Source organism: Zingiber officinale, chromosome 5B (genome assembly GCF_018446385.1).
Source record: "Zingiber officinale cultivar Zhangliang chromosome 5B, Zo_v1.1, whole genome shotgun sequence".
NCBI lineage: Eukaryota > Viridiplantae > Streptophyta > Magnoliopsida > Zingiberales > Zingiberaceae > Zingiber > Zingiber officinale.
This window is the reverse complement of record NC_055995.1, coordinates 97,707,758-97,768,705: the sequence shown is the minus strand read 5'-3', so window position 1 is coordinate 97,768,705 and position 60,948 is coordinate 97,707,758. Positions and strand designations below refer to the sequence as shown.

Here is a 60,948-nt window from a genome sequence, read left to right as displayed (position 1 = left end):
TAGTAATGCGCTCGGTCAATCGTTGGGCTTCCTTCAAGTTACGTGACGGAGGCATATCTTGCAGAGCCTTGACCTTGCCCGGATTCACCTCGATCCCCCGCTCGGTGACGATATATCCCAGGAATTGACCGCTTTTGGCGTCGAACAAGCACTTGTTCGTGTTCAGCTTTATTCTATAAGCCCTCAGAGTTTGACAGGTTTCCTTGATGTCTATGCAAAGATCAATAACCCTTGGAGATTTTATTAATATGTCATCAACATATACCTCTATATTGCGTCTAATCTGCTACCGGAACACCTTCTTCATGAGTGTCTAATAGGTGGCCCCAACGTTCTTTAGTCCGAACGACATGACGTTGTAGCAGAATGTTCCATCGGCCATGATAAAGTTGACCTTTTCTTGATCTTCTCGGGCGAGCGACACTTGGGGATAACCTTGATATGCGTTGAGCATACAGATCAATTTGCAGCAGGTCATCGAGTCCACCATCTGGTTTATTCGGGGCAACGGATAGAAATCCTTCGGACATGTTTTATTCAGGTCACGGAAGTCTATGCAGACCCTCCATTTGCCGCCTGACTTAGGGACCAGTACTATGTTAGCAAGCCAGCTCAGAAATTGTACCTCCCGTATATAGCCGGCCTCTAACAATTTCTTTATCTCGACTCAGATGACCAAGTTCTATTCCGCGCTGAAATCCTTCTTATTATGCTTTACTGGCCGAGCGTCCGGTCGGATGTGTAGCTCATACTGCGCCACACTCAATGAAATATCGGAAAGCTCGTGTGTCTTCCAGGCGAACACATCATGATTTTGTTTGAGGCAAGCTACCGGCTTTATCTTTTTCTCGTCCTTCAGATTGGCAGCAATGAAGGTAGTTGCTTCCGAGCGGTCAAGGTGGATATGAATTTATTATTTTTCTTCATAAATCAGAGTTGGGGTTCAACGATGCCGTTCACCTCCAGGCGTGGGGTCTTCCGAGCGACTCGTGCTTTCGTTCTGATCATCTCGACGTAACAACGTCGAGCGACCAACTGATCTCCTTTGACTTCGCCTACTTTACCATCCATCGGGAATTTGATCTTTTGGCAGTAGGTGGACACCACCGCTTGAAACTCATTGAGTGTCGGTCGGTCCAAAATAACGTTGTAGGCCGAGGGTACATCTATCACTATGAAATTTGTGGTCCTCGTCTGCTTCAGGGGCTCCTCTCCGAGTGAGATGACTAACTTAATCTGGCCGATCAGCAACACTTCATTACCCGTGAAGTTGTAGAGTGGAGTCGACATGGGCAGCAGTTGACTCCGGTCAATTTGTAATTGATCGAAGGCCTTCCTGTATATGATATTTATCGAGCTCCCTGTATCAATAAAAGTTCAATGGACTATATAGTTGGAGATTGCCATTCGGATGATTAACACATCGTCGTGGGGTACCTCTATTCCCTCCAAATCCTTAGGGCTGAAGCTAATCTCGGGTCCCTCAGCTTTTTTCCTTGCTGTAGCCAATAACATGTATCTCGAGCTGACGAGCATGCAACTTCCTTGCTCGGTTAGAATTTTCGCCGGTCGACCCTCCGACGATCATTCCTATCTCCCCTCGAGCTGTATTATTCCGGTTCTCTTCTTCCCTTGCGAACGGTCTGGTTCGTTCGGAAGGGGCTTAGGCAGGGATTCGGTCTGGTTCGTTCGGTAGTGGCATGGCTTGGTCGTCCTTTCCTTCTTCCTTCGTTCTGCAGATCGACTTTGATGATGCCAAATTGGAATTGGCAATTGGCGGTGGTATCTATGCGGAATTGACCTATTAGCTGCTAGGTTGTAGCAGTCCCTAGTGTTGTGCGTCGTTGACTGGCAGAAACTACAAAATATTGGTGCCCACCTCTTGCCCCTTGGACGAGCGGCCACCACCTGCTGTATGGCCTGTGACTTACTCTCCTGGTGTGAAGGAGCTCCCGATCGGGGCCCTTTAGGTGGTTGATGACTACTTGACTGATGCCACTCGGATGCCACTGTGAGATCGACAGTCGTCTCTTTTTGCCTTACAGCCTGGGTTTCTTCCACATTAATATACTTGTTGGCCTTCTTTTGGAGATGACCAAAGTCCTTCGAAGGCCGCCGAATGAGCGATCGGAAGAACTCTCCCTCAGTGATCCCTTGGGTGAAGGTGTTCACCAATACATCTGAGGAGATTACTGGAATGCCCATCGCCACCTGACTGAAGTGCTGAATATAGGCCCTCAAGGCCTCTCGGGGCTCTTGCATTAGCGAGAATAGGTTCACGCTAGTCTTCTAGTGGCGGCGACTACTAGCAAATTAAAGTGGTGTAGAAATGCTGCTCGGAAGTCCTTGAAGCTGTATATAGAGCTGTCCGACAACCGCTTGAACCACCGTTGTATCGATCCAGATAGAGTAGTAAGGAAGACTCAACATTTCACCCTATCCGTGTACTGGTGAAGGGTGGCCACGTTGTCAAATTTGACCAAATGGTCGTCGGGATTGGTTGTTCCATTATACTCTTGGATCGTTAACGGGGTATAATGCTTTAGTAGAGAGTCATTTAGGATCCCCTCCGAAAATTATTGATTAATCCGCTCGGGTGAGTCATCTTCCCTCGGCGCTTTTCCTTTTCGTGAATCCCGAATGGGTGCCTCATCTAAGGAAGATCCTCGGTCTCTATCCGCTCGACCTCTTTCTATTGGGGGAGCCCATGATAGTGTGCAGTTAAAGGGGATTGGCGCATTATGAGCGTCCCCATAGGAGCCGATCAATCTCCTATTTGGCTCCCAAGCGGCAAGTTGATCTGCTCGATCTTCTCTTTCTCTTTCACTCTGCTGACTTGTTGCAGAGGCAACTGACTCATCTATTGGCCGATCGGCCAACACCTGTTAGTATTGCTCCAGTAATTTCATTGCTCGAGCTTGTATGAGTGCATTGAGTTCTTCTTGCGTCAGCGCCACCGTTATGAGTCGTCCAACGTCTTCCATCTTCTTCTTCGGATATAGGCAACATTCCCACAAACGGTGTCAAATTGATCCTGCCCCGAATGAAGGAAGTTGGAAAACCAAGAATGGGATGACTGCTGACGAGATTGAGACTTCGATCCTACAAATAAAACCAAAATCAGGGAAGGAGTCTCTGGTTTTGACCCTCTGACGCTCAAGTCAAAATCAGGAAGAGAGAATGAAGTAATCAAGAAAATAGAAAATCTTACCTTTCCTCATACCTGTTGTCTCCTTTTATACCTTTCCTATTAATTATTCATCTGCCCTTATTTAATGACATTCATTGCCAGAGGAAGGCTTCTTTATCTTGACTTCCGTGTATTAATGATTGATAGAGTGTTTTTTCTTGTCTTGGCTTCTTTATATTTAATGATAGATCGAGTTCTCTTTTGTTTTCTCGTCCCTTCCTGTGACGTCATTCCTTGCGTCGGGTTATCTGAGCGGCTCTCTTTCCCACCGACCGCAATGACTAGCTACGAGTTTTGTTCATTCGCCCGACTGGACGTGTGATCCGCTCGCCTGACCGGCTAGGTGATCCGCTCGACCTAATCCTTCGCAGACTGGGATAACCAGACAGCCAATGATTCCGATGTTTGCCACCTTGACTTTGACCGACATCGTGTCAACCGACCCGTGACAGGTGGACCCTCCCTTTATCACTGCATCATTACTATTTGCTCTCCTATGTGCAAGTTGTCGACATTTCAAGCTTTTTATGATCTTCTTAACATGGTTATTAATTGCAGCATGGCATACTTGCATCGAGGATTGGAGCCTAAAGTTGTGCATCGATATATTAAGTAGTAATATTCTTCTAAACAAGCAATGGAATCCAAAAGTATAGTTTGGGCTCTGGTTCAAGCTATGTAACAACCCGAGTCATCGGAACATTCGGGTAAGTTGTATCCATTAACACTTCAAGAATGCATATTTCTCTTAATTATAAGCCTCAATTTGCTGTTTCAACAAGTAAACACGTTTCATATTTAGATTTCATATAGCTACCACACTTCAGATAATTTTTTACTTAATACATTTCCATTTTCTTGAACCCCCTGTGCAGCTACGTTGCTCCAGAATATGCATGCACTGAATGCTTAATGAGAGTAGTGGTTATAAATGGACTAGAGAAGAAGTCCGATCGACTACCGAAGGCCACTAGGAGATGTTGGTTTAAATGGACTTTTCCACTTTCTCAGTGTGCTCTTGTATTAGTGGTTATACTGTGAGCAGGTAAACATGGTTGAATGGTTTAAGCGAACTGTACAAAGCAATCATGAAGAGGAAGGGGTTGATCCGTTAATTGAGGTTAAACCGTCGACAAGAGCCTTGAAGCGAGCATTGTTGATCCGCCTTCGTTGTACCGACATGGATGCTCAGAAGCATCCCAAGATGGGGCAAATCATACACATGCTTGAAGGATATGAGTTTCCCGTGCACATAGTAAGATTATCTAACTTCTATTCATACTGCACCACTTTGTTTCTTGAAAGTACTGATAATTTAGCAATATGTCAAGTCTCAAATGGTAATACAATGACCTAAGCAATCTAATACTACTTTTATTATAACGTATCAATTTCCATCAAAAGTAATCTTGATAATTGTCAAAATAAACTTAAGACCAAGTCATTTGTTAAACAATCAGTACAAAAATATTTAGCTGACAACTATTGTTACTGCTTAAATTCTTTGAATGTTACCCTTAACCTTCATTGCGGATTGCTTAACTTAATGCATGTGAAGTTTTGAAACAATGTCACCCTTTTTAAGTTTTCCGATTTGCCATCAAAGGATTATCCATCTGAAACAAGTTGACAACTATCCAGTTAGAAAACACTTGTATTTTCAGAAATGTGTCCGATTTCAAGTCACTGAAATAGAACTCATTCCAAATATCTGATTGGACACATTACTCAGGAACACCAGTCGGCAAGAAAAGGGAACTTTGAGTTCATACAAGTCTGCCCAGGTGACACCACCGGCTAACTCTGAAATATCGATGTGGTGACCATTTGATGGGAAACTTCTGTAATTAGTTAGTTTTTTATTCTACCTTCTGTAATTAACTTGACCACATGGAGCAGAAATCAAATTCCATATCGGAATTTCAGAAAGAATATTGAATGTTTCTTGTATTCTGAGTATCTAAGATTCAATAGGTCATAAAACAAAAATAGATAATACGATGATAAAAATTGTTAAACAATTAATATACAGACATGCACCGTCATGAAATCTATGAGTTCCCAGTATATGTGGCTCACTTGGTTGCAATTATAAACAGAGAACATAACATAGCTCGCGAAATCATTGAAAAAAAGAGTGGGCAACTCGTGTGTTGCCATCACGCATCACAGACATTCCATCAGACTCAATTCCTACAATGAATGTCTCCTCGCCCATTCTCTACGTTTCTAGTACACATCGAAAAGGTATTATGCACATTAATTAGATAATAATAAGAAAGACAATTACGTTCAAGAACTAATAGGGCACGGATGGGGGAATAATAAGACGATTTAACTTTAGTTTAAATATGTAATGGATCCTTTGTGTTATCACAAAAATGTAAAGACATCTTACATTTTTATTACAATCTCTCGGTCAGGCTTTTGTAACCTAAATCTTCAGTTTTGATGCAGCTTGCAACAATAGCATCACCCTTGAATTACCATACGAACCAAAAGAATTTAGGAAGAAACGCAATGCATGATTCAATCACCTGAAGTGAATTTCCATTAAGATATATGTCTTCTTCAAATCGAGTTCCTAAAGAATGTCCATTGAGGGACAATCATCTCTTCAAAGAAAATTGATACCTGCAGCACAAGAGGCTAGAATTTGTCACAAGGGAACTATAAAAGATTTAACTTAAACAAGAAAGCACTGTAAGAACCATGCTTAGTTAGTTTTTGTTCGCCAAAAAATTAACAAGGGAGATAAATTATCAATCCGATTTTACTTTCCAACAAAAAACCTAGGATATTTCAAAATGTACTTGGCAAATGCCATTGGTAATATATTTCAATTAACAGAAATTGTTCTCCATGGAAAACTATTTGTGCTTGCTTAAATACCTACTACTGCTCTGTAGCCTTTTCAACATCTGCAGAATATGAAGGTCTCCATTTCCTATCGTAAGGACCAAAAGTATTCTGTTCGGAGGGTTTATCTGAATTTAGCTTCTTGTCTAGGAGATACAGCAACTCTTGTAAGCCAACTCCTGTCACTGCAGAAATTTTCACACGGTTGGTTGCCCAGGTTTCATGGCTTTCTTTTGTATCCTTCTTATTATTCCATTCTACCAAACAGTCATCATCCTTTTGAACATCAAAATTTTTCAGACTCTCTTCAGATGGAAGTTCAGAGGGAACATCATTGAAATCCGTGTCCCCAGAAGAGTCCATGTCATCAGCACCATCCATAGTTTCTTCTTGTGAAAGTTCAGAAGTCTGGTGATCATCACACTCATCATCCTCAGCATCTATAAGTTCACCTGATAAACCATCAGAATCCATATCCTCCTCTTGCCATTTTTCAGTGTCTTCACCAGTGCTTTCTTCTTCTTCGTGAAAGTCTTCAGCTTCACCATTATTTTCAAGAAGATCAATCTTAACAAAGATCAAAACAACATTATCAATAACTTATTTTAACCAACCCATTAAATAAATTCAAACAATAGTTTTAGCATCTGTTATCCATCATATGCATAGCAGTACTTTATTCCAAACTTCAATCATATTTTGAATCTCCTCGTCTGATACCCCAATCTGTTTCAGCACTTGTAGTACAGTTTCACGTTGTTCATCAAGATCAGGTGAACTGGAGTCTAGCACATGCTGCAGAATTCCCAATCAGGTATTAGACATGCTCTGGTTTTTGCAGAAAAAGTAGGGTTCATATGTTGACCAAAGAGTATACGAGAGGAAACTGCATTTAATATTGTAACATGAAACTAAACCCAATATTGTAAATTTGTAACAGACACAAAATCCTTCACCATTGACAAATAATAACAACCACCACAACTATACAATAAAGCAAACCATGTCTAATCAAGTTAAGATCTAGCACACAAATATTATCCCACAATTAAACTCTCACTAGGAGTATGTTGCTATTAACAGTTAATCTTTCAAGTCACTTTAGTAGTTTCAAGTGATCTTTCTTTGATCTCCTTTAATCCCTCACAACAATTCTAATTGATTCATCTGAATATGAATTTTGTTTGCCAACTTGCTTGATAAGAGAAAAAAGACTAAGATAATAAATGAATCCTAAGACTGGTATGAAGGATAGAGAAACAAATCAAAATGAAAACCGTCTAGAAGCATCACATATCAAATGTTTAATATTGCTAGCCCTTGCAAATATGTAGCAAGGGGTAATCAACAATACCTTATTCAGATAGTATATCCAGTAGGTATGCCAATAGATAGACTAGTACTATAACAACACAAGTCCAGAACAGTATTCATATGGCTACTAGATCTTCATCCAGGTACTATATCCAACCCCAAAAAATAAAGCAATGCATAAAAATACCCTGTAGGCGCTGACAAATTGAGGACAACATGGACTTGTACTTTCTTCTTAAAAACACAAACTTTAAAATAATAAAAAAAGAAGTCAAGATAAATAATAAGAGACCAGCAAACCATACTACTAACAAGTCTGCTTCAACCACTTCTTCCAAGGTTGCGTGAAATGCTTCCACTAACTGAAAATTAGCATGAACATTGTCAAAAAGCAGTGGAGAGGACCAGGTTCTCTCAGATGACACATCAAAACAAGATAGTATTTGTATTACCTGTACAGGCAAATCTGAGATGAAGCCAACAGTATCACTAAGAAGCACTTTCTTCCTGGTGGCATGATCAGCGAATAATTTGGTGCAAACAGAAATAAAATTCTAGCTCCTACTTAGATGGGTTTAATTAAGCATTGAAGATTACAATAAAAATACCCTGATGGAAGAATGACACTCCGCAATCGAGGATCCACAGTTGCAAATAACCTACGGAGAGGTAAAATTCCATGTAAGCTGAGGCATTTTTACATAGAATAACAAACAGTTATAAGAAAAACAAAATTCTTAAAGGTTGGGATAGATGCTTGCAAAGAAAATAGTAGATGTGAAGTAGAAATACCTATCATCACTGTACACATAACTTTCGGAAAGAGCACTGACTAATGTAGATTTGCCCTGGATAATGGTGTTTCAAATGAGGAAGGGTAGTTTGATCAAGCTAAAAAACAGCAACAACTAGAAACTCTAAAGAAATATAGCTGAAAATTGATCCTAGTCTACTTTCTTTTCCATAATTTAAACCAAAATATAAGTAGCTAGGAAAACGATACAAGTGCAATCACATACAGCATTTGTATATCCAACAACAGCAACAGTTGCCAAGGAATGGCCATATGAACTACCATGCCTTTTGCGTGCATATCGTTGCAAAGCCCTTGTTCGTCGAACTTCCTCAATCTGGGATAGTAAATAAGTTCTACGTTCCTGGATTCTGGAGTTTATTCAATGGTTGAATAGAATCTTTAAGCAACATTTCTAGAAATTAAACGAGAATCAAATGAGACATGGAAATAGAAACATCATTCAAGATATCTAAAAATAACCTCTGGCGTTGAAGCTGCAGTTCAGTTTCTCCAGCACCACTAATGAAGCCACGCCCTCCACTTGCTCTCCTGCAAAAAAAAAAGGTTACAAACATCAAATATTTGAAAGATCAAATATAATTAAACATAGTATTCCTGTTTGTCTCGTCTCCAAAACTTGCAGAAAAGTACTAAAATATTTAGCCTGAGGAAAAAAAAACATTTCCAATAACTTCCAAGGCATTACTTCCTCATATGATGAAATTAACGAAATTGTTTGCTTCCAGAATGAAGAATAATCATCTTAAATACTTAGAAATCACTCAGCTACTTTGTGGACATGTCATTTAAAGTGTAGTCCAATCAAACAATAAGGCATGCATTAGTAGTAAATATCAGAACCCATAATACTGCCAAGCTATGCTACTCAGACATGGCTAACTAAGTTCATACCATGTTCGATCTAGATGTAATTTTTTTTGCGGATAACACAAATATCATTGTTTGACATGGAGTGTTCTTGTCAGGGGCCTGAGCCAATGTAGGTACGGGGGAAAAGTATTTTGAGTAATGTAGATGGTATGCATTAATATTTTGACAATTGCATAGCCATCATGATGTATGATCACCGGGAACCAATAATCTCACACAACAAAATATTATCATAGAGAAGATGATTAGTATGGAAATATTTTTGTTCCCTTTCAAATATGATTAATATTGAAAGAAATATTATCATACAAACGATGATTAATATGGGAGGTATCTTAATCATTCTATTTCGCTCAGGATGGCTATTTCAAATTTATCCACCTACTAAATTGTTCATTCTTAAAGTATGTTGTGATGTAATACTTTACTAAAATTTCTCAGTGACTCCAACGAGTTTGACTTTGACACAGGTCATGTTATGCTAATCAAAATAGTCTTCCATTTCAGCTAGCCAATCTATAATAAATCCATCCAGGTTTAATCGGCCATCAAACTAAACTTCTATCTCAACACATGGTCTCATCTCCTAAATAATGCCTAGGCCAAGATCCGTTGGTTCCATGAAAGTGATTTTCTCTAAACATGCAATGATCATCATGATGCATTTTATGTTATAAGTGAGACTTGTGAGGTTATATTAAATAAGTGATCTAGTCTATCATGATTTTCATTCCTTGCCAAACTACTGAATTGTTATATAGCATATTCTTTAAATCATTGTAGGTCATCTACTGAATTGTTATATACCATATTCTTTAAATCGTTGTAGGTTGTCTACTGAATTGTTATATAGCATTGTTTTTTGAGAGTCTACATCCCTTCTCTTGTCATGACTGATATAAAAATTGGAAATAATGAAATAAGGAAGCACAGTAAACTAGGAAACAAATAAGATAATAAATAATGATGATGATCGTTTTTAGGTAGGATGGAAGCTAAGGTTTATTAGAAATACAAGAAGCAAAACAAAAAAATTAAACGAAAGCAATTTTAAGAGAGGTTCAATCACACTAAGGTGATGTGAACTTAGTCTATTGTTGAAATTGTCAACACAGAATTCAAACATTGATCGATGATTGGTGCTTTGTACTAGGTGTCCATATCTTGTAATTTTGTAACGTGCTTTGTACTGGATCAAATCAGCCTTGTAGTATATCACAATTGCTTCCCTCTTACAATGTGTATTGAATTGAGTTCAGAACCTCTTAGATTGGATCCCAAGTGATAGGGACAATAAACTTTTTCCTTTACCCTTTTTTCCAAATAGTTACTACTACTCACTATTCCTTTTTTTTTCCTTCACCAAAATTGCAGATTGTCAGTTGAAGTCAAGCAGAGAGGTGACAGTGCAGATTGGACACGAACAGTTGATGAACAAGTTCTTCATGGAGGCACGCTACTGGAATTGAGGCTCCAATTATGACAGTGGCCAACCTAGAGAGGAGTCAGTCAAACACATGGATCCGCAGAGGGGATCATGAATAGGGTCAAGCTTGAGATTGTAGGAGCTGGGAGAGGCACAAACCACTGCATGAGGTGGCGAACGATAGAGAAGCAAGAGGATTGACTATTGCAACCAGAACAGGGTAGAGAGCACGTGTACACTATGGATGGTCTACAAGATTGGTGGCTAAAAGTGATGGAAAAAGGTGGTGGTGAAATAAGAGTATTGAGGAGTGAGGGATACATCGCCGGTTCGCATAGGAAGACATGCCTGGAAGGATACAGGAAGTTAGTTTTCATTTGATGCTAAAGAGAACAAGAAAACATGAGGTGGCCTTTATTTGCTACGGTAGCAAGAACCAGTGAATGCAAGAGAATATCAGAAAGTATCAAATACAAAATCCAAGAATTCAACTCTCATATCAAATGATGCAGCACCAAAAACCAACAATCTCATACGTAGAACAAATTAACAAATCAAATATTATTGTGTTTGAGATCTTTCACAAAATCCACCCCAAATAAAATTGTAAATAAAATAAAATATCCTATTAAAAAAACAATATTATACCTAAAGAACTAGCTAGGTTGGAATGAATCATCTATTTTCTAAAAAAATAATTACCAAATCAAAACTAACTTAATTAACTTATTCCCCTAAATAAAAGGATCTGCCAAAATCAACTTTTACAAAGTCTAAACTTGCAAAATTAAAATTCCTAATTTGCATAAGGGGACCATACCAGAAAAACTAAGCTATAACAGGAAAAATCACTTGATTCATTGTTCCAATATAAATTGGTAAGAAGCATTGGCAACTAAAAGCATTTCAAGAAGCATTGGCAACATAAAGTATTTCAAGATTACTGTGACACCCCTACTATTGGCAAAGCAGGGCTAAGTCAACTGCTAAGGTAGTGGATAATGCTCACCCTCGAGCACTGACAACTTCTGCTTCTCCACTTCCCCCGAAAGTCAGCCGGCCACCTGAACCACGGACTCGCACAAGTCTGCTCCTCTTATACACAAGGGCTGCTAATTCTGACTATGGCAATGAGAGTAACAAGTTGCAAGTCAGATTAAGTGATGTAATTCAGCTGTGAACGGATAAGAAAGATCATGTTCTTAAAAGGCAAGAGACTTTCTCAGCAAATGGATATAGAAGCAAAAAAGTGAACTAACATAGTTTGTCCATATAAATAAAAAATATAAAAAAAACTAAGATACCTGCAATTTTGCTTCTTTTGTTTCAGCATGAGCATTGAATATCTCAATAATAAGTCCTACACGATCTAAGACTGGTTTCCCCCAAGCAACCTGCTAAATCACATGATGATGCAGTAATATCATACATCTATATAACCTTCTAATTGAACCGTACTAACATCAACTGAAGATTAGACTAACAGTATATAGCAGCAGATATTAAATACTATATTAATCTTTCATGTACACCAATACAATTACTGTATAGTGTATATCAATAAACTCTCTTTAATTATCACCAACCATTGTCACACTTCAAAGGACATAAAATTTATACTTGATGCCTTTATGAAAGTTTTCATGAAGCTCATTTATCATATTTATTTGCAATCATACTAAGTTCAATTCAAGTTTGTGCTACTGATTAGCTAAAGAATATTAACTCACATGACATTAAAAGTTTTAAGAATTTCCAGGGATTTCTATGCTTAAACATAAAGATGAAAAATCTTAAATAAGAATCAATAACGATTGAAGACTACAGATCATTTTTATCATAACAAAAATTATATGCAAAAGTACTCCAACTTGCCTCCAAATTCCTTTGCTGAATCCCAGAAAGGATTGCATTGATGAAAACTGCATCTATGTTATTCTGTTCAATGAAATCAAGAAAAAAAATGTCACATCACATTGAGAATTGAAAATAAAACAAATGGAGAGAAAACATCTCCTACCTATATTAGAGAATAGAAGAGTTTCATATTGTTTTAAAAAGATAATCTTACATTTTGCAATTAAGACTTTCTATAAGCAATTAACAAAGAAGATGCATAATTAATGTATAAAAAAATTCTATATTAGGTTCCTTTGATATGCATTTGACCATCTCATTACTAACATCACAAAATCGAAAACAAAACTAGAACGTAATCAATATAAATTGAATTCTGCATGAATTTTTAAAAATCTTTTATTCAGTTTAATAAGTTATACAAATAAAACAAAAAATTAGGTTTCCTTATGTTTTTTATTCATACCAAGCATCATTAAACAGACAGCATATGAGGGAAGGTTCTGACCTCTGCAGAAGATTAACTCATAATCTCCCAGAATCTGTTCACAGAGAAAAAAAACAAAGATAGGCCAAAGGGGGAGGTGAACTGTGAGTCCACTACACTAAGTATACTAGTGTTCATAACTTGATAAGCATCTCAATCAAACTCTAATTCAATTGTCCAAGTTGTGCATCATGCTAATCAAATAGAAATTGCATGTAACTTACTTGGTAAATATGAACCGCAGAAAATTACAACTTGAATTAAATGCACTAAAATTGCAAGTTGGTATAAAATAAATTCAGTTAAGGATGCTTGAGAGTTTTTTACATTGTTCTTTGCTGGCTATCAAGGTCTAGCGCAATCCTAATGTTTTAGATCACACACCTTCCAGATGTATATTATATATAGATGATATATTATTCTAATTGATATGCTTGCAAATAGGATAAACTCAAAGCATGGTTTGTGAAGAGAATTTTTAGAGCCTATGGAATTTAAGCTAAATAGAACTAAAATGTAGCTTCAATAATAAGAAAAGAAGGGAATAACTAAAATGGAGAATAATATGTCTCCGTAAATTGGAGTTTTAGATATTTAGGATATATTATTCAACAAAAATGAAATTTTGTTGGACATTAATAAAATGGCAGCTTGGAACACGAAGCTATTGCGGAGTCCCGGGGAAGGGTCTATTGTACGTAGTTTTATCCTGAATTGCAAAAGATTATTTCCGTGACTTGAAACCGTGACAAGTCACACAGCAGCAACTTTTCCATTGCGCAAAGATAATGTATAGGATAAAATGTGGATGGTTCAAATAGCGAGAAGCTTCTGAAGTTGTATTTTCGTCACCCATGCCTTTGGTTAAAAAGAGGATTTTGTATAGCGCTATAAGAGCACTCAAATAATAATAATAATAATAATAAAGATATCATTAATAAGTAAAAAGTGGATGGCTAAGTAGAAGCTTCTAGAGTTTTTGTGTGATTGGCATTTGCCCCTTCATGACACAAAAGTTTAATAATATTGTCGAAGGATCAGCCATACTTGTTATGATACATAGTGTTTGGCAATTAGAAAAACATGTTTAAAAAGTGTACAGTATATAGGAAAATACTAAAGTCATGCGTTGGGATAATGGGAAAAAAGAAAATGAATTATCCTGAGTTAATTATGAGTATCTTCAATAATCATAAAATGAGAAAATATATATTAAGATAGTATCAAAATACTAAAAGATGGCCAAAAAGCTTTATTAGTTAGACAAGTATGAATTGATTAAAGAAGCATGAGGTGTCAAAGGACACCAAAGTAACCTCATTTTAACATAATTAAAAGTGATTGAAATGATCTAATCATTATTAGTTTACTAGTGTTATAATCTTAAATAGTTACAATTATCATAAAAGCTCCAAATGATCATTTCTTAATTTTCCATATATAGAAAAAATAGAGTAATAGACTATAAATGACATCTCTTATGCCAATGACACCAAAGGGATATTACATGAATGGAATTGGGATATAGATGGAATATAATAAAATAGAGTCATGTTGAGGTTCCCTATGAAATGAGGCATGGAATGGAGCAACTACGAAGAAGTTTTGGGAGTCACGGAGGAAGATTTGGACTCATTGTTTTAGTTGGTATCACCCAATCAGAATATGACAGATATGATTCAATCATATATTCATTTAATGAGTAAAGAGAATTTTCAAGTTGAAGTACATGAAATCATAAGTCTTTTTAATTTCCCTACCATTATAGAAAAGACCATCTATATTTGGTTATGTTATATATAAAATTTGAACTGAAACTACATTTATGATTAATTATTTCAATTTCATTGGCTATTTGGCTATTGTTCTTTCTATCTTCATTAAATTCAGTAGAATTCAGAAATTATATTGGTCAAATCATTAATATTCTCTTAATTATCACTAGCATCTGCGATTTAGGCAAATGTCATCGCCTATTGTTACTAGTAAAATAAACAAAATCGAAGAAAAAAGAGAGGGAGAGAAAGAAGGCAATATATAACCTACTTTCAAAAGGAAGGAGACTAAACAGGAACAAGAGGGAAGAGGGATCCTCTAAAAAGAACCCTTCCCTTTATTGGGAAGGATCAGGACAAAATAGACCATGTCTTGTTGTCTTTCTTCTGTACTATATAAATTATGTAGAGTATCAATTTACAACTTGTAATATCTAAATCAACAATCCACAATTCACAAACTTGTAAGCATAGTCAAGCAGGTAATCTGTATAGGGTTTACAACATTTAATTTCCAAAATAAAAAATGTACACAAAGCATGCAAGTAGGTAAAAAACTTCATTCAACTAAGTGTTCAACAGAGGATTTAGATAGGTTCCTTGATTGAGTCAACTCTCTAGCTAGGGCTACTTTCTAGGATTTTGCATAGAGCAATTTTAGTAATCTACATATTACAATACGCTCTGAATTCTTTCTCAACTATCTCTGGTCCATTTGTTCCTCACCACTAGAGATCCAAACACCTGGGGTTTTAATATTTGTTTGACAATATGTTTAAAAAGTCCTAGCAAGTCAAAGATGACTAGATGTTTGGCAAAAGGAAAATCTTAAGGGAGTGAATTTTAGGTAGTAAAAAGTCTTGGAGGAGTGAACTCCAAGTAAGAGGAAAACCCTAAGGGAGTGAACAGGGAGAAGTCTTGGAGGAGTGAACTCCAAGCAAAAGGAAAACCCTAGGGGAATGAATCCTAGGTAGTGAGAAGTCTTGGAGGAGTGAACTTCAAGCAAGTGTGACTGAAACAAGGTTTCCGATCGACCGCTCACGGTCGATCCGACTAGCGTATTTGGACGACCACGGTTGACCGGACTAGCATATTTGGACGACCAAAGTATATGTTGCTAACACTGTTTACTTTACTATTTGTATTTATTTTGCTAATTTGGTATTGCAGGAAAGTCTTAGTGGATCAGGTCAATCAGACACTAAGTTGAAGAAGAAGTCCAAATAGGTGACCGGATGTTTGACAAGTAAGTAGGGTAAATCCTGAGGAAGCCTTTCGTTCTGGGTAAGGACGTGTCCGAGTTGGGACAACCTTAGGCATTGATTAAGAAACCAACGGAGGATTCTAAGTCAAGATAAGAAGTCTTAACCAAGGAATGAAATCTCGAGCCATGCCGCCTGACACGAACGGTTTTTACCGTTTTGACACCGACCGGCACCGCATGCGCAACAATTTCGTTTACGTCATCGCGTGCGTCAAGCACGTGCAACAGAAGGAAGAAGGAATCAGGATGAAGACTTATCCGAAAGGAAGTATTGTCGAAAGATTAGGGTTTAGGGCTAGGCGATGGCGAAGGCGAGACGACGGCAGTGGCGGCAGGCGAGGGGGAGAAGCAATGGAGGAGAAGCGGAATCACGATGAGAGTGGCGAGGAAGAAGCGGAATCATGATGAGAGAAAAAGTTGAATTTTATTAAATCGTTAAATTTTATATAGAATTTATAATTTCTAATTAATTATTATATAAATTATAATTATATATTATATAAATTTAAAAATAATTAAATAAACTGTTAATTAATTAATATAATTATAATATATTATTTTATTATTTTTATTTAAAATATAAAAAATAAAGTAAAAAATAATATATAGCTATATAATTTAAAATAATTTTAAAATCAAAATTTAAATTATTTTTATAAATTAAAATAGATTAAAATTTTATAAAAATATTTATATATATACCGAAACTATATCATTCCGGTCTAAAACCGAAACCTCAGCACGGGTCGAGATTTTAAACCTTGGTCTTAACTGTTAATTTGATTCATGCACAATTATCTACTTCTAACTCTGTTTTGCAGGATTCTTATCATGTCTATTGTGCTAACTTTGTTTTGCAAAAAAAAAAAATAAATAAATAAAGATTTTGGTTAACCGAAGGGTTCGGTTGACCGAACATGGTGGTTTGGTCGACAGATATGAGCAGATAAGCAGAGACTAAATCCGTATTCGGGCAAAAAAAAGGAAACAAATGTTCAGTCGACCGATCATAGGATGATCACACATATGGAAAAAGCAAATCAAATGTGATCGGTTCAAACTAAATTCTAAGGTCCAGACTAGTGTACATGGGATTGATTTGATTGGATTGGAGTAAGCAAGGAAAGATCAGGAATCCGGTATAGGATGATCAATCAACCGGATGTTCAATCAACCGAATGAAGGCTATAAAAGAAGCCTCGGGGTCGAGGCTCATAATCAATTCTCTCGGAAATCTCTCCTTCTCTGTTCCATTCGTGCAAGTACTACTACGCCGAGAGGCTCTCCGATAACCTACGACAAATCTCTACATCCTACGTTGTCAGCATATTTAATACTTGCATTTATTTAACAAGATAAACAAGTTAAATCACCTCTTTTAGCTATCCCCTAGTTTAAGCAGACAAGATGTCAAGTCTAGTTGAGTATCACAATCTTCAAATATAAATCTTAATGAACAATCACTCTAGTCTTCTTTCAACGATGATTCAACCAAACTTATATGTCACAAGAAATAAGCATAAATAAAGAAAATGTGTAAAATAACATGAACTTCAGAAATTGTTCTTATTTATAGCTTTAATTATCATTTTTTTATTGGGTGATGATACTAGGGAGACATTCAATTTGATTAAAAAAATAGCACAAGGGCAGAGTTAGGGATACATAAACGTTCCACCAGAGACAGGGAAATACTAGTGTTAGAGAGCTCAATATGGCCAATACAGATCTAGATGTAAACTACAGTTGATCTTGTTCGGATCATCACTCATGAAATAATATAATTTGAAATGATAATTGAAGAAGGCTCCTTGTTTTGTTTTCCCCCACCAAGATCCTCCATTCTCACTTGTTTCCTCATGACATGCACATTATACGAAAACCAGGTATATAACACAAATCTAATGAGTGCATAAGTGAGGAAGGAGGAGGAAGCATTTCTTCAAGGAGAAATCCTCCACTTAACCACTGATATTGTATGTCATAAATTTCAAAGTGGCGAATAACAATTAGTTCCTTTAGAAAAGTTTTGGAATGTACCTCTGTTTCAAAGGCTGTAAGATGGCATTTAACATTTTCAACTGTCCCTTGTCCAAAATATTTGTCTGGAATAGAAAAGTTTCACCCAATATTACAACCCTATGCAAAGAGTTGAAAAGGTTATCTGATATACTAAAAAGTCCCTAGCCAATTCATGAACTTATTTTTCTGCTAGGCTAAACAATTTTCCAAGAAGTAAAAAATAAAATTAAAATAATAACAAGCATAAACTTGTAGCATATACTTCAACAAGTTTTATTTTAGTGAACTCCACATTTTTTCTATATTTCCTAGGTATGTTCTTCACGTTCTCTTGCATGAATGACCATATAAAAGAAATAAAATTAGCATACTCCACTTTCGTCCTCTTTTGTATATCCAAAATTTTCCCAAATTTTTTATAATTTTCACAAATTTCTATTTTCACTTTCCAAGACCAATTTATTCCCCAAACAAAAAATAGAAATTATGCTCTAAATTTCTATTATTTAGCCAAAGAAGTTTCATAGAAAATTCCTGAAAGTAGAAAACAGCAGCCTAGATCTACATGTCAATCATGGTAGAATCTAAGCTAGGATCATGCTCCTATCATCTGACCTATGAAACTTTGACCACCATTCCTACTTAAGATTCTCAATCTTAGAAGTAGAATGTGCCCACATTCAAATAGATATTTGAGGCTTCACATAAATTGAAAGCATACCATATGGAAAATACTTTTGTAAGAGAACTCTTTTTTATCTTCTAAGTCAATCTTTTTCATTCGTGCCATTGTCATAAATTTTACAGGAACTATTACTTGATACATAAAGACACAACAATTTAACAGTCATATTCCATTGTGAATGACCACATGTATAATAGGAATAAATTACCTAGTATAATTCCCTATGTTTTAGATTAGTATGCTAGAGTCTATAAATACTTGGGTTGTATCCTATTTGATACAACATTAATATATCTATGTTACATTTTCACTTGGTATTAGAGCCAGCTATTTACCCAATGTATCTCCTCCCCTGTCCTTCCCCCAACGAGGTTGCTTCTTCTCCATGTTGCAAAGTGTGCCCATCTCTCCCCTATTCTTGACCACCATGTTCTACATTATGGTCTTGACCTCCTAACACTTCCCACTTGCTTTGTAATTCCACCAAAAGCCTTCCAATGCATCTCATGTTGTACCGACGCCAACTAAAAACCCTCCTCTCCCTCCTATTTTTGCCTGGACCAGAAGATCCAACCAACATAGTAATTAATTAGAAGCATCTTGGTGTTAGTCAACCATGATCCTCTCTCGCTCTATATTCCTCCATGAGCCAGTGTAGTGCCAAAGTGTCTTGATGTCGATCGACAAGGAAACAGTAAACTTCACCCATGCCAACCAACATGGCTTAGCACCTCAAACCATGGATCCAACTCCCTCTATTTCCTTTTCATTGTAGTGTCTAACTTTTTCCTTTTGTTTCTGACCCTCGATAGAAAACAAGTCCTTGGCCCCCCTTCCCTCTTGGAGGAAAACCACTTTGCCAAATTTTCACTAGTACTTCAACAATTTTAATTATGCTTCATGATATAAAAATAATGCAAAATTCAAAATGTTCCCAATAATAATATATACTGAATATTAAGATATCTATTAAGCATAAATGGAAAATATTTTTTTTAAAAAGTATTTTGTTAAATGGTAGGATCTTATATAGCTATACTAAGATAGATGAGATATGCACCTCACAATACCTATTGTCTTGATCCTTAAAACGTCTCCATAATGACTCTCTTCTTTGATTAAAAAAAAATCAAAAAATCGAATTAAATACTAGACCAATTGACAAATACATGACATTATAACCACTTTGGTTCCACAAAGAATCTAGATATTCACAATTTTATCTTTCTACAATTAAATTTACCCATGAATCTTATCTTAACGTTGAAGGTATCTATCAACTATAACATGAAGATATATGTAACGGTTTCAAGATGTTTTAATTAAATATGAGGTTGGCAAATAAACAAACAAGACTTCAATTGTCATACGTAGGTTCTTTGGTTTATAAGGAGTTAACATGCCACTAAGTATTCTCACTAGTTTAGACTCAAAAGAGGGTGGTCGGAATATTGAAAAAGCAGTGTATTTCAGTTGATATTAAAAAGCAAAAAAAAAAAAAATGCATATTGTATTGCTATTATATCAAGTTCTTCTTGCATCCCCTACTGTGATGTAACTAAATCCTTAATCTGGTTCATTATTATATATCATTCTATCATACAGCTGAAGATATATGCACAAGCCTAGCACACTAACTCTATATTCTAAAAATAACATCAAGGAAACAAAATAAGCAGCTATGACAGCTAGTGTTTCATAAAATATTCTGTATCCACACACTATAAAGATATTGAATAGAGATTTAAATGATAGGCAAAACATTATGTTTTGAGCAGTTTGATGGCAACTGCTTGTATGAAGCATTACATACTGCTTCCCAAGGTATATATTTTATGATTGGGATAATGCTCAGTATAAATCATTGAGGCCTATTTTTTGTATACATTTTATATTTTATTGTCAGTAAGATATGGTAAATATTTCATTGACAATATGCCAAAATTGGCAGCCGTTGATGCCAGGATGGAGTATGAATTGAGATAACCATTTCTTCCAAATAAATAAAGTTTACCTGCTCGCCCCTTCTTATTCTTTATTAACTACATTCATATTAGAAAAATAAAAATGAATCCATAAGATTGTAGAGGAAACAAATTACAAGATAATTAGTATGGAAGTTACTGATGAATTCTCTTGTTGGCTGAAAATAGTCATAAACAACAATCTTGCTCTTTCAGAGAACTGGTTTCAACTGATTTAGATACTAGGATTTACATAATATATCAGCAACGGGATAGGATCTTAGGATAAATTGAGAAACAAGTACTGTACAAAATGTCTCTGATTCCAAGATCTAAACCATAGAGAAGTCCAGACTTCAGAAGAATATGTGCACCAACTCCAAAACTTACCAACAGCTTTCTGCCCTTGATATAAATAATGCCAAATTGTCCAAAAACATGATAATCTAAAATGAGAAAGAAGGCAAAGTGCAAGCACAAATGTTTTTGGTCTATGCTCCGAGTGAAGTAGCTACAAAAACAACAACATCCTATTATTGTTTTGAGCAGCATTCGCTTGTCTGTGGAGCCATGCCTTCAGTTCCTTCTAAATACACCAACTCATATTTACCACCAAGAACCAACTAACTTGTTTTTCATATGTTAGAGACATCAATCTACAGCACACTTCGGAAATATATTACAATGTGCTCTCATATTAGTAAATATTCCATTATCCATGCTCTTGGTGAAAAATTATCCTTCAACCGACTTAAAACATAATCCAACTAAACCTCCAGAGAATGTGTATGTTATACTGATATAGATCGAAGGGGGAAAAAAATCGTTAAGTTCAATTATACGACAAAAGCATTCCACAATGTAACCATATAGAAGAAACAAATAAAGTATGCAGACAAGAATGTCACTTGAAAAGGAAACCATGCGAATAGCAAACCCGAATGCATTCTCTGCGATCTGGCAGCGGGGTTCTGCACAACGACATGGGGAGGCCGCTCCTTGGCGCTAAACTCCTCCTCGAAGAATCCATCCCTAGGCTCCTCAAGAGAATTCGCGAGGTTAAGAGCTTCAGCGAGCTTGGATTTGAGGAGGGAATCGGGGCGGAGGCGGGGCTGGACCACGAACAGCCTCGGCGGTCGCGTGGGGTCACGACCGAAGATAGAGACGCTGCCCGCTGGAATCTCATTTTGATCGGTCTCCTCTCTACTCCGGCGGCTGGAGGAGAAGGAGGCGGCGGTGAGTAGAGCGGAGGAGGAAGGTGTCGAGGGGAGGGCCGGTGAGAAGAGAGGCAAAGGAGGAGAAAAAGGAAAGATGGGAGTGGGTTTGGGCAGCGACCGGAGTGGGGTTCGGAGGCGAGCGATGGCTCTCAGCATGATAGAGGGTTGCTCGGCGGAGGGAGGGGCAGACACGGGCGGCGGAGCGAGCCGGCGAGGGTGGGACTTAAATTTAGACCAGCGAAATTTCGTACTCCCCCTGCCTGAAAAGAAAATTTTATTTTGCTCCCTAGTTTACGTACTTTGTAAAAATGCACTCACACTTTTAATCTATCTCTTCCTTCGCTCATCGTGTTCCGGTCTTTCCTTAAACCCTAAATCCCTCGCCACCCACAATCGCTCCCTCGCGCCTCTCCGTCTCTTCCTTCGCGTCAGATTCCGATTTTTCCCACAACCCTAAAGCCTACGCCGCCCACAGTCGCTCCCTCGCGCGTCTCCGCCTCTCTTCCCTCTCCAGCTCTCCCTCGCTGCTGCCACCCGTTCCCTCTCTGCTGCCGCTCCCTCGCTGCTGCCTCCGCCGCCTGTTCCCTCCCTGCCGCTGCTTCCTCGCTGTCGCCCCCGCCGCTCGTTTCCTTCCTCGCTGTCGCCGCCCGTTCCTTTGCTGCTGCCGCTCCCTTAAGCATCTGTATCTGCATTGGTTTGAAGTATATATTTTTTGGGTCAGTTCTTTCTTCCTCAAAGTATTAAATGGTTTGCACATGAAAAATAGAGGATCACGTGTTGATCTGTGGAATTCTTTTAACTTCTGGAGTTTTTACTGTGATTAGGTATCTGTTATCATGTCCTAGAACCAATGCATAAATTACTTAATAAAACCAACTAATGCTTTTTTCAGGATTTTGTAGATATGTGCTAATTTATGTATTTATTTTCACACATTAGGATTGTTGAAGCTATCCGGAAGCTTAGCAGCCTTATTCTTACACAAGGACCAAAACTTTGGTTGCAGGTTTTATCGAGTGGAAGGGATACAAAGATGTGTATCAAAGGTATGCTAACTTTGTTGTCACTGTGGTGATTTCCTTACTAATTTCTTCCTGAGTTTAGTAATCAAGGTAGCAATCTTGTTGATCAATCATTGAACTGGTATGCTAGCCTTTCTTAATGTTCTGCTCTCATTTAGCTTACACTACTTTTGCCTCTTAATCGTCAGCAAGTCCCACTGCTCCCAATCTCTCACTACCTTCTTCAAAACTTTATTGATCATATTTTTTATATCAGAAAACAAATATTTATCACCAACTTTATACACGTAGTAACCTTATCACCAAAAACATAAAGAGTAAGATTGTCTGTTACATGTAAGAATTTAGGTATAATTATGGTGTTATTTCGAGTCAACCAGTTCAACCAATCCTATCAATAGTCCAATTTTCAAACATTGCCTATATATTTTGTTGATGTAGTCAGTGCCACAGTTCAAGGAATGTGAAACATGAACAAATAAACTTGGGCAATTAATCTTTTTTATCTTGTATATTACTATAAGAATTATGTTGACCTAATAAATGTGTCATTTGTATAGCTAAGGTAACAAAAAAGGCTGATAAAATATTTTAGAAAGGTGAGCAAACATGAAGCATTTATAGAAAAATGCCCAAAAATCGCCTGATTTAACTAGAACTGAAAATCGAGGTTTTAAGTGAGAATCAGACTAATGAACTGGTTGTTCCTTAATTCAAATGTTGTCCAATCTGATTCTAAAAAAAATGGCAAAAAGATTGATTAGTTTAGAGTTTCTGTTTCATATGCCTCAAATTGTGGCATCCATCATGCAAACTAAATGTATTGGTGTAAAAAGTACTGAAGCTCCTAATTTATGTGTATCAAATTAATTGGAAAATCACTAATAGGTTTGCCCTAGTAGTAAATGAGTTAGATTCAAAGGGCTTCCCGCCAAAGATCAGGGGATTCAAATCTTGCATAATGGCACTATTAGGAGAGCTTAATCTTGGTCTTGTTGCAATGGAGATTGTTTTACATTCAAGTGATATGAAGAAGTCAAAAATAAAATATATATATAATCGCATAATTAAGGATTTTATGATCATGTAATTCCCAAAATTGTGCATTGATCATAAATTCATGAACATGAAAAAGGATAGCACTGCAGCTCACAGGTAATGTAGAATCAACACAAGTAGAAGAATATAAACGAAAAAAAAGAAATGGGCTTCTCATCCACCATGCCTACACCTGATTAAACCTTGACCTATACCTCTATAACTGGGCATCAACCAGACTTGATCATTAACAGGTCACTGACCATAGATCATCTATGCTTCGTCCATAAGCTACAACCTTATAAGGCTTCACCCTAAATCTCACTAAACCTTTTTGGCCCTCTAACCTACAAGGGTATAGACAATATGCATATAATATCCACTACTCAATCACAATATAATATATTTGTTTATCATGCCACTTAAATAAAACCAACAGGCACAACGTGCCCTGTTTAATACAAACTTCTATCAAACACTGAAAATAAACAGACAACACCCATTGCAACAAGAAACACCAACATTCACCAAGGCAAAAAAAAAAAAAAAACTAAAAAAGCCATGTTCAATCCTACAAAACCAAGAATCCACGCACAAAAAAATACCCACAGAATGAAAGAATTATTCTAGAAGAAAATACCTTTACATCAGAAAGGAAACGTATCCGCGAGTAGGAAGCAAGATCTACGAGTTAGGTAACGTTCTATAAGTACATGTGAGATTCAAGGATTGCAGAAAATGATGGTACAAGAAGTGAGTGTGTAATAGAGAACGTGTCACAGCAGGAGAGGCTGAGGTTGTTTATACTCCTTCGAATTCTCATGGTCGTAAATCTCATTCTGGTTCAATTGCTAGTGAGAAATGGAATTTCCTGGTATGATATGATTCTATCTTCATAATTCTGGAAGGACATGGATTCTATTTTTGTGAGTCTTTCTATATGGTCACATGAATTGTGTTCTCTGATTTTTTTTATTAATTAATCCAAGTATGATCAGTTGATTACTTCTTTAAACCTACTAAATTTCCTTGGTTTTAATATTTCATCCATTTATTGATAGAACCTATCCTTTGAATCATACCCATATATGATCCTGCAGCATCTTTTGTATTTATGATTGTTTGTGTCATCTCAGTTGGTTTCTCTTTGCCTAGATCAACTCTTCTTTTTTTTTTTTTTGTCTTTTTCAGTCAGGAAACCTTACCAATATGTATAGTAGGCCAGTTACAAATGAATCTGCTGACCAGGACAGTGAGAGTGAAGAGATTGACATCAGGAAGATATTTAAAGACATTGAAGACTTGGGTATGGTGCTTTGAATTATAAAGTTATTAATAAGTAGTGGCCATCTGAATCTTTTTAAACCTATTACCTATAAAAAATATCAACAAGGTTATCAAATTGAGATTCATATTGTGAATGTTTTTCGAGAAATTTTGAATTGCTAATTGTTTTTTAGAATAATTTTGATATCATAGTAAAAGAATATAATATTACTTTTATAGCAAGAGGGAGTAAGATGATGCTATTCATGATAAAGTATATAAGTTCATATCTTACATTGATGGCCATATATTATTATTATTCGTATCGTTCCAGTAAATTCCCAAAGAATTGAAATGACATTAGCAATAAGAAATTTCTTCATTAAAGGTTCTTTATATAAAAAAGTCATTGTCAATTAATGGAAGATTGACTTTGATTTGATGTGATTTTTTATGTTACTATCTATTTTGCCCTCACTATCATTGTGTTTGTCTCACAAGATTTGTTCCTCTCAGTGTTTGTTTGTTGCTTGGTCTACTACTTTCACTATTATTGGCTCAGCTTCTTCACATTGACTATTTATTCTTCTATTTATACACTTTCGGATTCCACTCTCTTTAACCTTTATACTTTTATAATATGAAATTTATTCTTTTTTTCTTCTTTATACTTTTACATTGTGTTGGTTTTACTTTCTTCAAGGTTTGCTTTCTTAATTGGATAAAATAAGATTAATATTGATTCATATGAAAATGACCTAAATCATCAAGATGCCTAGGTTCTTTCCATTTCTGATTCATACATAAGAACTGTATTTTTCGATATGATATGAATCATAAATTGTACCATTCTAATAACTATACTTATGGAATCATGTTTTTGCTACTAATCATTTCCTTATTCATTTAGGTGCATCCAATATGCCATGGAAGGAGCGGAAGCAACTGGAGAATAGAAAAGTTGTCCACTTAGGTGGAATGATTGCATTGAGACTTTCTACCTCTCATCATCTCATCGACTTGTTGAATATGTATCTGATTTGATGATTGTCTATGTGAAGCACCGCACGCGTTGAGTGTGGCAAAACCTGCTATGAAAAATCAGAAGAAAAGAGAGCTAAAGCAACAGGAACGGGTAATCCACTAATCCATCACTTGCGCAATCTCTTTTTGTTCTATGGATTTTATTTTATATATATTCGATGATTTTAGGACTTGATTCTCAGCCGGTTCACAAGGAATCGATCAAGGACGGACAGTAAAGATAGGATGCTGAAGCCGGAGGAGCGGATTCCGGATACTGAAAACGAGTGAGGGAAATTTCAGGAAAGATGTACTGGATGTGAGTATCTGTTGAAACCCAGTGGTAGTAGTGCATCCAAAAACAGGGATGATTTGGATTACAAGAAGAGCCATAAAAAAGGAAAAAGAAAAGGGATGTTCGCACCACCACTAGATCCAATAATTTATTCAGGGAGGCAAGAACAAGATGCTTGAAGGGGGAATTATCCCATGCAACTTGTGACGTAATATATATATATATGCCTCCTTATGCAATTTTAATCGTATTAATTATAGCAACACTCATTCTTTAATTAATATTAGAACATATATATGAAACGATGCTGAATTTTGTTGGATTCTTAATGCTAACCTCCTCTTTTAACATGACCCCTTAAGACTTACTAATAGAGGTGATGGGCACCATGTGGGGAAGTGAAACCGTCCTCAATGTTTCATGAGAAAGTAGAGGGAAGAAAGGCTTCACTTATGTACTTATGTGGCATGTTCATATTAAAATTTCGAGTTATAACTAAAACGTAGCAATTAATATCACCTAATTAAAGTGAACGATCATGATTCATGACTCGCGCTATCCGACGCCAAACACTGGCCGCCTACTAAACGCTGCTATTAATGCCACACCCGCTTCAATCGATCGGTTCTCTTAAATCACTTTTGAAATCCCATTAATTAGATCATTAGAGTATCCACACTAATTTTTCTATTCAAAATATATAATTATTAAATTTAGATATCCATTTTTCAATACATCATATATCAGCTTCCTTATTTCTTCTCTCTCCTCTATAATATTTAGGGAATGAAATCCATTCCTTAAATTTAGAAAAGTACTATATTTAGGGAATGAAATCCATTCCTTAAATTTAGAAAAGTACTATTTATAAATGTATAATTTAGGGAATAGATAGGGTAACTGATATAAAAATTTTTTAATTACCTTATCTAAAATTTAAGATAAAATTTTTAAATAGGGTATCTGATATGGATATTCTAATAATTTGGATTTTAGATTAATAGCCTTCGCTAATCAAAGTATGCGAACGCAGGACACCATGCGACTGGTTTTATTTGATCGGCACTACCACGACTCGTTCCCCCCAAATTATATTTGAGGGAGGCATATGCGAGATGGCTGCATCCTTTGAGTCATTTTAATTTTCCCTCACGCATGGTTTATTCCTAGCATCACGGTACGGGTTCCATCCATCAGCGCATAATTGGTTATCCATGATCCATACGTAATTAATTAAGCAGCGCATAATTGGTTATCCATGATCCATACTCAATTAATTAGCATTTGCAAATGGCATCAGCTCTTTCCTCTCCACCTTGCTCCTCTTCACAAGAATGAAATTGCCTGGTTCTCTCGATATGACTTAGTAATTAGCGTATGAGGTGTTATCATCGTAAGATATGGGATTCAAATCTTAACATAATCGATGTAAATGTCTCTCTTATGTGCTAGTCACTATTCCAAAGGCTAGTAGCTACCCGTGATTTACCTGTTCCGTGATGACCTTGGGACGGATTGGTGGGTGCGCTGTGAGCGAGCGTAGTCGCCTTTCTACTATCACAAGTATGAAATTGTTACCACAATTTCATACTTATGTATTCCCAGGACTATGGTGTCACGGTAGGACATTCAAGTTGTCACCCAAGCACCCATGGTTTGATCCCCAGCTATGGCGTATTTGTAGAAATTTTTTCTCCAAATGGGGGGGCGCAACCAAAGGATGTTGGGCTTCTAGGCTAGCCGTCGCGCGAGCTTTCCGATTTACCCTAGTGACCGGTGGGAAACTTCCGTAGGGCCGGACTAGTCACCCCAGGCAAGGCTAGTAGTCACTCGTAATTTACCTCATCCGTATTGACCCTATAACATATTGACAGGGGCGTTGGGACGAGCATGTCACCTTTTTGCCAACAATTTCAGTCTTATGTATTAATTACCATTTAGTCATTGTTTATGATTTATGTGTATCATGGTAAAGCTCATATTCAACATTCTAAAAAAAGGGCATCCGTGTATCTCGGACGTCTCACACGACTGATCGCATAGTCATTTATAATTTATAGAGAGGTAAAGGAAATCGAGTAGGTCACTACATGGAATAAGAGGGTATTTCTTCCAGCTTCGTCGGGAATCGACCATTTCTTTCTACAACTCTACTATGTGATGACCAACTCGGTCAAGCCCGGGGGCATAAAGTTCATATTCCAATGATATATATTGGATAAATAGATACATGTTTCCAAAGTTGAATAAAATGATGGTGTTATCCTGCATACCCTTCGGCTATGTTTGGTTAGGGATAATGTAATTAAACTTGTAATTTAATAAACTTTGTAATATAATATAATGTAATTAATATTACATTACTACGTTTTGTAAAAAAAATTTGTATGTAATCTTTGATTACATTCTTTTATTTGGTATCCATTATTTTTTATAAAGAATATAATTTGTATTATTATAAAATGATAAAAATATTATGCAACCTCTACCGGAGGCGGCGACGGTCGACAGTGGTGGCAGGTGGCGGGCGGAGGGCGGCGGGCTGAGGGCGGTGAGCGGTGGTGGCAGCAAGCGGCAGCTGCGACGACGACAACTAGTGACAACAGCGACTGACAGCAGCGAGCGATGATTGGCAACGGTGACAGTGGCCTCAATGACCAGTTGGTACAAGAAATGGACTAGGGTTATATTTGACATTTAAATTTTAGTTAAATATTGAGCTTAGAATATAATCTGGATTAAGTGTTGTTGGCCTTGTAATTTAGATTACAAAACTTTATTGTCTTTTGTAATCTATATTACATTACAACTTTAAGATTATATCAAAAAAAGTAATCAGTATTGTAATATATTTTGATTACATTACAATGTTGATTACACCTCACCAAACATAGCCTTAATGGGCGACTGTGGCCCCCACGGACATAACTGAGGTGATAAGTGGAGGAGGTTTGTAACTTGAGGTCAAGGGTCAAACCTCGGGATTGGCGGGGTGTAAATCCTTGCACCACGTATAACCCCCCCCCCCCCCCCCCCCTCCAATCCACTTGTCTCCTCAATCATCGTAATTTACCTCCTTCGTGTTGATCCTGGGGAGAGATGGTGGGAACGCTAGGGGCAAGCACTTCGCCTTTTGTCACTTAAATGAGCGACTATGGGCGACGATCCGACAAGGCAAATCTGACACTATTTTTGTTTTTTGTTTTAATCCCTCGCCTCTCTTCCTTCGCTCGAAATTTTTTTAATCTATCTCTTCCTTTGCTCGCCCCATTTCGGTCTTTCCCTAAACCCTAAACTCCTCGCCACCCACGATCACTCCCTCGTGCCTCTCCACCTCTTCCTTTGCTCCTCTCTTCCTTCGCATCAGTTTCCAATTTTTCCCTCAACCCTAAAGCTCGCTGCTCACAGTCACACCCTTGTACCTCTCCGCCTTATTGGAGCAATCTTGCTCCAAGTATCATTTACTTTTGATGTTTAGCTAAATAAGTTTAAGTTAGGTAATGTTAGTGGTCTAACATGAATGTTGAGTAGTATTTACAAAGGAAAGTCCAGGTATGAAGAATTGGCAAGGAAAGTCCAAGAAGATAGTCTTTGCGAATGAAGTCCTAGAGCGTGGCTCTTAGTGGTGAAGTCCTGGAGGTGCGGCCTCTAAGAAAACTTAGCATGACATAGCTAAAGGAAGCACTTGAAGGTAAGCGCAAGGATGAGGAGTCGTGGGCTCGAAAACATCCTAAGGGCACGAGGTTGATGGAAGGTGCTTTAAGGTGTAAGTCTAGGCTAAGGGTAAGCTTAAAATATGAAAGGATCATACTTGAGTTATTTAAAACTCAGCTTGAGGTGTATCAGTCGACTGATGTTTGATCTAGAAATTCACAGAGTTTGCAGCAACCTATCAGTTGACTGATCCATCAGGGCAATCAACTTGTATAATACCATTGAGCTGATGACGTACAGATCATTCCCGAAGATCTTTAAAGGAACAGTAGTCGTTACTTGTTACCAGTCAACTGATGCATCCATCAATCGATTGGCAATTGAGGTTTTAAAAATCAGCCTCAAATATAAAAGGCTTGAGAGCTTGGAGAAAAACACAAGAACTCTTTCATGCTAAAGCATCCTTAGGCTTTTCAAGTGATCTCAAGCTTCCATACTCTCAATCTCTTCCTTCTACGCTCATCTTTCATCATGTAAGAGGAAGAGATCATCTCGTAAAGGTTTCTCTACCTTCGTGCTTGATTCGAGAAGGAGAAGTTTATAGTGGAAGTGTGCTCATCAGTGTGATCCTTGAATTAGTCACCTCTAGGAGGTGAGGACCAAGTAAATTAAGTAGTTAGCATTGCATTTCTTAGATTTTTATTCTAGCTTTTCCATTGTTTGTGTTTCCGCTAACAAAGTTCTAGGGAGAAATCGAAGAAAGGCTATTTACCCCTTCTAGTTAGACATAAAAGTCCTAACAAGTGGTATCAGAGCCCGAGTCGCCTCGGAAGAACTCACCATCAACCGAGCATCAAGATAACATTTCAAGAGAAATATAGCATCGCTCGATCACCTTTGTTTGATGGCAATAACTTCACACATTGGAAAAGTAGGATGAAGTATTACTTAATGAATGATATTGAAAATTGATTTATTATTGTAGATGGATTCGAAAAACCAAAGGATGAGTTTGGAGCACCTCTTCCAACCAAGGATTAAACAAAAGAGATGTCAAAGAAGGCTCAAGCAAACGCAAAGGCCACAACAACCCTACAATATGGACTCTCCAAGGAGCAATTAAGTAAAGTAGGATCATTCAACTCCGCCAAAGAACTTTGGAAAAATCTCATTGAGTTGAATGAAGAAACAAGGAGAGCCAAGAGAGATCTCTTGGTGGGCCGACTTCAAACCTTCACCATGAATACCAATAAAATCATTAATCAAATGCATGGTAGATTCAAAGAGATAGTAAATAGGCTTCATATAATAGGTGAGAAAATTGACAACTAGGATCTAGTAAGGTATGTTCTTCAATCTTTTCCTATAACACCTTATGGGCATCAATAGTTGATGTATATAAGGTTTCTAGAGATCTCTCCTTAGTTAAGCTTGATGAATTGTTTTGCGAATTTGAACTTCATGAACAAGCTAACTGTTGGTGCAGTTAGTACCAATGATCAAGCCTAAGTTTTGATGAATAACAAATAGATTAAAGTTAAATGTATTGTTGATTTAACCTTTGTTGGGATATGTCCAATGCGGTATGTACTAAAAACACGTTTTGTAAATATGTACAACAGAAGACATAACAATCAATGAACTAATTTATTACATCACACACACCATACACATGCAAAATACAATCGCGTAAACAAGATCATAAAATAAAAAATGAAATCGAATAACAATTATTTTACGTATACCTTACGGATGACCTATACCGAGAAGGACATCAACCTTTTGCGACGTTATCGACCTCGCCTCTATTTGTATCCACGCCAAGCTCTTCAAGACAACACCAAGAGAATAAGCTTCGCCTTCAAAAGGTACTAGCCATGAGCAAATGAGAAGGATCAAGAAGAGGAGAAGAAACAAAAGGAAGATCTTCTTCCTTTGGGTGGCTCATGGCAACAAAAGGAGAACCTCTTGTTGTGGTCGGCGATAAGAGAGAGGGAGAAGGAGAGAGAGATATTGAGTTTAGGTTTCCAAAACCTAATCAAGTCAATAATGAATTGTGTATTAATTCTCACTTAACCATATCAATATATAGTCCTCTTTAATGAGCTGAATTAGAAAGCTCAAATTCCCATTATACTTTAATAAAAAATTAGCTCATTAACCTCTTGGTTTGGTTCACAACTAAATTAAGTTGGTTCATGGCTAAATCAAATTGGTTCATGACTAAACCAAATAGGGTCCAACTCTTTCATAAGAGATGTGGTTCATCCGTGCTTCTGTTCCAACAAATATTTCCATATTTATTTTATGTATGGTCTATCCATCTCTTGATCTGAGAATCCTCTTCTCTAACTTATTTTACATCTTTCAGAGACTATAGTGCGTATGATCCAATAAATTTTTTATTTATCTTGGTCATCCATAATTAACTACTTAATTATAAAACGATCATGAGTGGTACCTAGTAGTACATCATGATCCTTAATTAACTAAAAAATCACAGTTGATCTCAGAACTAATTCTGAACCCTTCAGCAGCTACATTGAGTCATGTCTCATTCTCTTCACTCGTCTTATACTCACTTGGTTCAGGACATGATTTATGTGTATGCCCCTACTAGGTTGATTACATCACACCTAGCCCAAGTAATACTTTCTCATTCTGTAGATTCAAATTACTTGTACATGTGTACAAGAGTCACATACTCTTAACATGTAATGATTTGACCAAAGACTTTGAGTAATAATCCTAACGAGTGGCCATAGGGTATATGTCTCCTTGCAAGGAGTGGTGAATTCTCTGTGGACTATACAAATATCTTCGGGTACTTTGACTTATACCCAATCATCTCGAGTCCACACCTCCAAGAGATGTTTGGTTAAGATGTTAAAGTATAAATCTTTATGACCAAGATGACTTGTATACCTCAAATCGAAGGAAACTTGCACTCGAGTTACAGTAAGAACTTTACAAACATATCCATATATGTAGAGAACCATAAGAAATCTTACAGTAAGTTACTCCAATGAACTAGTTCTCATAACTAACATCCACGTTTAACTCTCAATATCTCAATGTCTCCAACTAGTGAGAAACGGTTGCTTAGATGAACTAAGAAGTATAACTCATGCTAGTTTTACAGAATTAATGATGTTCGAATGTGCTAATTCAACGACTAGGAAAATTTCAATACGTTCATAATTACACATATAGAAATAATCACAAGTTATGATCAAATCATAAATTCTCTCATGCTATAAAGTGTATTACAGACATTCAGTAAATACGCTTTAGACTATTCAAACATATAATATGCACTTAAATAGCAAATTTATATTTATTAAATAAGTATTAAACCATAAGACGATTATCTTATGACATCCCTCAAAATCTAGCAACCTTTTCTACCAAATATGCAAGACTTGACTGGTCTGACATCAAGTTAAAATCTAGCTAAGTCTGGAGGATCTGATAGCTGGTGTAAAAGTCCAAATAGGTTAAGGAGTGACCTAATATTTGGTGGGAAGTCCGGCTGGATTCATGGGACCTGACAGCTGGCCGAAGTCTAGTTGAGTCTGCGAACTTGACAATTGGCAGGAAGGCTTGGTGGATCGAGGTAGAGTCAAGTGATTCTGCAAGATAAGTAAGGTAAGTCACTGAAGGAGAGTGTTCTAGTGAGGATGAGTTCTAATTTAGGACTTTAGGTGTAGGTCTAATTTAGATCTATTTTGGAAACCTAAATTAAGACCATGACTAGTTCCTGGTTTTGGAAGGACATAAACTAATTATTACTGCTATCTTATTATTGTGCTAACTTTATTTTACAACTTAGATATTTTGTGTAGGACTAACACTTTTTATATGACAAAAGGAACGCAAAATGCCTCAGGTGAACAGCACCCGAGGTGTTTCAACCGAAGGAAGGTGCCTTGAGCTGGGCGAGGGAAGATGCCTTCGAGAGCTTGGAAGGCACCTTCGGTCGGATAACGCAAAAGACCTTGGCGATGATAAGGCACTACTTTTTCAGGACAAAAGTTGGGGTTGAAGGCGGCTTCAGTGTTATGAAAGGCATCTTCAACACTCAATAAAAAAAAAAGTCTCGCCCAAGACTTCAACACAACTCATACACACTTCTTCTATGAGCTTCTACATGTTCGTGCGACGTTCCAATTGCTCCGACCTCATCTTGCTGCTTTGCTAAGATGTTGTTATCCGACTACTGTTGAGGAGTCACCCAACACCAAGCCTGATCCGATCCTCTTCAAAAGTATTGGGTAACGAAAGTTCAATTTTGTACTTAATTTCTACAAAAAGGAAAGTGTAGTGTGTTACACTTATACTGATTTTTCTATTGTACTCATTTCACTCTTTTGGCAATTCCAGAAAAGGATCATAGTGGATTGGCCATCGATACGATCCGCAGGATCGTGGGTCTTGGAGTAGGATTCGCCAAAGACTCTGAACCAAGTAAAAATCGCTTGTGCTCTGGTTTTCCTTTTTATCTCTTTTTGTCTTTTCTTTTACGTACTTATTTTTTAAAAGCGAAAAAAAAGTCAAGTTTTCAAAATCACGTGATTCACCCGCCCCCCCCCCCCTACCGCCACCGCCGCCTCTCACAAGCATAATGATCCAATACTAACATGTTTTCTAAAGAGAAAAGTATAGCTCTTATTGTAGAGAAAAAGGAGAAGAAGAAGAAGAAAGAAAAGGAGGAATCCTCATCATCCAAATCTGACCTAGAGTCATCGGATAGCGATGAAGAAATGTCAGCTAGTGAAATGACTCACTATGTTAAGAAGATGATGGGACGAATAAGGATATTCAAAAGAAAGGATGTGAAAAAAATGTTCCAATCCTTGAAAGATAAGAGTAGTCAAAGTTTAAGTTTTAACACTAATGTCATTTGTTATGAATGCAACAAGAAAGAGCACATCAAGCCAAATTGCTTGGAATTGAAGAAGAAAAAAGAAAAGGAGAAGAATAAGGAGAAAAAGGAGGTCATGGTGGCCCAAGCTACATGGAATACACCAAGCATTGACTAATCGGATGAAAATGAGTTATGTCATGTCACCTGACACATGGCATTTATGGCTTTTGAAGATGACAAGGAAACTTCAAGTGAGGAGGAAGCTTCAAGTGAAGAAGAATCAAGATATGAATCATCATCTAATGACGATGAGGTAAAAGAATGTCCTAAATAGAACTTCTTTATAAAACTATTGCTTATCTCAAGAATGCTTTAGTTAAGTCACAATCTAGGGTTAAGGCCTTGAAGGTAAAAATTAGGTCAACTAGGAATGATGCATGTATATCTAGTGAGTAAATCATGTTTAAAGAAGAAAATGATAACTTGAAGAATCAAGTGATTGAATTAAGAACATGCTTAGAAAAATTAACAAATAGATCAAAATACCTTGATATGATTCTTAGTAACCAAAGAGTCATTTATAACAAGGCCGGATTAGGATATCGACCTAAGACTAAAGAGGTTGCATATGTTTCTCTTATAGGGAAAGATAAAACAAGCTTTGGTACCTAAGAAATTTTTGCATGATATTACCAAATCAAGTACATGGGTACCAAAGAGTTATATTTTTCATGTTGTTTAGGTAGAAGAGAAGAAGGATTTAGGTATATAGATTGTGGATAGTGGTTGCTCAAGATATATGACTAGTGATGTAAGCAAGTTCTCCACAATCAACTATATAGAGAAAGGAACGGTATCTTTTAGAAATAGTAGGAAGCTCAAGATTACAGATAGAGGTACAATTGAGGTATCATCCACAATTGTTATTTATAAAGTCCTATCGATTAAGAATATGGGATTTAATTTACTTAGTGTAAGTCAATTATGTGATTCCGAGTACAATGTGGAGTTTCACTCTACTAAGTATTTGGTTAAACATAAAAGAAAATTTCATGCTAGTTACTTAGTGATCCTAGAGTTTCATCCTTTCTTATGCTTCTAACATTTCTACTAAGTGTCTCATGTCAAAAGAAGAAGAAGGGTGGCTATGACATAGAAAACTTGGACACATAAACATGAAAAAATAGCCAAGGTAGACAAAATGGAATTAGTAAAGGGACTACCAAAGGTCAAGTACGTCAAGGATAAGATGTGTGATGCATGCCAAGAGGGCAAGCAATTGAGGTCATCACCTAAAGGTAAAACTCTAACTAGTACCTTATTACTGTTAGAATATTGCAATTAGATCTTTTTGATTATCATAGTACTCCATTGGTAGATAACAAATATTACTTAGTGATTGTTGATGATTTATCTAAATATGCTTGGGTCTACTTCATGAAATATAAGGATGAAACTCTAGGAAAAATTAGAAGATTTAGTAAAAGAGTAGAAAATGAAAAGAACTTCAAAATCAACCGGATCCAGAGTGATCACGCTGAAGAATTTGAAAACTCAAAGTTCTCTAGGTTTTGCTTATAAAATGAGTATAAGCATGAGTTTTCTTGTCCAAGAACACCCCAACAAAATGGGGTGGTGGAAAGGAAAACTTGACAAGAAGCAACTAGGACTATGCTTAATGCTTACTCTTTACCTAGCTATTTGTGGTCGGAAGCGGTTAATACAGCTTGTTATATCCAAAATCATATTTTAATCAATAGGTTTTTAGGAAAAATATCTTTTGAATTATAGAATGACACAATTCCTATAATCCACTATTTTAAAGTTTGTGGTTGCAAGGTCTATATCCTAAATACCAAAGATGACTTAGGAAAATTTGAGTCTAAGTCGGATGAGGGAATTCTAATTGGATACTCATCTACTAGTAGATGATATAGAGTATACAACAAAAGGACTCAAACGGTTGAGGAATCATCTAATGTTAAATTTGATGAGTCTACTAAGATTTACTCTAGGAAATCCTCCATTTGAAAGGCATATAAATGAAAGAAATCAAATCATTACTCAAAGGATTCAAAATTTGAATTTAGATGGTAATGATCAAGGGACAGGAAGAGAAAATTCCGATGAGAAAAACAATGACCATGGTGAATGTGATGAACCCACACCTCCTAGGACCTTAAGAATTCATCAAAATCATCCTATAGACCAAATAGTAGTAGACGTCATACAAGGAGTGAGAACTAGATCCTATCTTCGAAATCATACTAGTCAAATTATCCTAATCTCTCAAATTGAACAAAAATCAATTAATGATGCCTTGCTTGATCCAGATTGTGTTAGGGTCGAAATATGCTAGAGGGGGGTGAATAGCTCATCGTGCGCTCGTCGTCTTGCTTCTTGGTGATGATAGGCGGCGGAAAATACAAGAAACAAAAATACAACACTAACACGAAGGATTTACTTGGTATTCACCTCAAGAAGAGGTGACTAATCCAAGGATCCACACACGACACGCACTCTCCACTATGAAAACACTCCTTTACGGTAACTACCGAAGGTGGAGAAGCCCTACAACACTCTCAGTACAAGAAGAAAGAAAGAGAAGTAAATACAATTGAAATCTTACAAGATTTACACTTGAAACTCTAACCCTAGCTTCTTCTTCTTGTCGTAGATCGCCTCTTGACTTGGACGTGCACAAGCACTTGCCTCCAAGAACCTTCAAGAACTGGCGGTGAGAGCTCGGAGAAGATGCTGTGAGGATCGAAGAAGAATCGCAGCTGTAGCCGTGTAAGCCCTGCGAAGAAGAATGCTCGCCAACGGATATAATCTGCGCCAACGGTCGGATCCCAATTGATTGGATTACTCCCAATCGATTGGGGAGGTTTTGGATTGATCGGTCGATCGATCCAGAGTACCTCTGAGCTCTCTGGAAATCGCCTGAATCGATTGCCCAATCGATTCAGGGTTCTCGCATGATTTCCTGCGCTCCAATCGATCAACCGATCGATTGGAGGCTCCCAATTAATCGGGTGATCGATTGGGAGAAGCCTTTGTTGCGAGACTCACCCAATCGATCAACCGATCGATTAGGCATGAGTCAATCGATCGATTGATCGATTGGACTCACTTGCGACTTGCCAAATCACGTCCAAAGTCCATAAAACCAGCATCCGGTCAACTATGACTCGTTGAGACATCATGTCTAGCATCCGGTCACCCTCGACCTGCTAGGACTTCCTCACCAAGTGTCTGGTCAATCCCTTTGATCCACTTGCACTTTTTTCCTCGTGCCAAGTATCCGGTCAAACTTTTGACCTACTTGGACTTCTCAATACCAGGTGTCCGGTCAACCTTGACCCACCTGGATTTTCACGTGATTGGCTTCACTCACAAGGACTTCCCTTCTGTCTAGCTTCACTTATTAGGACTTCACATCTGCCTGGCTTCACTCACCAGGACTTTCACCTAGCTTCACTCACTAGGATTTTCATACTGTCTAGCTTCACTCACTAGGTCTTTCACCTAGCTTCACTCACCAGGATTTTCCAACTACCTGGTTTCACTCACCAGGACTTCTCCTTTGCCTAACTTCACTCACTAGGTCTTTCACCTAGCTTCACTTATCAGGATTTTCCAACTGCTTGGCTTCACTCACCAGGACTTCTCCTCTACCTAGCTTCACTCACTAGGTCTTTCACCTGACTTCACTCACCAGGATTTTCTAACTGTCTGGCTTCACTTACCAGGACTTCTCAGTCAAGTATCCAGTCAGTTTTGACCTACTTGACTCTTCTTTACATCTAACTGGTCAACCTTGACCAAAGGAGAATTGTACCAACAATCTCCCCAAATGAACGATTGCACCTGCAATCTCCATGTATTATAAGTCTTCATGTATTGTCAAACATCAAGACTCAAGCTTAGTCATCTCAAGCTTAGTCAAACAGGTCAACCTTGACCTAGGGAATATTACACCAATAGATTGGATACTAGCAATCAAGAAGAATTAGCCCAATTTGAGATAAGTATGGGAGTTGGCCTCTAGACCCAATTATAGTATAATTGTTACAACAAAATAGATTTTTAGAAACAAATTAAATGACCAAGGTAAAATCACTAGAAATAAGGCTAGATTGGTGGCTAGAGGTTTCAATCAAGTTGAAAGACTTGGTTATGACAAAACTTATGCTCCAGTAGCTAGGTTAGAGTCTATTCGAATACAATTAGGATATGTCGCTCATATAGGGTTCAAACTCCATCAAATGGATGTGAATCGACATTCCTAAATGGAGTTATTAAGGAAGAAGTTTACGTTGAGCAATCACCTGGATTTACAAACATAGATCACCCAAATCATATTTATAAACTTAATAAAGTCGTATATGGGTTAAAACAAGCTCCCCATGCTTAGTATGAAAGACTCTCATCCTTCTTAATTTCTAAGGATTTTAGAAGAGGAACAATCGACCCAACTTTATTTCTAAAGTCTAAGAATAAAAATATTTTTGTTGCCCAAGTTTATATTGATAACATCATTTTTGGTTCAACAAATAATGAGTTTCTTCATGAATTCATCAAACACATGGAGAATGAGTTTGAAAAGAGCCTAGTTGAAAAATTGAGCTTCTTTTTAGGATTGCAAGTCAAACAAACTAGTGAAGGAACTTATGTCTGCCAAATAAAATATGCTAAGGAAATTATCAAGAAATTTGATTTGAAAAATGCTAAAGTAGTGTCTACTCCTATGGGAACTAATACCAAGATAGGTAGACCTAAAGCAATATACGAGTATGATTCGTAGTTTGTTATACCTAATCGCTTGTAGATCGGATATACTATTTATGATAGATATGTGTGCAAGATATCAATCTTGTGCTAAAAAGTCTCACTTAGTGGCGGTAAAGAGAATCTTGAGATATATCAAGAGGACTCTTAATGTAGCTATTTGGTGCCCTAGGACTCAGAATTTTAATTTGATTGGGTACAACAATTTCAATTATATGGGATGCAAATTGGATAGGAAGAATACTAGTGGTGGATGTCAATTTCTTGGATCCTCCCTAGTAAGTTGGAGTAGTATGAAGCAACCTTGTATTGTTTTGTCCACAACCGAGGCGAGTATGTGGCCATGGGTGGTTGTGTGACTCAATTGCTTTGGATGATGCATACCTTAGAGGATTATGAGCTTCACTACTCCAAAGTCAAAGTTTTGTGTGATAATGTAAGCATCATCAATTTGACTAAAATTCGGTGCATTACTCTTGGACAAAAAACATTGAGATGAAATATCACTTTATTCGAGATCATGTGACAAAAGGAGACATTGAACTCAACTATGTTGAATCTAAGTCTAATCTTGCTAACATCTTTACCAAACCTCTACCCAAAGTGGAGCTCATCTTCCTTAGGAGAGAACTTAGTATGTGCTTTGCAGAGTAGTGGGTCTAGCTTTGCATGGTCCTATAGCTTAAATTTAGGACAATACCTCAATGCACCTCACAAAAGACTTAAGAAACATTGATTTTTGTATTTCTTCAATTATACATCATGTGAGATGATAAGAAGATAAGTTTGGTTCATCATGTTAGTTATGATGCATTATTTTGAGCCAAAATTGTTAGTGTAATTTGTACTAATGATCTAACTCGAGTTTTGATGAATGATAAGTGGATTAAAGTTAGAGTATTTTATGATCTAATTGTTTACCAAGCATGCGAAAGTTGACGGGTCTAAAGGACCTGACACCAAGATAAAATCCAGCTAGGTCCGAGGGACCCGAAGCTTGTGGGAAGTCCAGATAGGTTAGCAAGGTCCGATATCTAGCGGGAAATCTAGTTGGATCCGCAGAACCTGACAACCGGTTGAAATCTAGTTGGGTTCGTGGGACCTGACAATTAGCGGAAAGACCTGGTGGGTCAAAGGCAAGTTAAGCGATTATAAGTAATAAGTGAAAGTAAGCAACTAGAGGAGAGATCCAGTGAGGATGCATTCCCGATTAAGGGAACTGCAAGCGTCGGTCCAACTTAGGTCCATTTGGGAAACCTAAGTTGAAACCATGACTAGATCCTGGTCTTGGGGATACGGGATCTAATTACTACTTCTATTTTATTAATGTTGTATTAACCCTATTTTGTAGGATAAATATATTTTTATTTGTCTGGACTAACTCCTTTTTTAGGAATTCAAAGGCTGAAAAAAGGAGTTCGGGTGCTCAAAAATGGTCTCGGTGGCCGGACCATAAATTTCGTTCCGAAGTTGAGTTGGAGTACGATGACTGGCTGAACCCATGTCAACGGTCTAGGCGCCCAGAGGGGGTCTAGGTGCCTGGAGGGGTCCGAGTGCTCGGAAGTGGATAAACTTCGCAGATGAAGTTTCGATGAGAGATCGCCATGTCAGCAACAGTCCAGGTGCCCAGAGAGGTTTCACTCGCCCAGAATGTGCCTATATAAGAGTCTTTGACTAATAACTTCAGATAATCATCTACTACGACTTTCATTTCTGCACAGTGCTCCAAAAAAGATCCTATGACACTGTAAAGCTCATCGTTGTAAGAATTTAAAGGTTGAAAAAAGGGAATCCCGGCACCCAGAGTAGGTCCGGGCGCCCGGACCAGTGTTACCCGGGCGGGTCTCGTAGACACCTGGGTTGTCTAGGGGCCCAAAGATGGTCTAGGCGCTCGGACCGTAAATTTCATCCCGGAGCTGAGTTGGAGCTCGACGACTGACTAAACTCACGTCAACGGCCTAGGCGCCCGAAGGGGGTCCGGGTGCCCGAAAGTGTATAAAATTCGCGGATGAAGTTTCGACGAGAGATCTCCATGTTTGCAACAGTTCAAGAGGAGGGTAAATTGCCTATAAATTAAAAATGGACCTTTTTCGATCTTTCAAACAAGATTAGTAGTACAATTAAACTAAAGCAATTTAACAACTAATAAAATAAAGAGGCAAAGAAAGTTACTTGGTTGCAATCTAGTTGGTTATTAATCCAAGACAAAAAAATTCTAAAAATCTTCTTCGATGAAGGCGGAGAAACCTCTTATACTCGTTGAATGCTCAGAAACTTATTAGAAAATGAATACTTGAGTTGTTATCTCTTTCTTAGGTCTAGGGGTCTTTTTATAGCCCATAGAAAATCTTATCTGAGACTAGAAGGTGCCTTCAATAGGCTTAAAGGCGCCTCCAATGTGGCAAAGCTTATCACCGAAGATAAAGTCTTATCTTCGTCGTTTGCCCAGTCTAAGGTGCCTTCAAGGCGTTGAAGGCGCCTTCCATAATGGCTCGATGGCGCCTTCAAGAGTTTAAGGCACCTTCCACCAGAAAGGTGCGAGGGTGCCTTCAATACCATTAAAGGCGCCTTCAGCAGTTACTACTGACCTCCACGCTTCTCCATTGGCTCTTCCATTGCTCTGCTCGCTTGGGTGATTTCGGTCATCCGGAATAGGGCTCATCCGAATTCATTTTTTGGCCTTCTCCTTAAGAAAGTTTCTGCTCTGACTTCTCGTCCCTCGGAAATGTCGCGCGTCTTCTTTTTGTCCGCCAACGTACTCTTTCCCAGTGCCTCATCCCTCGGATGCACTGATCCCGTCGACTCTATCCCGTGCCATCCTTTTCGCTAGCTACATCTTTCGCTCAACTTCCTGTGCTCCTAAGTTCCTGCAAACTTAGACATAAGATATCAACTACACATAGGACCTAACTTAACTGGTTAACCACATCAAAATTAGCTTGGGGTACTAACACCAGGCGCCCGGAATGGGCCTATATAAGGGCCTTGGATCAATAGATTTAGATAATCATCTGCTACAACTTTTATTCCTGCATGGTGCTCCAGAAAAGCTCCTACGTCGTTGTAAAGCTCCTCCGACAACCGACGATCAAGATCTATTTATTTTCTCTGTTGTCAGTAACATTTTCTTATAGTTCTTATACTTAAATTTTATAATCATTCGAACTATTAGTGGATTGTCCAACGAAAGCACTCGATGAGTGCGGGTCTTTGAATAGGAGTCGTCAAAGGCTCCGAACCAAGTAAAAAACTACTTGTGTTAGCGCTTGTTATTTCTATCTCCATATTCTTTATTCCGCTGCGTAACTTGTTTTTAAATCATAATTTTTGACGATCGGTATTCATCCCCCCCCCTCTAGCGACTTTATGATCCTACAAAAATGACATCTAGAGACATTAATATTTTATTGGACCAATCATTAGGAAGGCTTATACAAAATTAATGTGCGCATAGCTCCTTGAATATGATTAGAAATTTCAATCATTTGGATCGGCTTCATGCATAAAGAGTAAGATTTATGTCATATTACATGAAACTTGGTTTTAGATGTCTAAATACCATGTAAACTAATGCAAGGAATGCATTATGATTTTGTATAGACGAATACATCAAGAGAAAATCAAAACTAGGACTTTAAGTCAAGGCTAAATTGAACCATTTAGATAATTTTGAGTGTTGTATTTATCTTGGGATCCATGATGAATTAATTTTTAAGTATATTTTTTCCAAATAAAAAAAATGATAAAATAGACCTCTTTATAAAATTTGAGAATTTTTTGTACTAGTCGACTGCATTATACATCAGTCTATATGTGTCTCTTTCATATATTGTGTGTAAACTCTTCTAAAATTTATCTCAGAATGTTGCTAGATAAAAATGATATCAGTTGATTTGGGTATCAATCAGTCGACTAGTATAGTTTTCTCAACACTGAGCTCCAGATGCTTCTTTGTATTTTGCTTCATATTTACATATGCATTATTAGGACGAATTACCTTATCACCTTAATATTAGAGAGTGTTTTGAATTTAGGGGGAGCAACAACTTTATAGGGTTAAGCTAATTTGTGACACCTAGGCTTGCATTGAGGGGGAGCTTAGGTTATGCCCTAACCTTAAAATTTTTCCTGCCCTCACACGCTTCCGGGTTGTTGTCATAGTTACCAAGTAAACTTCATTTATTTTGATGTGTGTCAAAGGAAGAGAAATGAATAGGTTAAGTTAAAATCTTCACTCTTTAAGTTGAGCTTTAGATTCATATGACTATACTTATGCTTTATGATTATTGCATATTTAAAGACCTAACTTAAATATTTTACCAAATATCAAAAAGGGGAGATTGTTGAAGCAATCTTGCTCCAAGTATCATTTACTTTTGATGTTTAGCTAAATAAGTTTAAGTTATGCAATGTTGGTGATCTAACATGAATGTTGAGTAACAAGTACAAAGGAAAGTCCAGGAATGAAGGCTTAATAAGGAAAGTCCAAGAAGATAGTCTTGGCGAATGAAGTCCCGGAGCGTGGCACTTGACAGTGAAATCCCGGAGGTGTGACCTCTTGGAAAAAGAAAACTTAGCATAACATAGCCGAAAGAAGCACTTGAAGGCAAGCGCAAGGATGAGAAGTCGTGGGCTTGGAAGCATCCTAAGGGCACGAGGCTGATGGAAGGTGCTTGAAGGTGTAAGCCTAGGCTAAGGGTAAGCTTTAAGTATGAAAGGATCATACTTGAGTTGTTTTAACACTCAGATTGAGGCATATCAATCGATTGATGGTTGTATCAATCGACTTATGCTTGATCTAGAAACTTACAGAGAGTTTGCAACAGCCTATCAGTTGATTGATCTATGAGGGCAGTCAACTGGTATAATACTGTTGAGCTAATGACGTACAGAATCCCCAAAAATCTTTAAAGGAATAGTAGTCATTACTTATTACTTGTTGACTAATTCATGCATCAGTCGACTAATAATTGGGGTTTTAGAAATCAACCTCAACTATAAAAGGCTTGAGAGCTTAGAGAAAAATACAAGAACTCTTTAATGCTAAAACATCCTTAAGCTCTTCAAGTGTTCTCAAGCTTCCATACTCTCAATCTCTTCCTCCTAAGTTCATCTTTCATCTTATAAGAGGAAGAGATCATCTTACAAAGGTTTCTCCATATTCGTACTTGATTCAAGAAGAAGAAGTTCATAGTGGAAGTGCAATCATTGATGTGGATCCTTAGATTAGTCACCTCTAGGAGGTAGAGACCAAGTAAATCAAGGAGTTAGCATTGCATTTGTTAGATTTTCATTCTATCTTTTCCATTGTTTGTGTTTCTGCTAACAAAGTTCTAGGAAGAAATCAAAGAAAGAATATTCACTCCCTCTAGCCGGACACCAAGGTCCCAACACGTCTTTCTTCCCTCACGTCTCTTCCACCAACCCTTGCCATCAAAAACCACTCCCTCGCGCCTCTCTACCTCTCTTCCCTCTCCAATGTTCCCTGTTGGGACACTCCAGGAGTTAGAGGATGGGTGAATAGCTCGTCTCACCTTGTTGATGATGATTTGTAGCGAAAAACACGAAGCAAAGAACTACCAATTCTAACACTAGGATTTACTTGGTATCCACATCAAGATAAGGTGACTAATCCAAGGATCCACACTCTAGTACACTCTCTACTATGAAAATAACTCCTTCTCGGAACAATCCGAAGGTGGAGAAATCTCGTACAAGCTCACATATAACAAGAAGAAAAGGAGAAGCTAATACAAATAAAATCTTACAAGATTTACAATAATAAACCCTAGCTTGCTCTCTTCTTGTTTGGAAGCACCTCTTGATGTTTAGAAATGCAGCAGCACTTTGCTCCACGAACATTCAAGAACTGACAGTGAGTGTTGGAGAAAATTGATGAAGAGTTATTGCATTTGAACCTCATCATCGTCTTTATACTTCACGATCTAGGGCTCCCAATCGATTGGGCTTACTCCCAATCGATTGTCATATTAAATCTAAGTGATCCCAGTCGTCTAAAGCTCACAATCTATGCAACGGTTATATCCTAATCGATCAGACGATCGATTGGGGCAACTGGATCGATCAACTAATCAATCCAAATGTCCTTTGTGCTCTCACAGAAGACCCCGGAATTGATTGACCAATCGATTCCGCCTTCCTCTCAACTTCGTGAGAAAATCAACTCCAATCAATCAATTGATCGATTAGAGTAGCCTTCTGTGCTCACGTGATTTTCTCTCAATTGATCACCTGATTGATTGAGCTCCTTGTGTCAAAAATACACTGCCCAATCAATCTACTGATCAATTGGGCTTTGGTTCAATCGATCACCTGATCGATTGACCAACCCATACTTATTTAACAAAAGTCTAGGGTTCCCACTTACAACCTCCGGCCAACCGTGACCTATTGGGACTCCTCATTGCCTAGCATCTGGTCACCCTTGACTTGCTGGAACTTTGTCACTAAGTATTTGGTCAATCCTTTGACTCACTTGAACTTTCCTTCTCGTGCAAGTGCCTAGTCAACCTTGATGCATTTGAACTTACCGTCTCATGCCAAGTGTCTGGTCCTCCATGCCCCACTTGAACTTCCAAATGTCAGATGTCCAGTCAAAATTGATCCACCTGAATTTCAACATGTTTAGCTTCACTCACCAGGATTTTTCACCACCTAGCTTTACTCACCAAGATTTCTCTCTACCTAGCTTTACTTACAAGGGTTTTTCATGTGACTTCACTCACCAGGACTTTTTTCACTGCCTAACTTTACTCACTAGGACTTTCCACACCAAGTGTTTAGTTAATAATATCTCACTTAGATTTTCTTCTTCTTCCAACATTCCCGTTGGTCTTACCCTTGCCTAACCTCCAGTTAGAACTTCCCAGTCAAGTATCTAGTCAACCTTGACCTACTTGACTCTTCTAGTCAACCTTTGACCGACAATATATTATATGGACAATTGCACATGCAATCTTCATATATTGTCAAATATCAAAACTCAAATATCAAGACTTAAGCTTGAGCTAACTGGTCAACCTTGACACAGGAAAAATTATACCAACAATCTTTCCCTTTTTGATGTTTGACAATGCATTTAAGTTAAACTCATACTAACTTTAACTTCTTTTTCATACTAAAGCATGAATGAGGGTTTCCTTTATTTTGATGTTTGATAATTCGTTTAAGTTAGGCTCATACTAGCCTCAACTTCTTCTTCATACCAAAGTATGAATGAGAATTTCCTTCATTCTCTCCCTTAACAAGAGAGTAATCTCCCAATTTAGGTAATGAATTTTTTCTCTCCTTTTGGCACACATAAAAAACTCTCCCCTTTAAGAGTTATTCACATGTTATTCACAACCTCACTTGTTGTTCACAACATCACAATGAAGGTTCCATACCATTCATTGCCTCTAAATGCTCACCCTTAAGCATTAAGCCCTCATCCAATGTTCATCATGGATCATTAATTCATCTTAATGAAGATTTTCAATTTTCCATTCATAACAATGAAGGTTTATAACCTTCCATTGTTTTGTTGTAAAAAAAATCTAATACGTGTCTTTAAGGAGTAGCCCCCCCCCCCCTCTCAAAATATGTTTCAATCTTTTATCATTATACCAATAATGACTTGAAATTCCTAAATATTTAGGAAACCCAGAATTTAAAGTTTGAGATTCAAAATTCAATTTTAAAACTAAACCTCATCCTAAGCTTTAAGTTAGTTTTCTTTAACCATTCTGTTCTTGTTTTCATCAAAAAAAAAATATCCTTAAATATTCATAAATAAATTTGTTAGGGTTAGGAATAGTTAGCACGACTAAATATGGCTTAATGGACTGAAATCATACCATTTCAACTTTTCTAATTGATTGAAGTTGGAACTCAATCAATCAAAGTCACTCAATCGATCAACTGACTAATTTTGTGAGCTTCTGTTTGTGAAAAAAACACTTGAATCGATCAACTGATCGATCAAGTCAGGGCCAATCGATCAACTGATCAATTCCACAAGCCTCTGCTCATGGAAACCTAGTTTAATTGATCAACTGATCGATTGAACATGCTCAATCAATCAACTGATCAATTGAGTTTTTGATATTTCTGAAATTAACTTTCAATCGAATTTCAGAAATTTCTAAATAATTCTATATTTATCAAAATTCATGAAATTTTACATAGACATTATTTATGTCACGTAATATCATGGAAGAATAGTTTTCTAAGAAAATAATTTCTATTTTCAAATATTGACACAAAACTTAAAATCATTGAAAACTTCAATGTTTTGCTCTAGTTTGTGTCTAACTATACAATGGTAATTCCTATTAAAAGATCGCCTTCGCCAAAGTTTCCCAAAAGCATTTTGAAATGATTTTCAAAACCAATTTCCAACCATATTCTTTGCGCTAAATATACATAACTTTTACACTAGCTTTCCCAATAATTGGATAACACATAATCTGTGTCTATAAAATTAAAACTCAAAAAGATGTACTAAATAAATATCTTGAGTTTTTTTTCATCCTCCTAGCATTTCACTTGTATCTAATGCGTAATAAAACGCATACAAATCAACTTATAGTCTTTGTGAGATGTAGATATTAGTTTTTCCTAATCTAAGGGTTCATGCAACTCTATCTAGACATTTAAATTATGATCATCCACCTATGATGTCATTTGATAACTAATGTCATTGTCCTTAGTTATAAGAATTTAAAGTAATACATGATAATTTATAACATACATCAAAATGAATGTTTTTTAAAAGAAAAATTAATATAGCTACATGTTGTATGTATGACATGACATATGATATCTTTATAAAAATATGAATATAAAAATATGAATATAAAATATGATGTCATGACATATAATGGGCGAACAACACAAAGCATGACAACTTTAGCATAAAGAAAATACCTAGATTATTTATCTAAGTGTTTCTATCTTTAAACCCGTTGCTAAGCCAAACCTAACTTTGTCATTTTCTCAAGAAAATGTCAAAAATTTCAACTTGGCATTTCTTTGCCTCTATCCTAATTGTGTCAATTTTAATTGAGTCCAAAGCTTCAAATTTTAGCACATTTACTCTTCCAAAGAGTAAAAAATTAACCCTTCTTATTTTTAAGGTGTAACAATATCTTAAAAATGTACTAAAGTGTCAACTTCATTAAGGTTGGGTTAACTATCCTTCCAATTATAGTTAGCACTCTCAAAACCATCTAGGGTGTAGAGAATACACTTTTAGGAACCTAAAATATATCGGTGCTCCTTGAGTGTTCTAGGTACTCACTAGGGATAACTTCCCTTGATACCTTCCTAATAATCTTTCTAAGCTTCTTAGAAGCCTTGGTCACACTAGACTCCTCACGGTCAACACTAGAGATAACTTCCCTTGTGACATTCTTAGTAACTTTCTTAGACTTATTAGAAGTCTTAGTCACACTCATCCTTTCAAGGTTACTTCTAGGGATAACTTCCCTTGTTAACTTGACTTGACTGTAGACCTAGGATTAGTCTCATAACTATATAGAACTCTATGATAAGAAGGTACATCCTTCTTGGCTTTAGGTTTGTAATCGAAACCCCTCCTACTATTGAATGGCTCTTGCCTATATATCCCTAGATTTTGCTCATTTGATCTTTTAAAGATATTTTCCATTCTTTTTAGGGTCTTTTTCAATTTATCAAGTCTTGACCTTAAGACTTGATTTGCAATCCTTAAATCCTTATATTTGGATTCTTCTAAATTTCCTTAGACTTTTTTTTCTTAGGCACATATCTAATTTCTTTAGACTTCTTACCTAAATTGTTCTCTACCTTTCTATCCTTAGTAAGGTAGTCTTAACATGATAAGCTACATATTTTTCCTTAATTCTATCATGCTTCCTATTTTCATGATAAATAGCATTAAAATGATAGAGATTATTTCTAGTATACTTTTTATCATTTCTCAAAGGAATTGCATCAATAAATGATACCTTAGGTTTGCTCTTAAGAGCTCCCCCTTGAGTTGAGCTTCCTCCTTTAGTCTTGGTCGAATTTTTTCCCTTTGGATATTAACTCCGATAATGTTCCTTTTGATTGTAAGAAAAACACACAATGTGCTCATTGTCTTTTCGTACGATGGGATCAACTTTCCTTGCTTTCTCCTTACCCTTCGGTGCCACTTGACCCTTCTTCTTAATCAATTTTGGACACTTATTCTTGTAATGCCCACTTTCCCTATACTTAAAGCAAATAATGTGACTTTTGTTATTTACAATTGAAATTATTATATCTTCTTTGCTTATAGGGGTGCCACATGATCTTCCATTTAATTTTTCTTGACTTGTGGAGGTGACATAATCTTCCTCTCCATTTAACCAGGAAGTAGAAGCTTCTTCTTGCTCCGTTGTTAATGAATGACGCTCCCCCTCAATTCTTGAGATAGAGCCTTCTTCAATTTCTTCATCCTCAGATATTGAGCATCCCTCAACCTCCGAATCCTCATACGCATCAAACAAAGAGTACGCACATTGCCTTTGTCCTTGCACTCTCTTGAGAACAAATCTTTTTCAATCTCATCTTCTTTGGGCGTTGAGCATCTCTCAACTTCCGAATCCTCTTCCTCTTGATCCAATAAATCTCCCTCTTTGAATTCTTCTTGATTTGGCAGAGTGGAGGGATCTTCATGAATCTTTGCCAATTTTCTCCATAGCTCTTTAACATCTTTATATTCTCCAATTTTGCATACAATAGAGCTCAGCAATAAATTAAGTAAGATTTTGGTTACCTTATCATTTGCCTCACATATTTAGATTTGTTCCTTGTTCTAATTGCTTCTCTTAATGATTTTGCTTTTGCTATCCATTGGAGCATCAAAGTATTTCATTAGAGCAAACCATTACTCTATCTCAATCATCAAGAAATTCTCGATCATTGATTTCCAAGAATCAAAGCTTGTAGACATGAATGGTGGAGGCACTCCAGTATTATATCTGAGTGCATCTCATAAATTCATCTTGAAGTTGAGCTCTTTTGATGATAATCTTTAACTTGTTGAAATTAGGGCTTAGACTTCTTCTTCTTCCTTTAGCTCGTTGCCCTTTCCGGTAATAAATTTGGTGAAGAGCGACTTCACTCTGATACCACTTGTTGGGACACTCCGGGAGCTAGAGGGGGTGAATAGCTCGTCTCGCTTCATTGATAATAATTTTCAATAAAAAATATGAAGCGAAGCACCGCCAATACTAACACTAAAATTTACTTATTATCCACCTCAAAATGAGTTGACTAATCCGAGGATCTACACTTGAGTATACTCTCCACTATGAAAATAACTCAGTCTCAAAATAATTCGGAGGTGGAGAAACCTCGTACAAGTTCATGTACCATAGGAAGAAAAGGAGAAGCTAATACAAATGAAATCTTACAAGATTTACAACAATAAACCTTAACTTCCTTTGTTCTTGTTTAGAAGCTCCTCTTGATGCTTGGAAATGCAGCAGCACTTTGCTCTAAGAACCTTCAAGAATCAACGATGAGTATTGGAGAAGAATTGGTGAAGAGATGTTGTGTTTGAACCTCCGCATCGCCTTTATACTTTGTAATCTAGGGCTCCTAATCGATTGGGCTTACTCCCAAAAAATCACCACGTTAGATCCAGGTGATCCCAGCGGTCCAAAGCTCGCAACCTGTGTAACGATCATATCCTAATCGATCATCTGATCAATTAGGGCAACTGGATCGATCAACTAATCGATCCAGATGTCTTATATGCTCTCGCAGAAGACCCTGGAATCTATTAACCAATCGATTCCGCCTTCCTCTCAACTTCGTAAGAAAATCAGCTCCAATCAATCAACTGATCGATTGAGAAGTCTTTTGTGCTCACATGATTTCCTCTCAATTGATCACTTGATCGATTAAGCTCCTCACGTCAAAAATGCACTGCCGATTGGGCTCTAGATCAATCCATTGATCGATTGGGCTCTGACTCAATCGATCACATGATCAATTGACCAACCCAAACTTGCTTAACTTAGGATTCACACATCCAACATCCGGTCAACCGTGATCTGTTAGGACTCCTTATTGCCTAGCATCCGATCAACCTTGACCTGCTAAGACTTCATCACCAAGTGTCCAGTCAATCCTTTGACTCACTTGAACTTCCCTTCTCATTCAAGTATTTGGTCAATCTTGACCCACTTGAACTTATCGTCTCATGCCAAGTGTATGGACCTCTATGACCGACTTGGACTTCTAAACACCAAATGTCTGGTCAGCATTGACCCATCTGAATTTTTACATACCTGGTTTCACTCACCAGGGCTTTTCACAATCTGACTTTACTCACTAGGATTTTCTTATGCCTATTTTCACTCACTAGGGCTTTTCACCTAGCTTCACTCACCAGGATTTCCTTCTGTGTAGTTTTACTCACTAGGATTTTTCACCTGACTTCACTCACTAAGACTTTTCTCACTACCTAACTTCACTTACCAGGACTTTCCACACCAAGTGTCCAGCCGACACTGACCCAATTGGATTTTCTTCTTCTTCCAATATTCCCATTGGTCTTGCCCTTACCTAACCTTCAGTTAGGACTTCTCAGTCAAGTATTTAGTCAACCTTGACCTACTTAACTCTTCACTCACTATGATTTTTCACCTGGATTCACTCATCAGGATTTCCCTCTGTCTAGCTTCACTCACTAGAACTTTTCACCTTGCTTTACTCACCACGACTTTTCTCACTAACTAGGTTCACTCACCAGGACTTTCCACACAAAGTGTTCAGTCAACACTGATTCACTTAGATTTTCTTCTTCTTCCAACCTTCATGTTGGTCTTGCCCTTATCTAGCCTCTAGTTAGGACTTTCTAGTCAAGTATCCGGTCAACTATGACCTACTTAACTCTTCTGGTCAATTTTTTACCATTAATATCTCATATGGATAATTACACCTACAATTTTCATATATTATTAAATATCAAAATTTAAATATCAAAACTTAAACTTGACCCAACTGGTCAACCTTAATCCAAGAAAAATTACACCAACACTCCTTCACTGCCACCTTGCGTGACCCTCCCTGTCGCTGCTCCCTCGCTGCCACCACCGCTCGTTCCTTTCCTTATTGCAGCCGCCCATTCCTTCGCTCCCTTAAGCATCTGTGGCTGACTTGGTTTACCGTCTATATTTTTGGCCAGTTATTTCTTCCTAAAAGCATTAAATGGTTCGCACATGAAAAATAGAGGATCACATGTTGATTTGTGGAATTCTTTTAACTTCTAGAGTTTTTAGAATGATTAGGTATTTGTTATCATGTCCTGGAATCAATGCATAAATTACTTAGTAAAACAAACTAATGTTTATTGCTAAATAATCTTGAGGACAAGGTTACCTAGTAAAACAACCTTTTAGAAAGAAAACTTTAAAGAAGAATAATCATGACTATTGAACTATTAATTCAATTTAATTGGACAATTTATCTATCAATAATGTAATATGAGAGTTATATGATACAATTTTTTAAAAAAAATCTAGAGTTTATTGCTAAACAATCTTAAGGATAGATCTTAAAGGATGGTGGAATAATAAAATCCTTTAATAGATATATTCAAATAAATGGTTTAAAACTTTATCTTTAGGGTAAGATCCTTTAATGAAATTATTCAAATAAATCCTACTTTATTTATTTTTCTAAGATAAGTTTATTTTCCTTTTAGATAAGTTAGAATTTTTCAAAGTAATTTTATGTGCCTATTTAAAGAGATGTAATCTTTGGAAACAAGTTCTTTTGGTTAATCAATTACACTTGATTATTAAATGTGATCCTCTCGAAGTGATCACCCTACCCCTCTCATTTTTCTTTATTTTTTCACATCATAAGATCCCAAGTTCCTTTCATGAAAGAAGAGAGAAGCTAAGGAAGAGGTGGAGAGACACGAGTAGCAATTGTAGGTGGCGAGGAGTTTAAGGTTTAGGAAAGACGGAACAGGGCGAGAAAATGAAGAAATAAATTTTTTTAAAAAATAAAGCTAAGGAAGAGAGGCGGGGGATAAGAAAAATAAAAAATCATGTCATATTTGTCACATCAGATCGTCCGCCATCGCTCATTTAAGAATGTGCAGGATAACACCATTGAAAGTAAAAAATTTATTTTGCTCCCTAATTTACTACTTTTCAAAAATGCACTCATACTTTTGAAAAATGTCAGCTTCATGATGTCGAGAATCTTACTTGACACAAATACGAAGAAACTATCCTAAAGATCTCCCAAGCGTCATGATTCATGTTGGATCATAAAGACAAGGATGATCAATCTCTAAGGATCGAAAGGGCAATCATCAGGTGTTAGACTCTCTCATTAAGATGAGATTGCCCCTATATACTTAGGGTAGGGTGGAATTGAATGACAATTATCTCCCAATAGGACTTTTGATACAATGCTCAATTTATACAACAAAAACTATGTAATTTTTTCAAGAAATACTAAACTATTCGTTATTTGGGAAGATAATAGACAATAGGTGAATAAGCTTCTCTTTGTTAAATAATGAAGTATAAGGTGATTCGCTCCCCTTAAATATCTTTCATCGTGGTCCCACAGTGAAATCAAGGAAAGTAAATTATAGTATCAAGTGGTCTCCTAAATAGGAGGACCTTTAATCTTAAGGGAATGAACCCCCGAGAATACTCAAGTACCAACTCAGTTATATCTTAAAAACTTCTCTAAATAATAATAGGTCATCTGTTGAAGTTTTTCTTTATTTTGTAAATCAGTCCCAACATCCTCAGTAATTTGCTTCCATTTCCGCGACCCATGGAATGATTGGCCTGGAAATTCAGCATTCAATCTTTATCATTATGAACCAAAAACCTAAGCTTGTCCATAGCAGAGTTGTTACCTTTAATCATTCAAGCAGTTGTTGGAATATTTTGGAAAATACATTTTAAATCTATTTCACGAGCACTTTTGCATTAATGAGGAGACTGTGCCACATCTAATTCAAAGAGAAGGACGAAGAAGATAGTAAGGTGCAGGCATTGATCAGTTCTTAATGGCAGACTACTTTATTTGCTCATCAACATGCCAATCTGTTTGCTGTGGCATTGCACTGCGTCTCCCTGGTGGTTGAGACTTCAATGATGAACGCGCGCGCACAGACACACACACACAATTTTTGAATGCATCAAGAGGATGATGTCGTGGTCCCTTCACTAAGTAACATCTGCATCATGTGTACTTCTTCTAGTTAACTTCATCCTAATGTACGACTGCAGAAATCTATCATCTCTGAGATTGCATCTTCTCTGATTTCTTCAAAAATGGCTTCTTCGACATGAATCCCGATCTCTTTGACATGAGGGTGGAGCTCATACCATTCCCTCCTGATGCTGGTGATCAATGAGGCAAACTCTTGCTGAGTTTTGCCATACAGCTCGGGGTTCAAGACAAGCTTCTTGCGCTCATCGAGTTGTTTTCTTGATTTGGTAAACGTGTAGAAGACTGGGGAATAAGCTAACTCGAGGAACATGAGGGAAAAAAAAGGCAAGAACATGACAAAAAGGAATCAAATTTGATTGTGAACTGCGAAAGTAAAACTTACTGGCGATGAGATGGAGAGGGGAGTGTTCTTCGGGGGAGTGAAGGTCGAGAACAGAGACGGGGCTTGAGGAGGGAGGAGAACAGAGGAAGATCCTTTTGTTGCTGTCCCAGCTCCAGGGTCTGACATGGTGAAGAAGCTCGGTGAGCTTGCGCTTGAGGAGCTGGAATCTGCTGCTCCTCCTACGGAGGCCGAGGCTTGCGTTGAGAACGGACCAACAGACAGAAGCAGAGGAGCTCCTCTCGGGACGACCTTTCTCCAGCAAGTAGATATCCAACAAGAAGGGCTCTTGCTGCTCGGCCAGCAGCTCGGAAAGCCGCCGGATTCCTCCGGGAGCTGACCTTGAAGGATGCGCCATGGGAGTTCGAGTGCAAAAAGGTAACAGAGAGGGAGAGGGACGGGGAGAGAATTTGAGAAGGAAGGATGGGAGTGGGGTGATGGCGTTTTAAATGGTGGGAGGTGGAAGGATTAAGAAGGGCAAAAGTCAAAAGAGACGCTCTAGTTTTTTTTATTTAACTATCTATTCAGACCAACATAAACGGGTTTATCGATTTGATGGATTAACTACTCATTCCTAGTACAAGTATGCATATTTATCCTTGCCTTTCGGAACCCTTCTCATTATTATTTCTCATTAAAATTTTAGATCGATCGGACGCGTTATAATAATTTTAACTTAACTTTATAAATATTACAACTATATATTCAATCTAGTGGTACATAATCGATTCATAATTTAGACGGACGATGATAATAAAAATAATATTAGAGGATAAGAAGTTAAATGTACATGGCTGAACAACGAGAAAGACTATTTTTTCGATAAAAAAATAAAATAAAACTAGGAAGTCCCTTTAATAATTTAGAAAAAAAATGGGGCGCTTTTCAGATTTTTGCCCAATGAAGGATGGATTGGTGGCAAAGTTAATAGAGGAGACAGAGGTGAATCGAAACAGAGGAGAATCTTGTTTGTCAGCTTGGCGTTTCCTTGGTTCTTGGCCAAAGGATTGAGTTCTGATGTACTTTTTTGAACTCTTTCTTTCCTTTATATTTCCTCTGAGGAGCCACCAACTCGGAGTAAATTATGACTCTGTAAGGAGAAGAAAGAGATGAATGTTCCATTTTTTTGTTGCCAACTTGAATGATTAGATTTAATAGAGGGAAAGGTGAATCATGGTGCATTTGTTTTGGGTGAGATTCCACTGCAGTTGCGGCTTTTGATGCCTGTAAACTGAGTGATGATGAGTCATGAGACCAAGAAGTGTACGTATGTTTATTATATATATATTCCATCAAACCTTTTGGTTGGTTAAATGTAATAAAATTCATGGGTCATTAATTGAAGTCAATGTACATTCTGCTAAATATACGTATCTTGTTGCCATGATTGACAATCCAATTAATGAATAAAAAGGCTCCTCCTTGACTATCACCTCTCTTGTTTTGAGATACAGGATGAGTTTTAGAACATCAATTGAAGTCAAGCATCACCTAGCTTGCCATTATGATGTCTAATATGTCATCTAGCCATTTACATCTCTAATGGCCTCTAACTCCACTCCCTCTGAGCCACCAATGCTGCCCTCTCTAGTTCATCCATGCCGAAACTCCGCTACACCTCCAGTGCTTTATCAGGGAAAAGCGAGGCGAGGCAGAGGAGCATGAGGACCTACTGCTGAAGATGGCAAAGAAGAGGAGACAAGGTGAGTTCACCAAAGTTCCGCTGCCGTCAATCTCTCCACTTGCGTCGCCTCAAAATCCCCAGCCAGCCTCACATTTTCTGCTTCGAGGAGTGTCTGATAGCACAAGTTCAACTGTATTGCAGTAGGTTTAAACTCTGAAAGCATAGAGAGAAGAAAATCCAGTCCATAAACCAACAAACGTTTTTATTGAAAAAAGGATCCTAAAATAAATTAATACAGAAATGTGCAAGTAGGCAAAGCCTTTTTTTTTTGTGTGTGCAGGCTCATTTTTGGTGGACAAATTTACAGCACCTGCATGGCGTTTGATACCAACTGACTATAGCACACATGCTTGATCATCTGTTCTTAATATAGGGAGTTGTTACAATACCAAGTCAAATAAAATGACAAAAGGCATTGACATAGCAGGAGGCACACTTGGAGTCATTGCATCACACTACTTCCTCCATTGTTACACTTCTTAATAATCAGCGGATTGCGGATTTGGCCCTGGTTCCAGCAGGTACCCAATTGTTATCAATAGGGCTCATTATCTACAAATTCACAGGGGGCTTAACCTGGAAGTTCAACATGTAAATTGACATTAGCAGCTCGGAACTGAAAATACATGCTAGAAGAAAAACAAACCGTTCAATTTCTCAAAATTTCAGCGACACCATAAACCAGTGCGCAAATGATATCTCACTGAGGTTGATGGCGAGTACAAGATTGGGTTCCAATCGGAAAAGAGGTAGAAGTGCTACTTCAAATAATTAGTACAAAAATAAAACAGGACGCCATTTTTCTCAATTTCCAAAGATGAAATAGGTATATATAATCTATCATTGGAAAAAAGAACAGTGGCACAACACGGTTCAGAAGAAAATAAATAGGATCAGGAAAACGACTGAAGAAAGAAAATGTTTTGGCATTCATATTGACCACCACACTTGACTCTAAAGTATAACCAGGTATTAAAACTCACAAGATACTTCATGATGCAATCCGTGAAGAGGGTGCACTTGTTATTGAAGAATACGTGGACTTGGTATTGAAGATGAGTTTGCCTAATATGAAAATGGGTACACCTTCTATTGAACAAAAAAATGATGTATCTTATGTTGAAGAATAGGTGTACTCAAGAAGAGCATCTGGTATAATATAATGGGTGCACCATACCTCCCTTCATGCAAAACTTCATGAAGAGGATTGCACCTAAGTTTTGTTTGTGCACAGATGTGCATAGTTTCATTATTATAATTCCTAGAACCATCTAATAATTGGAGTCTTCATCTATGCCTTCGCTACCCATATCAAATACCGACATTGGACACCAACAAATGGACACCACATAATGATCATATAGATAATTTTTTAGAAATAGCTATGTCTAGCACTTGGATTCACACCTGTACAGGATACTTGTACCTGAGTTTGATAAATATATTTGCATCATATTAACGGAACTGGAATTAAGGTGTCAAATATAAGTAAAATTGCAATAGGCACTATTGAGGGATCATTCAAAGAGAAAAGAATTCATGTTTAGTTCTTAATAAATGCTCAGCTCCCAATGCCACTTCTTTCTGAAAATCTGCAACTTGCACAAAGTTCAATGATATGCTCAGAGCCTTAGAAAGAAAATAATGCTCTTTTACAAGACAAATTAAGATATAGTATAAACCTGTAAATGAGAATTCAACCAACATTTTAACTAGAACAGGATTTTGAAGTCAAGTTTTGAAGAAAATTAAGCAATGTAAAAACCTATGATGAGTGTTTATTCAATAACTTGACTTGATAAAGATTTGCAATTATGTTTTGGATGCTTGATGATCTTACCTTGAATAACAAGTCGTGTGCAATATGCTCCCAAGGCAATGAGATGGACATCAGGCAACACTTGAGAGGTAGAAGTTCAAGGTCAGCTTGATTATTAGGCGAGGAGGCAGCATAAGCCTGCTTAGCTAACACAGAAGCAGCTGATGCAGCTCTGTGGAGAATTGTTGCTAAGCTGATACCTGAACCTTTACTGGATAATTGAGATGTTGAAAGAAGATCCGAGTGTTGGTTGCTTTGATCTACAAAAGGCAAAGTTAACAGTTGCTATTACTTATGCCATTACAGGGCAACCACCTTGTGTAAGGTTTTTCCAAACAGAATAATTTTGTGTAATGCATTTCAATGGCAACTGATTGTGACTCCTTTTAGATGTGTATTTAACTAGAAATTTATTTTTTTCAATTCAAAATATTGCTTTAAATAGACTTGGAATAATATGGTCACCAAACAAATTAAATAAGGATCTCTAACCAGCTATTCCAGAAACAGCAACTTCAACTTCCCCTCGACCTCCAGGACCTCTCATGTAAATCCTGTCAGTATTTGGCTGACCATGGCCCATTGACAGAAGGCTTCCAAATCTAGACCTTCCAGCTTAAGAGAAACCATGAAACTCTCAGTGAATATAATACAATTGATCAATGAAGACACGGTATTAAGAATTAGCATGAAGAATAAAGGCAAAATAATTCAAGATCTAGCATGACAAGAAGACTGAGTTGTTGAATGTTATGTAGGCACACATCATTTTGTTTTTGGTAAGATCATGCCTCTAATCAATCAGTGGAAATGCATTTTCTCACCTTAATAGCAACAGATTACAACAATAGTAACATAACATAGTATCTTCACAAAATGAGAAAACAATTTGAAAATTATCTGGGATCCCTAAATAATAATGTGCCATCTTATGGAAGTAGAGCATGGTCTTATCACCATACAAAGTCATCTTTAGCAGTTTTCTAATAGAGTGATAATAATGTGTCACCATAATCAACAGGTTACCTAACACATGAATTCAGATATCCATGATCCTACCTGCGTTAGGACTCATCAAAGGGTACAAATTTATAATATGGTTGGGGGAAATATCAATCTACAAAATCAAAATTAATTTATTAATAGCAATATAATATAATTACCCATTAATCTAATATCATCTAATATAATTACCCATTGATTGTGTCAACAAATATAATTTGATATTAACTCTCAACACCCCTTGGCATGCTAAAATTGACATAATAATTTTGTTATATATATAGTTTGTCTTTACACAAGATGATATTCAAACTGTAGCATTCCAGATAGAAAGCAAAAGTTGAGTTTAGCTATATAGTTATACAGTCGTGTTATCTTCATCTTCATCACTTTCCTCCTTTCACCTCCAATTTATCACTAGCACCATACATTGAAACGTTGACATGATACCGAAATAGTATTGTTCCAATCAAAGACTGAAACATCGGCATAGTTTAAGATTTCGAACTAGAGCGAGCCATTGATGAGGAAGATGAGAACTAGGCAGATGTATTGAGGTGATTTCAGGTGGTACAACGGTGTAAATCAAGAATGGCCGTTTACATGAGTCCTTGCTAATGTCCTTAGTTTGCTAAGTGGGAGGTGAAGTTCTAGCAGATTAGCACCTAATTTACATGAGCAACCCAATGTGACCTAAGTCCGTACATGCAACTTAGAAGGACAAGGAATTGATGTACCTTGAGCATAATCTCGTCAATGGACCTATCCATGTTATGTTTTCTAAGCTATAGGAAGTTAACATGGTAACCGCACTAGCTAAACATGTGGTGGGAGTTACCATTGGAGAGGGAACTCACTGTGATGTGAAGATGGATAACATCCCATTCAGTGCACCGGGCAGCTCAAGCTTGGTGACTCTAGTTAGTGAAATCCTTTGTAAATTAAGTGGCAATGGTCCAAAGGATCTGAAGGGATCTTGGTAACAGGTGCGAAGGTGGTAGAGAAAAGGGATATAATGAAAGAAATATAAAATAGGGATCAAGAAGTACAATATTACTGGAAAGTTCCAAGTGAAAATTATTCCTCACAAACAATTTCACGAAAATGGCTTCAGATGATTTGTTAATGAAAGAATA

General features: G+C 37.2%; 3 protein-coding genes across 10 annotated transcripts in view; 1 reads left to right on the top strand and 2 right to left on the bottom strand.

The window, feature by feature from the left end:
* Positions 1 to 5,504: 5,504 nt before the first annotated feature.
* Positions 5,505 to 22,015, bottom strand: LOC121985135 (GTP-binding protein At3g49725, chloroplastic-like). 4 transcript variants are annotated; one of them, XM_042538419.1, is made up of 14 exons: positions 21,468 to 22,010; positions 17,900 to 17,964; positions 12,352 to 12,414; positions 11,781 to 11,870; positions 11,486 to 11,598; positions 8,640 to 8,708; positions 8,383 to 8,527; positions 8,156 to 8,211; positions 7,972 to 8,022; positions 7,816 to 7,870; positions 7,669 to 7,725; positions 6,725 to 6,844; positions 6,087 to 6,616; positions 5,505 to 5,824 (listed from the first exon to the last, which is right to left on the bottom strand). In XM_042538419.1, coding segments are annotated over exons 1-14 (1,851 nt in total). In that variant the 5' UTR covers positions 21,904 to 22,010; the 3' UTR covers positions 5,505 to 5,823. The 4 variants fall into 4 exon arrangements, 3 of the variants coding, with proteins under 3 accessions (XP_042394353.1, XP_042394352.1, XP_042394354.1); XM_042538418.1 differs by having other exon boundaries at positions 6,083 to 6,616; positions 21,468 to 22,008; XR_006113068.1 differs by lacking the exon at positions 5,505 to 5,824 and having other exon boundaries at positions 6,476 to 6,616; positions 7,656 to 7,725; positions 21,468 to 22,015.
* Positions 22,016 to 22,097: 82 nt separating this feature from the next.
* LOC121985136 lies at positions 22,098 to 26,672 on the top strand. 5 transcript variants are annotated; one of them, XM_042538422.1, is made up of 6 exons: positions 22,100 to 22,463; positions 22,754 to 22,793; positions 24,999 to 25,113; positions 25,984 to 26,046; positions 26,135 to 26,208; positions 26,286 to 26,672. In XM_042538422.1, the coding sequence occupies exons 3-6, from the start codon at positions 25,017 to 25,019 to the stop codon at positions 26,385 to 26,387; spliced, it is 336 nt and encodes a 111-aa protein (XP_042394356.1). In that variant the 5' UTR covers positions 22,100 to 22,463; positions 22,754 to 22,793; positions 24,999 to 25,016; the 3' UTR covers positions 26,388 to 26,672. The 5 variants fall into 5 exon arrangements, 3 of the variants coding, with proteins under 3 accessions (XP_042394357.1, XP_042394356.1, XP_042394355.1); XM_042538421.1 differs by having other exon boundaries at positions 22,102 to 22,463; positions 22,687 to 22,793; XM_042538423.1 differs by lacking the exon at positions 24,999 to 25,113 and having other exon boundaries at positions 22,098 to 22,463; positions 22,687 to 22,793.
* Positions 26,673 to 57,176: 30,504 nt separating this feature from the next.
* Positions 57,177 to 60,948, bottom strand: part of LOC121985134 (uncharacterized protein KIAA0930 homolog) — an 18,650-nt gene continuing 14,878 nt past the window's right edge. The window contains exons 10-12 of the mRNA XM_042538417.1: positions 59,303 to 59,425; positions 58,832 to 59,070; positions 57,177 to 57,567 (exon numbers count right to left, since the gene is read on the bottom strand). Of these exons, the coding sequence (XP_042394351.1) occupies positions 57,544 to 57,567; positions 58,832 to 59,070; positions 59,303 to 59,425 (386 nt within the window). The 3' untranslated portion in view covers positions 57,177 to 57,543. The remainder of the gene's footprint in view (positions 57,568 to 58,831; positions 59,071 to 59,302; positions 59,426 to 60,948) is intronic.

Excerpts from the sequence above, each read along its gene's own strand:
- LOC121985135 (XM_042538419.1), bottom strand. The coding sequence starts at position 21,903 with ATGCTGAGAGCCATCGCTCGCCTCCGAACCCCACTCCGGTCGCTGCCC. Across the intron at positions 12,415-17,899 it reads TTACAGCCTTTGAAACAGAG|AATAACATAGATGCAGTTTT; the intron begins GTACATTCCAAA and ends TTCATTGAACAG. Across the intron at positions 6,845-7,668 it reads TTGAAGCAGACTTGTTAGTA|CATGTGCTAGACTCCAGTTC; the intron begins GTATGGTTTGCT and ends GGAATTCTGCAG.
- LOC121985136 (XM_042538422.1), top strand. The coding sequence starts at position 25,017 with ATGTATAGTAGGCCAGTTACAAATGAATCTGCTGACCAGGACAGTGAG. Across the intron at positions 25,114-25,983 it reads TAAAGACATTGAAGACTTGG|GTGCATCCAATATGCCATGG; the intron begins GTATGGTGCTTT and ends TTATTCATTTAG. Across the intron at positions 26,047-26,134 it reads TAGAAAAGTTGTCCACTTAG|CACCGCACGCGTTGAGTGTG; the intron begins GTGGAATGATTG and ends GTCTATGTGAAG.